Source organism: Ruditapes philippinarum, unplaced genomic scaffold (assembly GCF_026571515.1).
Source record: "Ruditapes philippinarum isolate M1 unplaced genomic scaffold, ASM2657151v2 ctg1241_1_1_1_1, whole genome shotgun sequence".
NCBI classification, from domain to species: Eukaryota; Metazoa; Mollusca; class Bivalvia; order Venerida; family Veneridae; genus Ruditapes; species Ruditapes philippinarum.
The window spans coordinates 22,938-92,079 of NW_026858567.1; the positions used below are offsets into that span (position 1 = coordinate 22,938).

A 69,142-nucleotide genomic window follows, 5' to 3' on the forward strand; every position below is an offset into this window, starting at 1 on the left:
GTCTGTACTTCTTAATTTTTTGAGTTATTGCCCTTTGTTAATTTTGTTAATTTATTTTTGTTCTGGCCATTTCTCCTAAACTATAAAAGCTATAACTTTGATACTTCATAGGATGATAGATCTTATTGTAAAGAAAAACTGGAACTTTGCACTATTTATATTTTTTGAGTTATTGCCCTTTGTTAATTTTCATATTTCATTTTTGTCCGGGCCATTTCTCCTAAACTTTAAAAGCTTTGGACATAAATACTTCATAGGATGATATATCTCATTGTGATGAAGTGCAATGCACAAAAACCGGTACTCGATGATTTTTGAGTTATTGCCCTTTGTTTATTTCCTTACTTTATTTTTATCCCGGACATTTCACCTCAACTATAAAAGCTATGGGTTCGATTCTTCATAGGATGATAGATCTCATTGAGAAGAAGTGCAGTGCACAAAAACCGGTAGTCTGTACTGTATGATTTTAGAGATATTGCCCTTTGTTAATTATAATACTTTATTGTTGTCCGGGCCAATTCTCCTACACTTTAAAAGCTATTGACATGAAACTTCAGAGGATGGTAGATCTCAATGAGAAGAAGTGCAGTGCACAAGTACTTGTACTCTGCACTTCTTGATTTTTTAGTTATTGCCCTTTGTTAATTTTCTTATCACTTGATAGGCTTATCCAATGCATAACTTCATCACTATAAGTTTTATTGACTCTAAATTTGGTAAATTGTAAGCTTTTTTCATTGACCTGAAATGCAGTGTTTAAGAATCCACCACAGAGTCCTCCAGTTGATTTGTCAGTGTAAACCTTTTCCATGATATTTTTATTTTTGATAATATATTTATTAATTCTGATGTAACATTGTTACAAACAGTTCAAATACCACTAAAATTCAAGGTGCATGTACATTGTAAGAGCGGTGTTAATAAATAACCTATATTGAAGAAGAAAACGCCTAAATAACATCTATACTGTTCACAAGGCGACACATCCGACTCGAGTTCTAGTTATACCACCCCCAGTCAATTATCTTGATATCAAGAATTCATACGTATTTAGCGAACTTCACAAATGCTTTTTTGTATTTTCTGATCGCAGATCATGAAATACAATGCTGACATACAATCTCTGGCACAGAATTTCACGACAAACCTAACAACAAGTAGTTCTCAAAACAGCTTAAACCTAGCGATGTAAAAGAAAGTAATATTTTTATTTTGTTACAAGTATCCAACAAATTACAACGCATTCAAAGTTAAAAGTAGCGTTGGCTTATAGAATTGTCAATAAATGCAATATCACAAATTACGCGGATGAATATCATTTTAATCAATGAAAATGCTATTCTTAGCGATGTCGATTACCGAATACTTCAGAGCGTATTAGACAAATGAATCTGACTGTCGAGTAGTGGAATATGAACATGTCGGACTGTTTTGGCGAGAAGATTTTCGCTAAATTATTTAGTGTGAACAAAAACCTCGAAATTAATAAGGATTACAAACCCGAAATGGAAATTCCAATTTAGAATTGTTTGATTTTATTCAGACTTTCTTTGTATAACTTCCCCGTGGTGCAGGGGTATCGCGCTCATTTAGGATGTGAGAGGACTGGTGTTCCTAGTCGAGGCAACTGTTTTCTTTTTTTAAAGTGTCTTTTTTAAGGAAGTAGCCACGATATGCAAGGATAAAGTGTGGCTGTCATAAAAATGAATATAAATGATTTTTTTGATGCAACTCTAGTCATGCAAAATTCCGTATGTCTGTTATAGTAAAAAATCTTAACGTAGTCGCTGCATCTCGGTGCCTTGTAAGATGAATTATAGTATATAAAAATAAACTTATACAGGAAAATACATACAGTACAATTTAGATTGCATAGATCAGAAAATACCACAGAGCTTGCAGCCCTTTAATTATGCATAAGTGTATTTCAGTCACGATGCGAACGATGAAATTGACGTTACAAATTAAACGTACAGAATAAAAATTCGATTTCAACATACTTTAAATTACAGATATGCGGGATGTTTTTAGTAAAGCTAATAATAATAAAAGCTTTAAAGCATGTAAAGAATCGCCGTCGATTGACTCGCAATCTACTGTATTAAAGAATTTCTTGAGTTACTTAAAAGGAAAGATTTATTGTATTTCCTTTTGCATTGTTTGCCCCATATTCGTAGATCCAATTTTTCAAGAGTCGGTATCGTGAATAAATGCATGAATAACTGAGTAATTATTCATAGGGAAGCAAATCTCTGGATTTGTATCCGTTTTCGAACAAAGTCCAGCATATTGACTTAATATCTAGGCAAGAGTTTTCAATAATTGTGTAGTATTAATCAGATATGATTTACCAGAATATTCATTTAAAATTATTCAGTTTTTGGTGCATATTTATGATTTTTGAAAGACATGCTACATCCAAACACGTTCTGAAGGATCACTTCGCGTCGGTACAAATTCCGCGCATCTTTGTGTATTCCTCTTATTTAAGATCAACGTTTAAATTCTCCTGCATCTTTGATACGTCGCTTTTCATTGGATAATCGTGACGTTTTTATATACACGGCTGCTGTCAATTTGTGAAGAAATTTCATTTTTTTTTTTTTTTAAAAGATGCATTATAAATTAGTTTTAAATATTTCTGACAGGTTATATGGCCGTATACAAACGGTTGTTTAACCTGTCAAAATCTTTATAACTAATAAATAGAGGATATTCAAGTTTTTTCTATAAATACATGATTTATTTTCATCGAGTGGTATGAAAATAAATATTTCATGAGTGGCGGTAGCCACGAGTGAAATATGATAATTTTCATGCCACAAGATGAAAAAAAATCATGTATTTATAGAAAAAAACTTGAATTTTCTGTTTATTATATACATTTTTCTCTTTTTTTGCGATAAAATTTGAAAGACTTTCCATCAAATTTTGTGTACTGGCAGAATTTAAAAGAAAGTAGTCCGGCGAGACACCAGTGAAAATACGGAAAATATGTTTCACTGCAGTGAAAAATAAATTTTTACAGTGAAAATACGGAAAATGAAAATATGCATTTTATTTCATCAATATTTCTCAATATTTCATTTATAAGTATATAATAAAATTATAATACTGCACGTTTGTAACGTCGCTTTGCATTGGATAATCGTGACGTTTATGTAGTTTTATATACACGGCTGCTGTCAATTGTGAAGAAATCTCTTTTTTTTCCTCCAAAAAATACTTGCTGTATCATTATTTCGTTATAAATATTTCAGATAGATTATATGACCATATATAAATGTTTTTTTTTTGCAATATAACTGTTTATATAGGCCTATATAATCTGTCAATTCTTTATAACTAATATTATAATTTGTAAAACGTATTGATAACAGTTTAAATACTATACAATCACTGCACAATTACTGTTTTTATTGAACTTATTCAGCAGCTGATAGATGCTTAACGACTGTCAAATAAAAAAATCAGCAAAAATTTATAATACTTTGGTTTCTTCACTTTTATCTCCCTTGAACGAGGTAGTTAAAGAGTATATCACATTTTACCTCCCCTGAATGATGTAGTTAAAGTGGAAAAATATTTAATATACACTGAAATCAGGTAATTAAACCAGGATATATTGTTGAAATATTACTATAAAATAACTTGCTCTCAGTTAAAATAGTTTTAAAAGCCAACATGTCCAATTGTGCGCGTCCTAGGCTTAAGTTCTTTCTTTTTTAAAAAGATATTTTTGAACATTGGTACAACGGTTTAAGATCTTTTTATCTTGTCGAAGCGCTTTGTTTTAAAAACGGTAATTGATATAATATCTGCCGAGAAAAAATTGTATGTCAAATATTGTATCACATGACGTCGCTTTTATCACTGCACATTTCTTAAATCTGGGAAAAACGTGAGCTCTCGAAAGTATACATTACCACAAAACAACATAAATATTGCAGACTAGGTTTGATCGAGTCTGTACATGAGGGATAATGAATAAGCGCAGCATTCCTCACGCCCCAGGACCGGCTTGAGCGGCACTCATGTTTGCATCACTGAAAAGTGATGGATCAACTTAAACAAATTGTTTCAGAGTCATCTCTTGCGCTACACAAACATAACGTCCAGGTTAAAATTTCCCCAAATGCATGTGTCCTCTTTTTTACAATTTCAACACAATTCACATATACCAGTGTGGCCATACCACGTGACCGTGACGTCATTTTTGGCATCATTTCCAAGAGAAAAACCGCTCGCTTCAAACAAGAAAATAGCCGTAAGTATTTTATTTCTGCACCAATTTCTATAGGAAATGCACCAGTCTACGGGAAAAAATATTAGCTTTCCGCGGAATATTAGATCTCAATCAGTAGATGAGCCATTTTATCAAACACTTTGCATAACCTTAGAAGTTGTTTGTATACGAGCGGACTGCAGTTGCAAGCAACTTTGTTTTTTTGCATTACCTGATCTATACGATGATTTAAAGACCACATTAACATCAACCGGGAATATCGAAGGCAAAGTCCTGCCTAAATATTTCTATTTTGTTACAATTTATTGCGTAAATTTTACATTTTCTTCAATTTTCAATTCTGGCACCAGTTCCAAGCCAAAATAAACGGACTACAGTTTAAAGCAGTTTTCAGAATTGACTGAAAATACGAAGCAGCGTGCATACTTTCTCTTCCTTTTATAATTTTAACCACCGAAACCAATTTTTATTAACCAAACGATGTTTATTCTCAAAAGCGTATGTGTTTCTCTTTTTAAAATTTTACTTGCCGCGCTTTATCTAACTTTGATGGTCGTTAAATTGGCCTCTGTTCAATGAAATTTATTTGCTCATTCGTAATTACACAGGCATGATTGTGCAAGCTATACCAGTTACTTGTTTCGCACTCATGAATGGAGTCAAATCAAACAAATTTAGGGCTCCCATATACATATATAGAGGATATTGAATGAGTGTAAGTTAAATACTGAATTTATTGCACCAGTTGAATAAAATTATATTATGCGAGCCTTTGGTGAGCATAATATCATTTTATTCAACGAGTTCAATAAATTCAGTAATGAACTTGAATTTAATATTCTATTTATGACACACCCAAAATAAAGACCGTTTAAAGTGAAATAGAGTCATTTTTCACTGGCGCGCCTATATAGTATAACGCTGACATTTAGCGCGTCTTTACACTATGTTTGTATAAACGCTAATGACGTCACGTCAAAATATATGCACGGCCGTGCAATAACATTTTTACGGAGTCGCAAAATATGCATGGGTGTGTGATAAATTTAAATATTTAGGCACAGTTTGAAGTTGTTTAAATCAAATTCTTATCTTATGCAATATATCGTGTTTTCTCCTATTTCAGAATGGCTGACAACACATCTGTATGCTCTCAGTGCGGGAAAGGTTTCAAGTATAAAAGAAATCTGAGAACTCATGAACGTGGACATTCTGGGACGCTACCTTTCACATGCTGTGGAAAGGGATTTGCTTCATCGCTAGAGTTGGAAAGCCACAGGTAATTCTTTCAGTGTTATTTTTGCAAAGAGTTACTTTAACCTTCAACTAAAAACTGCAACAGTGCTTTTGTACGTTAGATTCAAGTTTTTTTTATAACTTTTATGTTGTTAATTAAGATTAATATTATGGAAGTTTCATGTCATGAAGTGGATAAAATCTCATTCCGCCAGAATATCGTGAATATTTACATGAGTACATACTGCTATAAAATGGAATTAACACAATATTTTTTGTTTAGAAACTGCCATAATTAATAGTGTTTCAGAAACTAAACTTGATTGTTTCCCACTTATTATCAGAGTGTGTATATGTAGCACTTCAATTGTAAAGGTAAATACATTATCATGGTCAAATTTTCCGGGTTTTTTTTTTCTCTTCAGTTGTACACATATAAATTTTATTTTATAGATGCTCTGTTCATGGTGAAACCAAAAAGTTCGTCTGCAAGACATGTGGAAGGGATTTTGCCAGGGCCCAGACACTTGCTTTACACGAAGCTAGGGAAGCAAGAAATGAAATGTGTACGTGTGATGTGTGTGGTCACAAGGCAGTAACCAAAGATGACCTTAAGGTTCATCTGGCCACACACAGTGAAGACAGAAGACACGGATGTCATGTGTGCGGAAAGAGATATAAACACAGTAGTTCTGTGTATAAACATGTAAAGAAGACGCATAATACTGATCAAAATAACAATTAGCTCTCGAAACAATGTCAACAGTATTAGGATTGTTTAATTGAATAAATTGTTGACTTGTTAAGTCGTACAGTAAGTTGCTTGGTAATAATGTAACCGTAATTTTCTATAATAATAAGTTAGTTATAATTTCTGCAAATAAATTTGGACAATGAGGGTATCATTTTAATATCTATACTATTCTACTTCACCATTAAATCATTTTCAAAAATGTTATTGTCGATAATCATTTTTATTTTCATTTTTAAGTTTTATTTCAAAAAATTAGACATTGATAATTGAGTGTATGTTTGTCAAATCATTATGCTATTTACTTTTTTGTTCACTTCTCATGACGTCCGTGGGCCTCTTTTCATATATGCTAAATAAACATAGAGTCATGAGTAATGCAGTATATTTCATGTTTTAATGTTCGTGTCTTTTGTAAGTATAGAATTACTCAATCATTGTAATCATTATTTTATTTGTGTATTGTTTTTTTCCCATATTTTTCAAGAAATTTGACTGTGATAATTGAATTTACTGTGATTTTAAAGTACTTATGTTATTTATGTTGTTTATTAATTACAATGTATGTAAATAAACATATCAAAGTACTAAAGCTGGCTGGTTTCATATTACTAAAGTATCAGGTATACGAGACACAAATTTCAACAAGAAGATTCTGATGATATTGAAAAATAAAATTGTTCTACACAAAGAATAAAACCTTAATGATAATGAAAGTCCATAGTGATCAATTAAAATCACAATGTAATATCATTTGGTTCTACTCATTCAAATCAGACCAAAAATATGGCTGCGAGAGTTTATGATATTTTTGTATACGGTTCATACAAGGATAGCCCAATTAAGTGCATAATGACTCGATATATACACAACATAACGAATCATACGTTATGCCGTAAAAAAGTATGACATGTAAACTTTCAATGCTTGCGCAACATGTGACGTCAATAAATCAATTGAAGCCAGGGAAATCTCTTCTATACTCAATGTAGTTCAACATATCTTTTATCATTTTTATAATGTCAGACTTATCGATCAAATGCTTGTAATTTATCACTCGGGCATATAGGCCTTGATTATATTCCTGTTTATTTGACATTTTAAACGTGAATAATTCTACATCAATGCACTCAAAATTCGTTTATATTTCCCAAATAAGCATAAAATGTTAACATTACGTTCCTGGCTGAGCATGTAACAAATTAACGCCATGTCAAATTTTGATATAACATTTTATTTACAACTTATATTAAAAATATAAATCTAAAACAATATGCACGTTCTGTAAAGAATCAACAAGCAATCATTTTAACATACTTCAACTCATCTTTGTGTGCATGTTTGGTATATCACGACTCTGTTATCAGTTATTTCTTAATCAAAATATTAATTATACCATCTTCACTATCCCAAAGTCTCTACTGTCTTGAATTTCTTTCAAAGAAAAAACAACAGAATATTTTGATTATATCTTTAAAATGAAGTATGGTGCACTATATCCGTTGAACAAGGCACTTATTTTGTAACTTGAATGTTAATTCGTATAACATGTCTTTTTTAAGCTTAATGTTGTTTTGACAAGTGTTCATGTTATATCGTTCATGTCGAGTCCGAGCCTAAAAGTTGGCAGCATTTTTGCTTTCGTTTCGCCTTGCATTCTCAAATCGGACAGGTAATGTCCTCTCGCAACCGCATTTCGGTTCCCATCCTGCCTTGCCTCTTTTACTTTTGATTTTAACCTCCGCCTTCCAGGGTCATCAAATTGGTGATCTCTGAAAAAAAAGCAACAACACAGAAAACAGTTAATATAATAAATCTAATATGTTTTGAAAATTTTATGGTAACGTCGGAAATTTATTGATGCTGTCAAGGTTTGCTGAAAATGTCGTCTGCCTAATACTTAGATTATAAGATTATAAGATTTCTCAAAATCAGAAAAAGTAATTTCTGTTGGTCAAATGTATATCCATTGTACTGGCTTTTCATAGTTCATTGTAATGCTGAAACACCTTAAAATAAAATTATTGTTAATTAATTACCGCACTTTAGAAGCTTTGCTGTCAGCATTGACATCGTCCGAGTTCATTTCAAGTGATTGCTCTGAATTATACTGTCCTACTAGTTGGTATACATTTTTTCTTGAAGTCCGGTACGAGAACGTTCTGAAAGAAGAGAATGGGGAATTCATGACCCAAGAATTCATTAGGACGACACTATCTATTCATTGAGTATATATGTATGTATGTATGTATGTATGTATGTATGTATGTATGTATGTATGTGTGTGTGTGTGTGTGCGTGCGTGCGTGCGTGCGTGCGTGCGTGCGTGTATGTATGTATGTATGTTTGTATGTTTGTATGAATGTATGTATGAATGTATGTATGTATGTATGTATGTATGTGAAAATAACTGAGAAAATTAAAACAATATAGATTTTAAAGATTGAATGAACCTTTAAGTTGCCATACCTCTTTGGATCCAATCGCATGTGCAGCTTCTCAATCGTCATGTCCATGAATTTTCCGAATTCATCGCATGTGATCGTGCCCTGTCCCCTTCGGTCAGACAAAGTTACTTCAGAAAAGAAAGTTTCTCCCATCATGCTGGAGAAGGCTCGTACATGGTACGTTTTACTTCTGACAATGTTGTACAAAGTTCTCTTTGCATCAATACTAGCGATAATGGCCTCCCATAGTTGTGTTGGCCAACCTTGGACATACATACCAGGTGGTGGAAATGAAGAAAAATCTATATGTCCAATTAATCTCGATCGTAAAGCTGAACGGAGGCTTATTCGATTTTGGCTGAAATACCCGGTTCATCTTCCGCTCGCCACCAGTTTCTAATGTCCCGACAAAGCCTTGCTTCACTTACGTCTCCATTTTTAAGCATTTCGTTTTCAACAGCTTCGCTAAAATGCGTATTAGCCACAGATACTGTCATGGGTTCAGTAATACAATCCACCATGCCAATAGATAACAACGTCTTCTTCGATTTTGCTACTTTTCGCCAAGCCTGATTGCTGAATCCATCAAGACCCCCTTTTGCACTTTTTCTTCTCGTTCTGGTAAGTAAATGGGATGAATCGATACAACTAACCTCCAGCTGACATCTACTTCTGCTAAAAGATGGGTAATAGAACTGTTCATCTATGTCTTTGTCTGCAACCGGAAATTGCCGTTTTGGCTCATTTCGTTGTTGTTGCCAATGCTTATAATCGTCTTCCCAGATATATTCTGCGTAAATAATGTTCAAATCTTTCTTAGTTAAGGATTTATTAAGTTGCTTAAGAGCAAGTTCTGATAATCGTTTAGGTTGATAATGTGTTTTTGTTTTTGTCATTCTTGTTTTATCTGATAGTTTGTAATGTAAACCTAACAACTTGCATATTTGTCCGACTTTCGCCTCTTTCCTGTCGCTATCTTTCAATTTTAGTTTATGTGTTCTATTGATGTACCGTACTATGATACGTAATTCGCAGTCACGCAGCTTTCTAAGAGATTTATCATCAACGAAATACGAGGAAATGTCTCTGGATGATAAATTATCCCATGATTGTTTTGCGTTCACAAGTTTATCGACTCGAAATAATGCCAACAATGAAGTATTGTCTGCTTCATTCCAATGAATAATTTTTTCTTCAGTTGACGATTGAATTGGTACTTCTTTCTCAAATTCAATATGAGTCACTTCTGAATCATCTTTGTCGTCTATTTCGTCTGCATTTATTTCCGTGTCTTCTCCTATAAGTAACCGGATTCAGTACATTTGACATGCTATCAGATGTTGTTCGTTTCTGTGCATTTTCTTTTCTTCTTTGTGCTGCCACACTGACTGAAATCTTAGGTAAACGCACTCCATTATTAGTACATATAATTGATTTTGATTCCGACTGATCCTCTGCGTGAACTTCATTTAGGCGTATAACTACTTTGTTCAGGTCACAAAACTCAGTAATTATATCACGCTTTGACTTCTTTTCAACTTATTCCAACATCCTTTTGAAGTTGTAATGTCGTCAGTGGGGCTTCGTTTTCATCTCTTATTGCAATACAATGCCATTGGCCATCGAACGATAACGCAGGTACATACAAACCTTTTTCTTTACAACTGTTCATAACATATTCGACAATTTTTCTCATTGTACTTGTATCTAGTGATCCACCTTTAGGAAACCAACAGACAGGCACACTATGAGCCCTGTCCTCTTCCCACACTTTCTATCTAGGTCACAGCAAAGGAACACGACTGCCTCTGTTGCTGGTATTCGTTGCAATTCATAGAAATCGTCATAACATTTTATCAGCTGATTTTTAACAGAACCTCACATCTTTGAACCGAGCTATATCCCATTGTCATAGCTGTTTTTCCGTATCTGGTTGATGTTTTTAAAGATTGGAACACACCAATAAACTCCACCATATCTTCTGAACTACAAGCCTTATGAATTTCAGCAGAGAGCAGTCTGCTTTCTTCCGACAGCTTCGTTGGTCTTCTAGGCTTATCTACATCATACAACTCCACAGCCGCCTTAAATGCCCTTTGGAATAGAGTAGGGTTTCTTTTAATTCTAAAGCATGTTGAAATGTCCGGACGCCAGCTTAAATAGAGAAGTTCTGGTACATTCAATGCCTCAATTTCACTTAAGCATTGTAACAAATACCTTCGTGGAAAACTTGTGTGGACATCGTAAATTGGACATTTCAATTCAATACCAACACGTAGTACAATCTTCTCTCTCTGTTGTTCTAACGCTGCCGTCTGGAGAAATTATCATAAATGGTTTTGTGCGTACAGAATCTAGTTCGATGTACCCTTCTTCGTACATTTTTAGACCTGGACACATCATGGGTAAGACTTTACCGACCATGGTAGCAGCGGCGTTGATCTCGTTTTCAGTTCCGTGTAACATTGCAGAGCTGCATTTTGTTGATCTTTCCTTCTCAGGAAGTCCAACCACTTTAACGTCAAAGTGTTCTTTTTGACTAGTTAAACCATCTAAGCCTAGTGCATTGTACATCGAGCTTCCAGTAATTTTTAACTTGTTTTCTTCGATCAAAACCACTGTTCAGATCTTTGTTTTATTTGACGAGTTGTTGGATTTTCTGATTGTTGTTTTATGTCCGTTTCACAATAGTGTTCACTTTTATGCAAGTCTATATCCGTCTCTTGTTACCCACATTAGGTGATTTTCTAAGGCTGCTAATGAAAATAAGCAGTTCATTAATTAAACGCCATACTCTCTCTTAATGAATGTTGTCTATATCATATATGAATGCTATCGTTGCACTTATTGCATATACAAACTTGCCATTTTTCCAATCATCCTTTCCTCCCTTTTCAATAAGTTTCTCTTTGGCGTATTCTTTTTTCTTCTTCAAATCTCTAGATGCGCATATGTTTAAGGACACTATTTTATATTGACTTGATAAAGTGTCAGAAATTTCTTTTCGTTCATCATCCGTTAATTCTGTGCATATGTTATCAACTGTGTTCATTTCAGAGAATTTGCACAACAACCTATTTACTGGCATTTTCCTCTCTTCCAAAATACATTTTCGTTCGCTTAGCGACAGATCCTGCTCAAATCCAAGTAAATCAACGTCGCCTGACGTTTCCTTTCATCCTCTTTTAAGCTTCTTGCCATCAAATGTTAGACAGTATGAAGCATTTGAATTCGAGGCTGCAAGGCTTTCCAACATATCTGTAAATATTCCAGGCTGTCTGCCGTAACTGTCTGTTGAAATGTCATATGGAGTGTAAGATGTTAGAATGTCCTTCCCCGGCACAGCAAAGTTAATCTCTTGAAGTCCGTAGGACTATAAATGCTCTCTCGGCTTGGCTGTCAACACAGAATTCCTGTTTTTTAATCCTGACATAAAGTATACAAACTGACCACCAAATAACCGGTATCCAAGTTTCCAAAACTTTTTGGTATTTTTCAGAATATCTCATTTCAGTTCGACTATCACTAGCAAACCATTTAAACCACTTCTAGCCATAACTGTAAGGCAAATTTTTTCATAGGAAATTTGTTTTGCTTACTAGTTGAAAGAACTTAAGGAACTCTTTATCATATCCTTCCGCATGCATTGATTCAATCACAGCCGGTATCAGCTTTATAATTTCTTCAACCAGAGGAATGTCAATTTTGTCTGTGTTGATAACACCGTCACATAGTTCTTTCTCAAACTGTTCGAGTTTCAAGTCATCTTCACCAAAATAATCTCTATTTATTTGATCATTCAAAGCTATGTTTTTTGCCGGGATATTTGCAACCGATGTATATAATGTTCTCCTAGTTCTTTTTGGAAAAGGTGATTTAGACGGCGTTATCTCTGATTCAGATCGTGATTTGGACGATATTCTTTTCACACTTGACCTCTTTGGCGTCGAGAATTTAACATTTGATGGCGATCGAACAGATGTAAAGGTTTTCGTTTGCCGTTCGGGTGTTTTTGGGGAATACAAACTTGTTGACACATGAGGAAAATTTGACTCTATTATATATCTCATCTTCTGTGCAGATCCACTGGCGTGGAAATTTGATCTTTCTGGTTTCAGTTTGAACGATTTCGCCTGCACCGCTTGCCAAGCGTGAGTTTTGACTTCGGTTTGTCATCACATGTTAGTAAAGGCATTTACTGCAGCATACTGAAAATATAAAATATTGTACTGTAAATATTGTATATCTAGCCATAAACTAACTTTAAAAGAAACAAGTCGTATATAAAACTTTTGTAGACAGACATACTTTAAGATCCAATACGCCCCAAAATACATACGTTCATTTTTATTTCTCAAACGCCTTTTATTGTTTCTAAAACTTTATAACTTAAAAACTTACTGAAGTATATATTGCTTCTGTTTATTTTTCGTTATTAGTACAGCATACATGTAGTAATATAATAGTTTGTATGGAAGTCTAAATACTTCTTCTTTACATTTGGCTGCCTTTATTATGAATGATCTCAAATGCAAATCTATTTTAATAAGAAAACGTATCTGACATGTTTCACACTATTATTTTCACGATTTAAATTGCTTCACCTCCCTTTCTTAAGAAGATAAATGTTTAATTCTCTTTAATTTGATGAAATTCTTTACTGTTTCAGATTTTTCTATATGATATATTGTTATAAATTATTTTTATAATTTCCTTGAAAAGAAATATAAACATTGCGAAAAATTGAAATGACTTGTGCAATAATAGATTTTGCTTCAATACACAAATAGATTTTTTTCTATAATTTGTACTATCACAAAAAGAGCAAATATAATCTTTGTATAGAACTTTCAAAGTTAGTTAAAGCGCGGCAAGTAAAATTTTAAAAAGAGAAACGCATACGCTTTTGAGAATAAACATCGTTTGGTTAATAAAAATTGGTTTCGGTGGTTAACATAATAAAAGGAAGAGACAGTATGCACGCTGCTTCGTATTTTCAGTCAATTCTGAAAACTGCTTTAAACTGTAGTCCGTTTATTTTGGCTTGGAACTGGTGCCAGAATTGAAAATTGAAGAAAATGTAAAATTTACGCAATAAATTGTAACAAAATAGAAATATTTAGGCAGGACTTTGCCTTCGATATTCCCGGTTGATGTTAATGTGGTCTTTAATCATCGTATAGATCAGGTAATGCAAAAAAACAAAGTTGCTTGCAACTGCAGTCCGCTCGTATACAAACAACTTCTAAGGTTATGCAAAGTGTTTGATAAAATGGCTCATCTACTGATTGAGATCTAATATTCCGCTGAAAGCTAATATTTTTTCCCGTAGACTGGTGCATTTCCTATAGAAATTGGTGCAGAAATAAAATACTTACGGCTATTTTCTTGTTTGAAGCGAGTGGTTTTTCTCTTGGAAATGATGCCAAAAATGACGTCACGGTCACGTGGTATGGCCACACTGTATACAGTCTTATAAAAATATAATGATTCTAAAAAACTAGAACTCCGCGAGTCGGACAATATAGTTTAGGAGAAATGGCCAGGACAAAAATGAAATATAAAAACTAACAAAGGGCAATAACTCAAAAAATAATAAGTGCAGAGCAGCAGTTTCTGTGCACTGCACTTCTTATCAATAAGATCTATCATTCTATGAAGTTTCAAGTCCACATCTTTTATAATTTATGAGAAATGGCCTGGACAAAAATAAAGTATCAAACTTAATAAAGGGTAATAACTCAAAAATAAGAAATGCAGAGTACAGGTTTTTGTCAAATGCACTTTTTCTTAATGAGATCTATCATTCTATGAAGTTCAATGTCTATAGCTTTCATACTTGAGGAAAGATGACCTGGCCAAAAATAAAGTATGAAAATTAACAAAGGGAAATAACTCAAAAATTAGGAAGTGCAGAGTACCGGTTCTTGTGCACAGCACTTCTTCTTAATGAGATCTATCATCCTATGAAGTTTCAAGTCCATAGCTTTTATACATTAGGAGAAATGGCCCGGACAAAAATAAAGTATGAAAATTAACAAAGGGAAATAACTCAAAAATTAGGAAGTGCAGAGTACCGGTTCTTGTGCACTGCACTTCTTCTTAATGAGATCTATCATCCTATGAAGTTTCAAGTCCATAGCTTTTATACATTAGGAGAAATGGCCCGGACAAAAATAAAGTATGAAAATTAACAAAGGGAAATAACTCAAAAATTAGGAAGTGCAGAGTACCGGTTCTTGTGCACTGCACTTCTTCTTAATGAGATCTATCATCCTATGAAGTTTCAAGTCCATAGCTTTTATAGTTGAAGAGAAATGGCCCGGACAAAATTAAAGTATGAAAATTTACAAAGGGCAATAACTCAAAAATTAAGAAGTGCAGAGTACCGGTCCTTGTGCACTGCACTTCGGGTTATTGAAAGAAGCATGCATACCAAGTTTGAAGTCAATCCGACTTATAGCTACTGAGTTATGCTCCGGACAAGCTTTAGGGGACGCCGACACCGACGCCAACAACGACATCACCGACAAAAGTAACCCCTATATGTCGCCTTTTGAAGGCGACACAAAAATGATTTCTCTTTTTTTTCTCGAAACATTACTTTTTCTTCTTTATGAAATATTGTTTGCACTGACGATATTGCTTACAAAATGAATAAATAAATGAGAAATAGAATAATTATTCATCGAGTACTCGATTACCGAGATCGGATGATTTTCCATATGAAATCCTAAATCATTTCTAAAACACATTGGACCATATCAATTTAGCAAATCTGGTTTCAGAAAAGAATAGAAAACGAGAAAAAAGATCAACAAGGCAAAGGCAACGTTCACAGGATGCAGCTCCCGACACACCCAAAAGTCGGTTAAGCGCCGCTTGAGTATAAACTTATTTTTCTGCTGTTTGCCATTCAGCAAAGTATAAGTTTGTTTACACCAAAACTAGGGGTTGATGTTGCTGGGTCGTGTATATACATAGGGGCTGCGTTCATTGAACGCCGCCTTTTCTTGTTGATCTTGTTTACCATATTTTACGTAGTATGCCTGATGTCGATAAAATTGGCCACGTGCAAGTAAAAGATATAAAATATCATCTTGTGCAAAGAAATACGCTTATAAATAACAACAACATATATAAATAACAACCAATTTAAGTCGTATCACATTTCGATACCCTTGTCTTTGCCCGTGTGTCCCGTCCTGTATGGTGTCCTGCTGGGTTCCTTGTCAGTGGTCCTAAGTTTGAGGATCCGTCATTGAATGTCGCCCTTCCTTGTAGCTCTTGTTTTTTATATTTTCAGATACATCCATTTTTTAGTACTATTGCCTATTTTAGTGCTATCAATATAATTACAATTATATCGTTCATGAAAACTATAAAAATCTTTTTGGAATCAACACCTTTGATTTCTTTTAAGGAGACGGACCCCAAACAAAAACAGGACATGGTAAAGTTCGCAGTTCCCCAGCCTATATGTATTATTTGCATGTTATGTCACAATTTCTTGCCATAACACCAGATGCTTGTATTAAAACATTTAGAAATATAAGATTCAAAATTAAATAACTTATATACACGATGATCCAATTAAAAAAACAACCTTAAAGGCCAATCTGTGGATGTTTCTCTAAATTCTATATCTCACCATTTTCGTGTTTAAATGTTTTCTTCTCCTTAAGCCGGTGCTAGGGGGTGTGAATGGTAACTTGGACTTTTCAGTACTGTCCATGAACAGGCTCAAACAAACCGTGTCAGCAACATTTTAAATTTGGCGATTTGGCCGTTCTTTAGAGATTCCGTTTTCTCTATTTTATGTCATCAGGTCGTTACTTCAATTAAGAAAACTATTATCCCATCGTATTGACTATACATGATCCGATACAAATTTATTCTATTCTGTAAAGACCATGATTTATAAAGCTTTTTTCCTGATAGAAAAACTCCTGTTATCTGATTACATAAAACAAGTCAGCGTTTTCTCGGGTCGTCTGACAAATTTTGGAATCGTTCCATAAAAAACTTTTTTATATTTGATTTAGATATAAATTTTATAGAATGCCAAATAAGGTCCATTTTAAGAGTGTTGTTTCCCATTGCTTAAAGATATGTTATGCTCAAAGTTGATATTTACAGTAAGAATAAAATAAAAGTGTTTTGACTTCACACAGTAAATATGTTAATTTTTTTAAATCCTACACACTGTAACAAAGTAGATACACTATGAATATATACTGTCGCACAGTTTAATTTAAGAAAAACCTTTTGCATATATTATCATAGGCGTACAATACTTTTGCAAACACGAGCCAGGGTTTGAATTGACCTTTATGGTAATTGACCTTTGCGGATGTTTCAAAATTCAAATTTTACCAGTTCATATTAAATGTTGAATTCTGCTTAAGCCGGTGCTAGGGGGCGTGGACGGTAACTTGCATTTTCCAGTACCGTCCATGAACAGGCTCAATCAAACCGAGCCTGCAACATTTTCAATTTTGCCGTGTTGGGCTTTCTTTGGGGATTCTGTATTTATCTATTTTATGCTTGCCTGTGATTAAAATGACGTGCTTGTTACCCGGTTCTTGTGCACTGTACTTCTTCTTAATGAGATCTATCATCTGATGAAGTTTCAAGTCCATAGCTTATATACTTTCGGAGAAATGGCCCGGACAAAAATAAAGCATAAAAATTAACAAAGGGCAATATCTCAAAAAATAAGAAATGCAGAGTACCTGTTCTTGTGCACTGCACTTCTTCTTAATGAGATCTATCATCCTATGACGTTTCAAGTCCATAGCTTTTATACATTAGAAGAAATGGCCCGGACAAAAATAAAGTATGAAAATTAACAAAGGGAAATAACTCAAAAATTAGGAAGTGCAGAGTACCGGTTCTTGTTCACTGCACTTCTTCTTAATGAGATCTATCATCCAATGAAGTTTCAAGTCCATGGCTTTAATACATTAGGAGAAATGGCCCGGACAAAAATAAAGTATGAAAATTAACAAAGGGAAATTACTCAAAAATTAGGAAGTGCAGAGTACCGGTTCTTGTGCACTGCACTTCTTCTTAATGAGATCTATCATCCTATGAAGTTTCAAGTCCATAGCGTTTATAGTTGAAGAGAAATGGCCCGGACAAAATTAAAGTATGAAAATTTACAAAGGGCAATAACTCAAAAATTAAGAAGTGCAGAGTGTTCTTGTGCACTGCACTTCGTGTTATTGAAAGAAGCATGCATACCAAGTTTGAAGTCAATCCGACTTATAGCTACCGAGTTATGCTCCGGACAAGCTTTAGGGGACGCCGACACCGACAAGACTGCCGACAAAAGTAACCCCTATATGTCGCCTTTTGAAGGCGACACAAAAATGATTTCTCTTTTTTTTTCTCGAAACATTACTTTTTCTTCTTTATGAAATATTGTTTGCACTGACGATATTGCTTACAAAATTAATAAATAAATGAGAAATAGATAATTATTCATCGAGTACTCGATAACCGAGATCGGATGATTTTACATATCAAATCCTAAATCAATTCTAAAACACATTGAGCCATATCAATTTAGCAAATCTGGTTTTACAAAAGAATAGAAAACGAGAAAAAATATCAACAAGGCAAAGGCAACGTTCACAGGATGCAGCTCCCGACACACCCAAAAGTCGGTTAAGCGCCGCTTGAGTATAAACTTATTTTTCTGCTGTTTGCCATTCAGCAAAGTATAAGTTTGTTTACACCAAAACTAGGGATTGATGTTGCTGGGTCGTGTATATACGTAGGGGCTGCGTTCATTGAACGCCGTCTTTTCTTGTTGATCTTGTTTACCATATTTTACGTAGTATGCCTGATGTCGATAAAATTGGCCACGTGCAAGTAAAAGATATAAAATATCATCTTGTGCAAAGTAATACGCTTATAACTAACAACAACATATACCCTTGTCTTTGCCCGTGTGTCCCGTCTTGTATGGTGTCCTGCTGGGTTCCTTGTCAGTGGTCCTAAGTTTGAGGATCCGTCATTGAATGTCGCCCTTCCTTGTAGCTCTTGTTCTTCATATTTTCAGATACATCTATGTTTTAGTACTATTGCCTATTTTAGTGCTATCAATATAATTACAATTATATCGTTCATGAAAACTATAAAAATCTTTTTTGAATCACCACCTTTGATTTCTTTTAAGGAGACGGACCCCAAACAAAAACAGGACATGGTAAAGTTCGCAGTTCCCCAGCCTATATGTATTATTTTCATGTTATGTCACAATTTATTGCCATAACACCAGATGCTTGTATTAAGACATTTAGAAATACAATGTATAAGATTCAAAATTAAATAACTTATAAACACGATGATCCAATTATAAAAACAACCTTAAAGGCCAATCTGCAGATGTTTCTAAATTCTATATCTCACCATTTTCGTGTTTAAAGGTTTTAGTCTCCTTAAGCCGGTGCTAGGGGGTGTGAATGGTAACTTGGACTTTTCAGTACTGTCCATGAACAGGCTCAAACAAACCGAGTCAGCAACATTTTAAATTTGGCGATTCGGCCGTTCTTTAGAGATTCCGTTTTCCCTATTTTATGTCATCAGGTCGTTACTTCAATTAAGAAAACTATTATGCCATCGTATTGACTATACATGATCCGATACAAATTTATTCCATTCTGTAAAGACCATGATTTATAAAGCTTTTTTCCTGATAGAAAAACTCCTGTTATCTGATTACATAAAACAAGTCAGCGTTTTCTCGGGTCGTCTGACAAATTTTGGAATCGTTCCATAAAAAAATTTTTTATATTTGATTTAGATATAAATTTTATAGAATGCCAAATAAGGTCCATTTTAAGAGTGTTTTTTCCCATTGCTTAAAGATATGTTATGCTCAAAGTTGATATTTACAGTAAGAATAAAATAAAAGTGTTTTGACTTCACACATAGTAAATATGTTAATTTTTTTAAATCCTACACACTGTAACAAAGTAGACACACTATGAATATATACTGTCATTAAAAAAAGCTGGCACAGTTTAATTTAAGAAAAACCTTTTGCATATATTATCCTAGGCATACAATACTTATGCAAACACGAGCCAGGGTTTGAATTGACCTTTATGCTTGCCTGTGATTAAAGTGACGTGCTTGTTACCCGGGACATCGAATCACAGTCTGAACTTATTTGATTTTATTTTAACTTTCTCCTTTTTCAGGAATCCATCTCGCACTGTCGCAATCTGCCCAATGTTGCTATTCTTAAGTGATTTTTTGTATTGTAAAATAGGACCAATCCAAAAGTGGTAACCATATATGACATATACGGAATAAAAGAAATCAAACTGAAACCACTGTTTGCCTATCTGGACACACAAATTAACCACCTAAACTCCTCTGCATGTTTACCTGTCATATACTCTAGACAGTATTATGTATACGACTAAATTCTAAACACTGTTACCATGTTTAAATGTTGAATTCTGCTTAAGCCGGTAAGGGGCATGGACGGTTACTTGCACTACCGTCCATGAACAGGCTCAATCAAACCGAGCCTGCAGCATTTTCAATTTTGTCGTTTTGTACGTTCTTTAGGGATTCCGTTTTTCTCTATTATATCCCAAACACATTTCCAATGCAAAGGTCTCTCAGCTATAATACAAAATGTAGTACAATTTTAGTGCATCAAATGCTTCATGGGCTACAGGTCTTCGTGATTATTTTACTGCACATCTGAACTAGCACCTGGCAAGCTCTAAATATTGATATCTATTTTCTATTTAAAATCTCATACCACTAGACATAAACACGTTGTTAATAAGGTTTTGCTTTGAAACGAAAAGATTTGCTCGGTATATAATATATTACTTAGCGGACGACAGGTCCAACTTGGACAATTTACTAACATAGAATTAAACGTGACGTTATTGACCGGAAAAAGTATCCATTATTCATGTGTATTCAAATCCCCGGATTTGTTTCCTCATACAAGGAACATCCCACGAAATGAACCAGAATATGAATATAATTGTGCGAGTTGTTATCTAAATCTCTTATCTAATAATGTGTCTAAAAGTCAACATTTACCTAAAAATAATAGAGAAAAACAGAATCCCCAAAGAAAGCTTAAGACAGTTCTGACAAAGGTAAAGCCTAGATTGATGGTCTAATTGATATTGATCTAGATAAAGAGATGTAAAGAAATACGATTTCTTTAAATAATAAAAATAACAGCGTTACATAACTTCATATAAGGAACATATATTTAAGTTAAGTCTATCTATTATTTGTCGTTTGATTTGTATATGTTGAAACATAAATGATAATGTATCTAAATGATACAACAATAATACATTAGTCATTTTCCAATCTTGGCCTCTCAGTTTTAAACAAAAAAGCAAAGCATTATGGACAAATGAGACATTATTCATATCCATTATTATAACACATAATTTATTCATGCCTAAACAAAGCGGGGTCATCCTAGTTGTTCCGAGTGAACAGTGACATAAGAACAGATGAGACATAATGTTAATTATTTTCAGACGCAATAAATTCTGCTTCGTCATGTCTTCGTCACATTTCCGCATTAAATCAGGGCGAATCTTAAATAAAACTACTGAACATTAGGAAATGAAGAGATGACATATTATATGTTTATAATTAACAGAAAGAAACTCTTTTCAGAATCCGTCATTTGTATCCGTCACAGCACTTATCAGGGTCTTATATATTGTTCTTCATGTTAGATGAAATCATTCGTAAGGAAGGTTAAAACTTGTAAATCTATGAAGACCACCTACAGATTATTGATTACTCGAATATGTTCATTGCAAATCTTTAGGAGTACAAACTTTATGAAAGTAATGAATAAGGGCTTGACAATGTTTGTTATGGTCATTGTTTGATGCGGGCGGGATATGATCCATTTGTCTTCTATTGAGTGTAAACTGATATTTTCTGACAGCAAATGTCTGTTAATATAATGACTACAAACTTATGAAAGTAATGAATAAGGGCTGAAATGTTGTTATGTCATTGTCTGATAGAAGAGTGGACGTCTGCCGAAAGCAAGCAATGTCATCGTAGAACATAGTTAATATATCAAAAGCAGACATGGACAGGCTCCATGAACAGGCTCAATCAAACCGGGCCTGCTACATTTTCAATTGTGCCAAAATTATTGCCCTTGACTTAGTAAAAATTTGCAATTTCCAACTTGTGTCGCACGTAACTGAAAATGTATTTGACCTAGAGTCATAAAACCTTACAGGCCGGAATTTGGTCAGCATGTGAAGTTGTGCACGTGGGTATTTTCGCGTGGATATATTTAGTATTTTTAGAGTTACATGTATAACCCTTGATTTAGTAAAATGTTCAACTTGTGTCAAACGTAACTCAAAAAGTATTTGACCTAGAGTCTTAAAACCTTACAGGAATTTTGCTCAGCGTGTGAAGTTATGCACCTAGGTATTTTCGTGTGGATATATTTAGTATTTTTTGAGTCATTGCCCTTGACTTAGTAAACATTTACAATTTTCAACTTGTGACGCACGTAACTCAAAAAGTATTTGACCTAGAGTCGTGAAAGTTTACATGAATGTTGATCAGCATGTGAAGTTTTGCACCCGGGATTTCGCTTGTGGAGGTTTTCTGTTTTATCAGAGTTATTTCCCTTGATTTAATAAAAAGCAGTTTTCAACTTGTGTCGCTCGTAGCTCAAAATGTATTTGACCTTGGGTCATGCAACTTTACAGGAATGTTGATCAGCATGTGCAGTTGTGCACCTAGGGTTTTTTGTTTAGATTTATATAGTATTTGTAGAGTTATTGTCCTTGACTTAGAAAACATTTGCAATTTTCAACATGTGTCACATGTAGCTCTGAAAGTATTTGACATGAGGTCATGAAGCTTTACAGGAATGTTGATCAGCATGTGAAGTTTTGCATCTGGGGTTTCGCTCGTGAATTTATATGTTTTGTCAGAGTAATTGCCTTTGACTAAGCAAAAATTTGCAATTTTCAATTTGTGTCGTGCGTAGCTCAAAATGTATTTAATCTAGAGTCATGAAACTTAATAGGAATGTCGGTCAGCATATGTAGTTGTGCACCTTGGACTTTGCTTGTGGATTTATCCAGTATTTGTAGAGTTATTGCCCTTGACTTAAACCGTTTCATTATGTTGTGTTATTATTTCCTTGAGTGTTTGAGTTAGAATCAATCAACTTTGCACGAAATGATCAACATCACTGTCAAGCTATGCACCTGGGATTTTGCATGTGTATTTTTTAGCTCACCTGTCACATAGTGACATGGTGAGCTATTGTGATCGCTTTTCGTCCGGCGTCCGTCCGTCCGTAAACGACATCTCCTCATAAACCGCTAAGCCAATTTTAGCAAAACTTCACAACAATGTTCCTTTTGTAGTCAACTTTAAAAATTGTTCAAAGAATTAATTCCAAGCAGAACTCTGGTTACCATGGCAACCGAAAGGAAAAACTTAAAATATCTTCTTTTAGATAACCGAAAGAGCTAGAGCCTAAATATTTGGCATCTAGTCAGTATCTACCAAGTTTGTTCAAATAAATGCCATGGGGTCAAAACTGGCCCCGCCCAATGGGGGGGCATTGATTTTCCTAATTTGTATATAGTAAAAATTTTAAAAATCGTCTTTTTTTAAAAAAAAAACAAATAGCTAGAGCTTAGATGTTGAGCATGAAACATCTTCTAGTGGGTATTTACAAAGTTTGTTAAAATAACGGCCCTTGGGTTAAAATTGGTCCCTCCCGAGGGGTCATTGATTTTCCTTATATGTGTTAAGTAAAATCTTGAAAAATCTTCTTATAAAACACCAAAGGGCTAGAGTTTAGATACTAAGCATGAAATATCTTCTAGTGAGTGTCTACCATGTTTGTTCAAATAAAAGCCCTGGGGTTCATTTGTTTTCCTATATGTTTCTAGTAAAAACTTTAAAAATCTTCTTATAAAAACTCAAAAGAGCTAGAGCTTAAATATTTATCATGAAACATCTAAAATAATCTATAAGTTTTGCCATACTCAGGTGTGTATTATAATATCTTAAAAATATACTGTATTCTTGTAGTCATCTCACATTTCACTTGTTAAATAGGAGGAGATTGTTTATGTATTGCCCACACGGAACTTGATATAGTAATTTACTTTCCATACAATCATAATTACAGTATTTTTGTAATTGATTGATGCTATATTGTTACATAAAGCTTTCAATGAAAGTAAATTGCTGAATTATAATGACACTGATATAATTGTGTTGGATAAATATGAATAGACAATTGAAAATACATTCTCTTCTTTTACACTATGAATAACGGTATAATTATATACACTTTTTCATTTTTTCATCTTCTTTTATGGAATTTAATCATGATGAATCATCAATGAATAAACCCCAAAATGTAGATATTTTACTGATATAATGGTAGGAATGCACAAATCAAAACAAATTGATATTTCACGAATTCAGCATTATGAAGATAAATGCTAGTAAAATAATATTAATATTTTATAGAGTCAGACCACAAGGTAATAATAATATTACACAAATTGTAAATCAGATAAAAGCATTTAAAAATAATTCCTTATTTATTAGATTGGAGTAAATGTTTTTTATTCTGATAATGTTAACAGTTCATGGGTAGCTTTTATAGATATTTTTATGTCAGTGTTGAATGCCATTGCTCCTGTTAGAAATTAGATTAAAACAGAGAACTGAACCTTGGATGTCATCAAAGATTTCAGATCATTATTTATACAAGTTTAGAAAATATGGATGCCATGAAGACTTTTCTTGTTATAATATTGTAAATTAAGAAATGTTGTTCAAAGAGAAGTTAAATATGCTAAGTCTTTTTATTTTACTGATCAAATTGCTAAAAATAGAAATAATCCAAAAGGCCCATGGAAATATTTAAAACAATTAGGGTAAATATCCAAAACTACAGGGAATGAAAATATTGTTTTAAAAATTGATAGTGAAAACTGTCATTGCTAATCATGTTTATGACTTTTTTACAACTGCTTCTAAGCTTGTGGATAAGTTACCTTGTGCTAGCAAATTGTTTGACATTGACTCAAAACTTTTTTTAGATTTTTATAACGATAGAAATATTAAGAATAACAAGAACCATGTCAACATGGCCATCCCCCGCCGAATGTGTTTGCTCATTGGAAGAATGTATATGTAGTAGAGCAGAATAATTCCATTTTAAGAGGTCTTTTGGTAATGAAAACTGATGGCTATAGTGATTACAGATTTGAAACCTATGTGAATACTGATGGCTGAAAATAACAAAGTGCAATAACTGAAAAATAGTGCAGGGTAGGTTATCATTCTTGTGTGCTGCATCCCTCCTCAGTAAAATCTATCCACCTATGAAGTTTCAAGTTGATACCTCAAATCCTTTTTGAGAAAAAAATTGAATTGAAAAATTAAGTATGAAAAATAACAAAGGGCAATAACTCAAAAATTATAAAAGGTAGAGTTATCATTCTTATGCAGTGCACACCTCCTGAGTGAGATCTATGCACATATGAAGTTTCATTTTGATATCTCAAAGGCTTTTTGAGTTATGCTCTGGACAAAAATTAATTTTAAAAAATAACAAAGGGCAATAACTCAAAAATAATGCAGGGTAGAGTTATCATTCTTAAGCACTGCACTCCTCCTCAATGAGATCCATCCACCTTTGAAGTTTCAAGTTGATACCTCAAATACTTTTTGAGATAAGCTCTGGACAAAATAGCATGAAAAAGAACAAAGGGCAATAACTAAAAAATTGTACAGGGAAGAGTTATCATTCTTGCGCACAACATTCCTCCTCAATAAGATCTATCCACCTATGACATTTAATGTTGATATCTCAAACACCTTTTGAGTTATGCTCCACTCAGGTGAAAAATTAAGTATGAAAAATAACAAAGGGCAATAACTCAAAAAATATGAAAGGTAGAGTTATCATTCTTGTGCACTGCACACCTGCTGAGTGAGATCTATGCACCTATGAAGTTTCATGTTGATATCTCATAGGCTTTTGGAGTTATGCTCTGGACAAAAATCAATTTTGAAAAATAACAAAGGGCAATAACTCAAAAATCATGCAAGGTAGAGTTATCATTCTTGTGCACTACACTCCTACTCAATGAGGTATATCCACCTATGAAGTTTCAAGTTGATAACTCAAATACTTTTAGAGATATGCTCCGGACAAAAATGTCGGACGGACGGACGGAAGGTCGGACGGAGACTATTTCTATATCCCCCGCCGCCTTTTCGGCGGGGGATAATACAATGTACTTGAAACATGTGTCTGAGACATTTGTATATAAAGAGCTTAAGAATTTAAACTCATCAAAGAGTACTGGTTTAGATGAAATTCCTGCCAGATTTTTAAAAGATGCAGCTTCCTTTTTGTGTCGCCTTGAAAAAGGCGACATATAGGGGTTACTTTTGTCGGCGGCGTCGTTGTCGTCGTCGTTGTCGGCATCCCCTAAAGCTTGTTCGGAGCATAAGTCAGTCATTATAAGTTGGATTGACTTCAAACTTGGTATGCATGCTTCTTATAATGACCCGAAGTGCAGTGCACAAGAACCAGCACTTCTTATTTTTTGAGTTATTGCCCTTTGTTAATTTTCATACTTTATTTTTGTCCGGGCCATTTCTCCTAAAGTATAAAAGCTATGGACTTGAAACTTTATAGGATGATAGATCTCATCAAGAAGAAGTGCAGTGCACAAGAACTGGTACTCTGCATTTCTTATTTTTTGAGTTATTGCCCTTTGTTAATTTTCATACTTTATTTTTGTCCGGGACATTTCTCATAAATTATAAAATCTTTAGACTTGAAACTTAATAGGATGATATATCTTATTGATAAGAAGTGCAATGCACAGAAACTGCTGCTCTGCATTTCTTATTTTTTGAGTTATTGCCCTTTGTTGATTTTCATATTTCATTTTTGTCGTGGCCATTTCTCCTAAACTATATTGTTCACAAGGCGACACATCCGACTCGCGGAGTTCTAGTTGAAAATACCAATTACTTTTATTATGAATATGTCAATTTCAGAAAATATTGTTACTGATTACATGAAAGTAGCTAGGGTAAAACCTCTATATAAAAAGAACAGTAATCTTGAAGTAGGAAATTATAGACCTGTAAGCATTTTAAGCATTGTATCAAATATTTTAGAAAAATCAGTGTATTCACAAATTGAAAAATTTTAAGTTGATAATGGTTTATTGTATGAATTACAGTCAGGTTTTAGAAATTCCTATTCTACTGACACTTGTCTTATCCATCTTATGGATCATATCAGAAATAACAATGCCAAAGGTTTATGCAAAGGCATGATAATGTTAGATCTACAAAAAGCATTTGATACTGTTGACCATGCTATTTTATTTGGAAAACTGAAATTGATGGGTATCCCAAATACTGACTGGTTTATGTCTTATCTTAGAGATAGAAAACAAACTGTTAGTGTTGATAATATTCTATCAGATTATATGCCTATAACATGTGGAGTTCCCGAGGTAACACCCTGGGTCCTCTTTTATTTTTGTGCTACGTAAAGGACGTGAGAATTAGTATAGATCAAGATTGTAAACTCATTCTGTATGTCGATGACAGTGCAATTCTTCTTGTGCTATTATTTCTCAAAAACTTGGACAAACAATAGAGTTTTGTCCATCTTGGCTTGTAGATAACAAATTGTCACTTCATCTAGGAAAGACTGAATGCCTTATTTTTGGTTCCAAGCGTAAACTGAAACAAGTTAAAGAGTTTAAAATTGTTTGTAATGGACACAAAAGTACTGTCTCGTTACTGCAAGATTGATGTCAGTTTTATGGGACAGTAATGCAGTACCAGTGAAAGTGTAAACAAACTTTTGAGTGAAGAACTCAGTATCAGTACCAGTACTTGCAAAGTGAGTGCATACTGCAATACCAGTACCAGTTATACACCTTTTGTTAGTGAGATGGAGTCCAGTGTCAAAGAATCATGTACCTTGCTTAATTTTCTTATTATCTCCCGTATCATTGTTAACAAGAAGTATCTTCAAAAAGATATTAGAACAAAGAAAAACTGCTTTTACTTGCATGTTATTTCGGTGTATTGTATTAGATCTAAAGACACTGCAAGCTACATATATATTTCTAAATGGAACTGACTACAGTTTCCTTAAGTATACCTTACACTAACGTTTGCATGCACACAATAATGTTATGCCTTATTACATGTATTAATATGCAAAAGTATACCGAAATTTGTATCAATTGAACACATAATAATGATAAATTATGAACACTTCAACGTGATCTTAGTGTACCAAACAGGTTTTGTATTATTTGATGTATTTTGTATGCATGTGCTTTCAGCACGTAAACGTTATTGGCCGGGTTGCACATGTGAAAACCCGGGTTATAGTATGTTGAATAATGGGCGGCGGGCTGGTGGTTTGCGGGCGGGGAAAAAATTTCGTAACAGTTTTCTCAGCAACTACTTATCACAGCCTCTTGATTTTTACCAAACAGCATTGACACACGGCCATACTGTGGGATTCGATTTCAGATCTGTCACTCATCCACTTCCTGTTAATCGACTTAGTTAAATTTTCGACATTAATGGCCAATGATAGGAAATTTTCGTAACAGTTTACTCATCACAGCCTTTTGATATTTGGCATACAGCATTGACAGGTGGGCCCATACTGTGGGATTCGATTTCAGGTCTGTCACTCATCCACTTCCTGTTCATCGACTTAGTTAAATTTTCGACATTAATGGTCAATGGTAGGAACTTTTCGTAACAGTTTTCAAAGCAACTACTAATCACAGCCTCTTGATATTTTGCATACAGCATTGACACAGTGTCCTATACCGTGGGATTCGATTTCAGGTCTGTAGCTTATTCACTTCCTGTTAATCGACATAGTAAAATTTTCGACATTAAAGCTACAGTCTCACTTACATCCCGGCAGAGGCCCGGTAGACATCCGGGGTGATCCGGGAACGACCGGTAACAACCGGAATACATCTGTAACTCTGCCGGCAACGTCCGTGATGATCCGGGAACTTCCGGCATTCGACCCCGGATGGAATAAAATATTTAATATCACCGGGGTGGTCCGGGATGATCCGGGAAGGTATAGCTTTGCCGGCTTCAACCTTAGCTCTGCTGGAAACGACCGGGGTTATACAGGGGAAGCACCGTAGCTCTGCCGGCACAAACCGGGGATGATCCGGGGTATGATATAGCCGGTAGAGCCCCGGTATATGCCGGCAGAGCCCCGGTAACTACAGGCAGAGCCCCGGAGAATAAAGGTAGAGCTACGGTTGATCCCGGTAGAGCCCCGGCAAAGCGCGGATCATTTCAAAGAATAATGACAATTTGCGATGATTCCACTTGTTTGTATTAAAACCCTTCCAATATCCCTTCTATCCAGTATGGCATAAGGATTTTTCAGGAAATCATCATGAATTACTATTCTGGAACAATAGATATTATATTAAATAAACATTATGTATCAATGTGATCATTTTCGGGCGTTTTCAATCCACCGGGGCTCTGCCTGGATCGTCCTTGGCTCTGCCTGGGTCAATCGGGGCTCTTCCGGCGTCATCCGGGAACGACCGGGCAAGCACCGGCATGAACCGTAGCTTCACCTGGGCTCTGCCTGGATGATCCGGAGCGCATCCTGGGTGGTTAGTTGGGAACTACCGTAATGCTGCCGGGGTAAGAGTGCCCGCAACAATAATTTCACCCCGGATCGTCCCGGAGCATCGTTACTTACCGGGATGGTCCTGGGCTCTGCCGGGAGTGAGACCGCAGCTTAATGGTCAATTGTAGGAAATTTCGTAACAGTTTTCTCAGCAACTGCTTATCACAACCTCTTGGTATTTGACATACAGCATTGACACGTGGTCCCATACTGTGGGATTCGATTTCAGGTTTGTCACTCATCCACTTTCTGTTTATCGATTTAGTTAAATTTTCGACATTAATGGTCAATGATAGGAAATTTTCGTAACAGTTTTCTCAGCAACTACTTATCACAGCCTCTTGATATTTGGCATACAACATTGACATGTAGTTCCATACCTTGGGATTTTATTTCAGGTCTGTTGATCATCCACTTCCTGTTTACCGACTTTTCAACATTAATGGTCAGTAGTAATTTTTTTTCGTAACATCACAGCATCATTAGATTTGGTATACAAATGCAACCCGGCCTTTTCTGTCTTTGACCCATTTTTGATAGTTTCGTCATTTTGACAAAAGTTATAGGACATTTTATAACTCGGTAAACTCTAATGTTAGATAAGCTATTCTCTAGAGAATTATTGAATTTAAGTAAATTGTTTATTTGGAGGGAGATCACAGACCTTTTGATTAATGTAGAATTTGGATGTATATAGATCCTTTAGGTTATACTACTAATTCAAAAATAAATAGCCAATGAGATTCCATGATTTCAGTTTGCAATTTTAAACTGATCCATGAATATTCTACTTTTATTCAATTCCTGTATATTTTACCCGATCTCAGGCGGATTTCGTCCGAAAAAAATGGGGGAAATGCCAACACGATTCAATGATATCAAAAGAATTGAATTTAGCAGTTTTATTTCTATAATAAGTGTTAAAATACTTGTTTTAATGATTAAACTGTCTGTGTCATCAAGATGTGTACATGTTTGTCATAAGGAATGTCTGCTGAAGATATCATTCTCCATTTTCGTTCTCTATTAGAAAAAACATATATGAAACTTTGAATTGCGACTTTAGGAACAACAAAAAATAAACTTATGAAGATCTGTTCTTTCTTCGTTTATTAACTGAATAAAAATAATACATCATTGTTTAAAGTGGCACGCTACCAGATTCTTCTCAATCATTGATTGGCTATTTATCATAGCATATCAATACGTAAAGTATTCTCATGTGCTTGAAGTAGTACTAGTATTTGAGGTAGAATTATTTGAAACGCTCGAAACGAACTAGAGGTAATGTATGTAAAGTTTTTGACCGGTTAGGCATTAGGATCTGATGATCACCAATAGGTTATCACCTTCTTGCATTTTTTAAACAGCCAATCATTGGTGAGTTTTCATAATTTTGAAAGGGACGAGTTTTCTATTTTTAACCGCTGGAAAACCAATACCAAGTAGGTACTTTTCACGATTTCGAGAGAACAAACACGGCGTTGTCCATATACCCTGCAGGTAAACTGGCAAAACAATATTGTCCATTAAAAATTGAGACTTTTATTTTCGGTTCACTTGTTTCAAATTACATCAAACATTTTTTTCTAACAAAAATAAACAATTTGTTTTACTTCCACGGACAACGAAATTTTGATACTTCTTCTAATGCCTTTCTTTACCTAAACCGGTTTGATTGCATGGTTAAAATTATCTTTATCGGGAAATCCGAATCACAATGAAGGCGAAACATATACGGTGGTAATCAGATCTGCATGTAAGAAATAAATAGATCTGAACTTTAGTCAGATTGAGTTTATAGATAATGCTTTATAACTAATATTTAATACAAAATATAAAAAAAAAATTTTACCAGTAATTTAATTCTTTTTTTGAATTTGATATTCTAAATATTACAAAATGAATGTAAAAAATCTGGCGGCATGCCACTTTTACTCTCTCTGCGTAAGTAACGAATGTAACAATTTAGTAACTTGATCTGGTGTTTCCCTGAAATTGATAAATAAATGGGCAATCAGATTTGATTTAAAGGAAGAATATAAACTTTTGTTTCAGATAACCGGACATTATCGTATCCCTCCTATTTACGACAAGATGCGATTTATACCTTAGTGTTCATTGTTAAAAATGCACGTGTTTCCTCAGGTGACATGCAGCACATACATGTATTTGTATTGCTCCTAGCTGCTGTGAACGAACGGAGCTTTAATATACATTGTCTTAGCAAGTGTCTACATTCCAATCCCTGCAAACCAACGCCCTTTGGCTGACAGATATATTGGTTGTTACAGAGAGGTACTACTTTTAAGAGTCAAGTTTTACTTTGGGTAGAAATAATACTGTCGCTGTAAAGAGGTAATTGCACTACAGAAAGTTGTGCTGTAGATGTTGCTTATTTTAACATGTTCAATCGGGACATTTACAAACTCGGATACTAATTTATCGTGACATTAAATCATTAAATAAATGAATACATTCTTATAAAGTACTTAGTGAAAGAAAACTATTTTCATATTCCATGAAGAAATATTGCACAAACTATTTTCACCTGATTTTTGTTGAAATAACACCATTGTATCGGAACATAAACATAATCCGTATGTAAAAATGTACCTCTGTTTACAGTTCAAATTTGTACATACAAAATGATCAAAGATAATAACTTCTTGTCACAAGATTATGCACTAATTAATACACTTCAATGCTTCCATTTGTATGCAGATTCTCCCCGAATCCTCGTCAATGTTTCTACATTTTGTACATTAAGTATCTTGAACAGTAGTTATATTGCCATTTTCCAAAATATCTTTTGTTCCATAAGTATTAAATCCGCCATTTGGACAGTTTTCTTCCACTGTTTCCTTTTCATTTAGGTTTGTATTTTCATTATCTTGTGTAACAGTGTTATCATCTTTGATGAAAGCATTATAATTTGTCATATTTATGTTTACTCCCTTATAATCGGGATGAAAGGGAACTAACTCTGACGAGTTTACGTGCACTACGCCATTTCCATTTACCGTCCTGTAATAATCGGGCATCTGTAACGTTCCTGACGGCCGAAACATTCTCACCAATTTCTGAAATACCAAAACGTTTAAAAAAGAATTTAATATCATAAACTTAGGACTCAATCAAATAGCACCTGAGTGTTAAATTTTAATTGTTGAATTCATAGTATACTAATTTTATCAAATAGATACATGTAACTATATTAATTATATTGTATGTACATGTATATTGAAGGCCTTGTTGAAAATAAGGTTTTGCATTTTATTTGTTATCTATAATGTTTTGTGTTACATGTAATATAAAGCTACCTTTGTTAAATAGAGTTTAGTTTTATTATGTATTCTTTTAATTTTCTTCTTCGATTAATCGTGGAACATACTCGTCTAGCTATTTTGATTGCCACTGAATTGGTTGAGTTAAATATAAAATTCATAAATCATAAGTATATGCAAAACAATACCATAAAGTTTATTCCGTATTAAACATTTTACAGTGCTTATAACATAATACATGTATATAAAGCACAAAACAACATGTTTACAGAACAGGTTTCTTATACTGCACATAATGTAATACCGATTTTAATTGGACAGTCGTAACGTTAATATTATTTCGTAATGCTACCAATTGTAAAGTTACCGTACATTATAATACTGCACGTTTGTAACGTCACTTTTCATTAGATAATCGTGATGCTTATATTATTAGTTATAAAAAATTGTTGACAGCTTATATGGCCCTATATAAACGGCTATTTGTAAATATAACCCGAGCCGCTAGGCGAGGGTTATATTGGAAATAGCCGTTTATATACGGCCATATAACATGTCAACAATCTTTATAACGAATTTATAATACAGCAAGCATCATTTTTTAGAGAAAAAAGTAAGATGTCTTCATGAGTCGACAATAGCCGTGTATATAAAACTTTATAATACTGCACGTTTGTAACGTCGCTTTTCATTGGATAATCGTGACGTTTATATAGTTTTATATACACGGCTGTTGTCGATTCATGAAGAAATCTTACTTTTTTCTCTAAAAAATGATGTTTGCTGTATTATAAATTCGTTATAAAGATTGTTGATAGGTTATATGGCCGTATATAAACGGCTGTTTGCAATATAACCCTCGCCTAGCGGCTCGGGTTATATTTACAAACAGCCTTTTATATAGGGCCATATAACATGTCAACAATCTTTATAACTAATAATATAAACGTCACGATTATCCAATGAAAAGCGACGTTACAAACGTGCAGTATTATAAAGCTTTATATACACGGCTGCTGTTAAATTTATAAAGAAATCTCACTTTTTTTCTCTAAAAACAAATGCTTGCTGTATTATAAATTCGTTATAGCTATTTAGGACAGGTTATATGGCCATATATAAACGCCTGGGGTTATATTTCCAAACAGCCGTTCATTTAGGGTAATATAACCTGTCAAAAATATTGTACATGTTTGAGAATCATTTATACACATGGCTACAAAAAATTTTGAATCATTTTCTTTAGAATATTATATATTTTTATTAAATGACTATTAAATCAAGATAGGTAACACAAAATGACTAAATACCAATCTCCCACGCAGTGATCTCCCTTTACAGGATTAGATCTCTTCCATCAAGATTTTTGACGATATTATTTTTTTTCAATTTTAATATTTATTTTAAACAGTAAACACGGTTTTGCTAATGTTTTAAGACCGTTAGGTGTTAGATGTGAATTTAAATAAAATATAATATTGGAAACATAAATATAACGAAAATAATTTTTAATATATATCTCCCCGTTTATTTCCAAATAATGGCGAAATCATCAAGTTATTAATAATTTCGATTCTTCACTAAACAAAAATGAAATTTTCAATCATATCGACATACTTGACACCAAAGCTCAAGTTATAATGTCGCTGTTTATTACAGATAAAACAGTTGGTCAATCAACGATTTCTTTGGTGTATTCGCCATCTTGACACAATCATGTGATTAGACCATCATCACGTGATTTGTGTTAAGGCCGTAGCGTTTGGACTAAATACCTGTTGAATGTTTCCAGGTGTGACGATCAAACTGTAGATCATATAAGCGGGTATACACAACAATGAACTGACGGTAATTAACCAACCAACAACCTCTGACCACGCCGGGAAAACATATGCATCCAGCGACAGCCCCGCATATGCGAATATGGAGAGTATAAATAAGACCTAGAAATAAAAAAACAAGACATGGTTAAAGGGACTGCACTGCTGTTTACTCCTGACGGGACTGGAAATATTTTTTGTGACAAATGTTCACTCCGTTTCCCAGAATTATTTTTTTAATTGTGAAAACGACCCAAAACTGGGGGGAAAAACGTTGTAACGGGCTGAAATACCACAAATATATAATGCTCAGTTTATTTCTGGATCTATTTCTCTAGAGCATCATTTTTGAGGGAGGGGGATAAAACTGGTAAAATATACAATATTGTTTTACACTCTTTTAAGATGAATGTCCTACACAAAAAAATAATACAAAATAAACTCGCAGTTTGATTAAAATGTGTAATATAGCATATAGTGCAAGATAGTTTGTAATCTCATGAAAAGCGAGTAACAGATACAAAAATATCAATTATACTGCCGCGTTGACACTAAAGTACAACATTTGAACAGTTTACATGTATAATATAATTATATTTACTTGGTATTTGCCATAGATTTGTGGCATTGTTCTCCCTGAAGATTATATTCTCGCATTAGGTTTTATACCATTTACACAGTAAAAGTGATACAGACTAGAATACGGAAGACCGGTGGGGACATTTTAACTTCACGAATTCCCGATTTCAGTGTCTTGAATTCACAATTTTATCTTCTTTAATTCATGTTTTCAGCATACGGAATTCACAAATTCACGATTTCAAATCGTGGATTTATGACGTTGAATTCTTGAATTCATGAAGTTGAAATCGTGATTTTTGTATGTTGAAATCGTGAATTCACAAAGTTGAAATTGTGATATCTGAAGATGAACCCGAGAATTCAAGAAGTTGAAATGTCACCACCAGTCTTTCGTACGTTAAAGTTAGTTTAAATGTATGCACATGTACTTACAAACAGAAACAGTGGACACAGGACAGCCCAGCATATCTTCCAGTATAACCCGGGTTGAAATCCCAACATTTCTTCAATGTCGTTCGAAAACCTTTGGACACCTGTGCACAAAAGATACAGTTTATCAAACAAAATGTGCATGGTAAACATTGCTTAATTCTGATAGTTACAGGCCAAAGTGGAACGAAAGAGGGACGAAAGTTGGATTACAAGTAGGTTAAAGCGGGACAAAAGAGGGACGAAAGTTGGATTACAGTTAGGTGAAAGCGGGACAAAAGAGGGACGAAGGTTGGATTACACATGAGTGAAAGCGGGACAAAACAGGGACGAAAGCTGGATGACAGTTAGGTGAAAGCGGGACAAAAGAGTGACGAAAGTTGGATTACAGTTAGGTGAAAAAAGCGGGACAAAAGAGGGAACGAAAGTTTGGAATTATCAGTTAAGTGAAAGCGGGACAAAAGAGGGACGAAAGTTGGATTACAGTAAGGTGAAAGCGGGACAAAAGAGGGACGAAAGTTGGATTACAGTTAGGTGAAAGCGGGACAAAAGAGGGACGAAAGTTGGATGAAGGTGGGCGAAAGTGGAACGAACGAGGGACAGTTTATCATACAATTAACATACTGTTGGATGAAGGTGGGCGAAAGAGGGACACAAGCGGGACAAAGGGATTTATATCTCGGTTAAGCATACATCTCTTTTTTTTAATCTAACAAGATAAACTCCTCTCACTTATGATTAATAACCCATAAACTTCTGTAAACATACAGGCATAACATAATTAACACAAAAATAAAACAAATTATTGAAAACAATTTGTTGTTGTTTTATTGTATAATAAATGCTCATCATGGCTACATATTTAACATAATTAAAACCTTGAAAATAAGTACTTCTAAAGATGTGACAATCTAGTAACAAGACCAATACGATAGAATTATGTATTCCTTTTTTACTAAATAAAAACCTCACGAATAAAATGAATCAAATTCACATATATTTAGAAATTTTTAAGAAGATTCAGATTTTATAAAACGTTTTTTTATAGTAAACAGAATTCAACAAATATTATTTTCAAAGTTATTCTTAGCAGGAAAAATAAGAATTAGTTATAATAACTGTGAAAAATTGATGAACTAATTTTGTGTAAAAGGATATCATTAGAAATAGACTATAAAATATATATTAAAATTTAAAGAAAAAGACTTTACCATAGAACCAGTTGACTGAGATTGCTTCGATAAAACAAATAGCAATGAGAGCAACCGGTGCAGCATGTGTGTCCATTAATGTAATAATGTACTGCCCACCCTGAAATAAATATAAAATGTGTGTACATTAACGTTATAATTTACTGTCCACTTTGACCTAAAAGTAAAGTACACCCACGTTATAATGTACTGCCCACCCTGAAATAGATATTAAATTTGTGTATACATTAACGTAATAATGTACTGCCCACCTTGACCTAAAAGTAAAATGTGTGTACATTAACGAAATAATGTACTGCAAACCCTGAAATAGATATAAAATGTGTGTTTATTAACGTAATAATGTACTTCCCACCCTGACCTAAAAGTAAAATGTGTGTCCATTAACGAAATAATGTACTGCCCAACCTGAAACCGATATAAATGAGTGTTCATTAAATAAATGTAATAATGTACTGCCCACCTTGACCTGAAAGTAAAATGTGTGTCAAGTAACGTAATAATGTACTGCCCACTCTGAAATCGATATAATTGAGTGTACATTAATGTTATAATGTACTGCCCACCCCTAAACAGATATAAAATATGTGTACATTATCGTAGTAGTTTACTGTCCAACTTGACCTAATAGTAAAATACACTAATGTATTAATGTAATGCCCACCCTGAAATCGATATAAATTGTGTGCACATTAATGTAATAATGTACTGCCCATCTCGAACTAGATATAAAATTTGTGTACATTAACGTAGTAATTTACTGTCCAACTGAACCATATAGTAAAATACACTAACGTATTCCGAAATAGATATAAATTGTGTGTACACTAACGTACTTTTTATAGTCCATCATAAAATAAAAGTTGAATGTGCCTTTTTATTTAATAATACATAGTTATATTGAATGTACTGTCGACCCTGAAACGGATATAATATTATAATGGGTGTCAAAAAAAGAAGATTTTAGAATGTTGTGTTTTTTGTACGAGAAAGAGAATCAATCTTAATTTGAAAGAGCTTGGTACCGTTTCAGTAGAAGCTGCTTCATACCAATTTTTTTAGCTTCGAGCACTGGCTTTCGGAAATGACTGTTTACCCTCATTGATCCAAAATGGACTCAAAAGATATCAAAACAATTTTAGTGGCGCTTTAAGCAACAAATATCTAAATGGACAACTGAACGGACAGGACAATTAATGACGGTTTAAGCTCACGTTAGTTATGAATGCTAAAATAGCTCGACTGAATTTATATATTGTCACTTCAGGGAATCCGTACATACGTATCTTTGATCTATTTTTTTAATTCTCGAAAATACTTCACTCAATTTACAAAGAATACTTAAATACTTTCTTTACATCTTCAGTTTTAGTTTGATAACTTTGTTATAATACAGACGCATTCCCCGTGATGATATTCTCCCATTCAGTACCCCATTATATTACATTAAAACATACCACTTGTGATTTTGCACAATAAACTTCATTATATTAACAAGAAAAACAGCATACGTTCATTAGTCATATTACTGTCATAATTATTTCAGATTACGTGGAAACGAAAAAAGAGATAACATCAAATGCATGCACTATTGCAGCTATAAAATGCTATCATATTTTTTTGTGCTTTTTGTTTCCATTCAGATTTTTTATCAATGTTTCATGCAAATTATAATATAGGTACATAATAGTACGCTCATATTCCTTTACATGTTTATTTTAGGTATTCAAAATTCGGATATATTCAATCATATTTCTTCTTATATTCTTCCTTACTGTCAGCTTTTCTCCATAAGTTACCTTAGTTGTACACCCAAAAAGCTTACATTTAACCGCAACATTTTTGTATCTTTATTTTGAAAATTTACCTTTAAGAAAGGTATTGATAGAAGTATTGTTTTACTTGTTTCCCACTCCAGTCTGACTAACTTTGTTGTGAAAAGTTTGTAAATGTTACTGTATTGTGTGTACAATTTGTTGAATAAATAAAGATTAAACTAATAATAGTAAGTACGGTACGTGATATACAAGCAAATCGTAAAAATAAGAGAATTTTAGGGATGACTCGATTGCCGGAAACAAGGTATAAGTGAACGAGGCAAAACCGCTAAAGAATTGCAATAAAACATTTACATGAAAAAAAGACATGGGATAAATACGATAACAACCATTGAAACTATTTAATAAAGTGTATGAAACAAATAATATTGTAATTTTCTTGGAACTATGGACGAGAGCAGACTTTCATGACATTTCTGCAGAAATACGGACGATTTACGCGATATTTGTTTTTATGTTTTTCTTTCAGCATTTTAAGGTATTACCTGTAATTAGCAATTATAAAATATCGTGTTGAATTTCTGTTGTTTCTGGAGAATGTTACAGGACATAAAATTCAACAAAACAGAACACTGTACCATTAAAAAACAACAACAAAAACATACAGTGTTTATTAATCATATTCTACTAAACGTTACAACAGTATCGGATGTTTTGACTGACAAATAACACACATTCTCATAATTTCTTGCTTTTTGCAGGACAAAAAAGTCATAACATACGCCAGAAACACTTTCAAGGCACCATACATCTTGAGACTTTGTGCAAAAGAAATCCCCAAAAAAACACATATTTGAATTATATATTCAACTAGATGAAAATGCACGATAAGAACTCATTACGTATATCATTGAGTGTAGTTTGTTTTGTTTAATGTTTAACGGCGCACCAGCTCAATTAAGATCATACGGCGCCGAAACAGGAAATATTATTTTGGCTAACCTTGGGTGTTACAAACTTAAAGCAACACCAGGGGTCAAAACCACCTTATCTGCTGGAGTAAGAGAGATGCATATACCCCAGTTAGTCGCTTCTTACGATCAAGCAGAGTTAAACCCGTGGCTGCAGTTCTGATGCATCAACCCTTACTGGCAACCCCTTAGCCACAAAGGGGTCATTAAGCATGGATAATAGATATTGATCATGTTGTCATTGAAGTATACAATGATATTGATATGATTTTTATAATTTAAAATTGATTGATTGATTTTTAACTTATTTGTCTCTTTTTGTGGTTGAAAAAAAATCAATTCTGTTAACTGAAAATATATTAAAGTATATGTTTGATATACAGTTTGATATACATAAAAGTAAAAAAAAAGACTTCTGTATTTGTTATAGTAAGTGTATGCAGTTCTTAGAAAAGTTGAAGGCAAAACATTCTAATCATTCAATAACAATTATAGCAGCGTTCAAAGATTAAATCTTCATAATAAGCATGTGCGGTTTGATCTTGTCAGAGATTCAAGGTCATTTTAAAGACATCACTATTTATACCCATTCAAATCTGGAATTAATAATCTTCAGTTATTGTCTAAAAGATGAATATTGCGAAAAGAATTTGCATGGTAAACCAATCTTGATATTACGGTCACGTAACTAATTTCCCATTTCAAAATTATGTACTTACGTAAGTTGTGGTAGGAAGTCCGCCAAGGAAACAATAAATGACCACACATAAGGTAACAAGCTCTCGTCTGGATGCCAGTTTTGGGCTCATATCACAAACTGCTGTAATAACTGACTCCAAACCTCCGAACTAAAAACAAAAATGACGTAGTTTAGATATTTTGAGATCAGAATTAAAACATACGAATAAGCGAAGCAATTAATATGCAGTAACATACGAAAAACAAAAGTGAACTGGCCATGATAAAAAAAAGAAACTAGAGAAGGAAATCGATGAGAACGAATTATATGTATACAAACAACCGATCGAAACTAAAGTTGGCTAAAATAGCATAACAAAATTAATGTAAACGATATTGTTTATTAGACAGACAGCAAAGCAAAGATAAACGTAAGTAGAAATTCGAATCTTTAAAACTGAAACAAAACATTTCCTTAGAGCATGTATTATTTCAAGGTAACAATTAATGAAATGGACAACGTAATCACATATGCATGATACGTCAAACAATCTTTGGTTCATCGGTAAATGATAGTATATAATCAAATTTGCACCATGCACTCATAATTAGAGTTACATTTTTTATCTTATTATCTTAATGAATAAACCTCGTATTATAATATAAATTGAAAATTTTTAACGCATTTAACGAAAACATTGATTGAATCACAGCATCACTTACACTGCTATCCAGTCCAAGTGTAATGAGCAAGACGAAGAATATGATTGACCAAACAACAGATCCATCCAGTGTCGCAATCGCTTCCGGGTACACGTAGAAAACTAGACCTGGACCTATACAAACAGGGAAATTAAAATGATATCATGCATGATGTCTTTAGCTGTGTACAGTTTTAGTCACATAGCCCTGAAAATGAGTATAATCCCTCTGGCATAACTGTTCTCGATCTAGAATTCTAAAATGCAAAACCGCTTATTTAAATCAAATCAAGCTTATATATTTGTAGGGAAGTCGTCTCAATCAAAACTGTAACATTAGATTGGTTACATTAAAACTTGAGAATGTTCTTTTATCCAGCGTTAATATGCTTTGCTTTAAACACCCTTATCAACTTATCATAAACGTGTCTCCGGATTTTTGACGAGGATATATTCACGATTACCACCTTCCCGAACATGCACGAGGATTTACTGAGACATTTTAACAATGAAACAAAACGACGAAAATGCCACCGTAGACTCTTTTAGAAGTTACTAGTTTAACCAGTAGCTTTTCAGTGATGATACGTGATAAACTTACCCGATCTCTATTTAATCGTAGTAGTATTTCAAGACATTTTCAAGTTATTTTACTGTATTTAAAAGCGGTAAAGGTTATAAATAATTTCATTTAAATTTCTCTTACATATAACTGCACAGTGATTGACCAGTCTTTTATCTATGAATGATCTGATTGATTAGATACTCACTGACAACATTATTTTGCTGAATATATAAATATTGGTTTTATGTTCACAATGCAAGAGTTTAATATACAAATTGAAATCCTCTGTCTATGAATGATGTGATTTTGTTATTATTTTGTTTAAAACATTTTTATTCAATAAATTTACATTTTGCATGATGAACAGTATTTACGCAATACATTTTTGGGATTGGGAAGAAAGCTATGAAAGGTTATAAGTGTAAGTCCTCTCCAAGTTATAGCAGTAAACATTTTATCATTTTAATTCCTGTTATTTCTGAAGTCAAGTTCCAATGAACGGAAGACAAGAACGGATTGTAGTTTTAGCTGGTACAATGGAGGTTTAACGGATATACAACTCGTAAAAAATAACTTTAAAAAATAGTGTAGCTTCCAGACGTTTTTTTTTACATTATAAGTATTGAATAAAGTGCCTACAAAATGAAGTTTTAAGAAGATAATATATGATGGATCTATACAAAAAAAAAACAATACAACATAAAACGAATTTCGACTTAAGGACCATCAAAACGGGAAAGCCTTTCATTATTAATGACACGTCAGAAATTTTCTATTTTTCACAGTTTCATTACTAAACTCCATCTTTCACTTAATTCATTTTGATACGGGTACAAGAATTAAAACCCGAAAGGTTTTTCCCAAAATGCGGACTGATCCAATCTGACCATTCTTGTTTATCTATGATAGTCATACCTGGGTGAGAATCGCAGAAATATGTTTCAATTCGTTCTTCATCATGAATGCGATAACACTTTATAGAAAAAGAAATATTCGAAGAGGAAGAAAGTAGGTGAATTATTTTCTTCAGACCTGATGAACTAAATGAAAGTGAAAGTTACACTATTGTGCAGGCAATTTTTGAAGAAAAAAACATGCCCTCTCCCCTCCACATACACACACCTCAATTTGTTTTTATTTATTTATTTAATTATTCATTTATTTATTTATAAAAATACCATTGTAAGGGTGTTATATTTAAAAGAAGGTTGTATTTTGTGTTTTGAAAGGGGCTATAACATTTTATTTTTACTTTTTAAGCTATTTGAACTGCTTTTTAAATAATTTTATTATATAATTGGGTTTAACTGTTTAAAAAAAATCAATAAAAAAAAAACAATTATAATCATATATTTTATCTTAATACATTTTTTGAGTGGCAGAAGGTTTATAAATAAATCATGTTTAATTGATAAACAAGCCGTTATTCTATTTGACATCGCTCCAAAATTATTTATATCAACTGTGCAGATTAGCGAAATGATAAAATAGCTCTGGAAATTCCGCGTAAAGAAATAAAACAAATAACACCGATATTCATGGAACATGTTGAGGGAAAGTTTGCTTGAAAAATCTTGAAAATTCATCAATTCTTGTCGTAGGCTATCGATTTGATGAGTGGAAGAGATAAATCCGATATGAGAAGATTGAATTAAGATATTTGAAGCAGAATGGGCGGGAAAACATCGCTCGGTGCTTCGAGGATATCTCATTTATACACGTGAGATTATTCAAAAGGTGATAACAGAATTATTATCAGTGTTTAATGCTTTTATTTCCAGACCATGATGACCTTCTGAAAGACCGCTGGCATAAGTTTACTTCAAAATGCCGTATCAAATTTACACCTCGTTTTTTTGTTTCTGTTTAAAGAAAACTAGGTTACAAACCTTTATCATTATTATTATACCATGCAAGGGTCAAATTGCTCACACTTATTTAATAGATGGGTTCAGCTCGTACAAAATATATAGTAATTTTCATTCGGTTGTAATATAAGTAATCAAACATGCATACCCTTGAAACGTATGCCAACTGTTACGAACTAGGGCAGTTACAATTATGCATTATTATCATAATAACATCATGTAAACCATAATTGACAGACGCAACATTGAAAATAAATTAGAATTTTTTTGTTCTTTTACATTTTTTCTGCCAGATGTTGCATTATCAAATCTGTAAAGCTTTTAGGCCGTATTTTGTCAGCGCCATAGTAACGTTTTGAATTACATATGGTTTTTTTTTATCTGTAAACACCATTAAAAAGTCAAAATAATCTACAATTCTCTGTATTTTAATAAATAAGATATAAGCGAAATTTAACACCTGAAAAAAGAAAAAATTTAAATAAAGGAACAAAAAATATTGGTTTTTTTCTTGTTTATTTTAGCTGTTTTGGGGTTTAGTTTTACGACACACCGGGATTATCATTATAAAATTTTTTTTTGTTTAATTTATATTCATATACATAAATTTTGCCGTTTTGGATTTTGTTTCTCTCTACATTGTCTTTCATTAAGCCCTGTTACCCTTTCGAGTGATCCTTACGAATAAAGCACTATAGGTTGCACTATTCGTTATGTTTGCTGTAATGAGTTCATCGGGAATCTCTATTCGACTCTTTTTCACAGACTGTTCTCCCAACACTTTATGATTAGCTGATTTCTAAGTATCTGTTGGTTATTAATAGGAAAAGGGTCTTTAATTATTTGACACAAGGTAAAATAATTTAAGTTTTTAACGATGATAGATTCAATGTTCTCGTATAAACAAAAAAATGACGAAAAACCATTAAGTTTCAATACAATTTCAACACAAATTAGTGACAAGTATCTCAAGGAAACCTTTTTCTGGTGCTCTGTTAACTAGTCCAAAAATAAAATCCTGTACAATCATTGCTTTCTTTCTATCGTCCATTAGCTTTATTAGGTGATTTAGTATAATGTTTTGACAACAATGTAGCACTTTGTTTAAGTATTGCTTTTTGACAAATTACTTTGTATTCAGCGCTGCTTTCCTCACGTTATAAGCATCGAACATTATCTCAATACATTCAAAAATAAATTTGCGTATTTTGTTCAAAAGAAATATATCTTAAATATCTCAATATCATTGTGCCTTGAAATGTACTTTCATTTACCTCTGATGGTATCAAAATTTCAAGATTAAAAACTGTATTTGGATTAAAAAACTTTGATTCGGCGATTCTTACATTAGCGTTGTTTAAACATATTTTTTTCTTATTTTAAGATCGAAACCAGGACAAGCTTGCTTGCAGAAAATAACTAATCTGCATATGAAATCTCTCGTTGTAGGAAAGTTGAAAACCACAACGTGTTTTGGGGTTTCATTATCGGCTGTATATATCATAGATAAGAATCATTATTTTATTTTTATCAATTCTTAGAAGTATTACACTCGTATTTTCGTTTTACTTAAACATGCAAGAAATTTTCAAGAAAGTGATCATTTCAGGGATACCGAACATTTTTTGAAAGCCGGTAATATGATTCACAGAAGAGAGTTACTTGAAACGTGTAGTACCTCAATTTACAGGCTCTTGATAAATTTGGACCTGATACATTTTCAGTTTTGCTTATCTAGACGACCTTTTTATTTAATAAACCGAAGGCTCATTATGAAAAAATAACTATCAAATAATTATAAAGTTGGCAGTTATCATACTCGTTATGCTATATCTGATTTAAGTTATATCTGATACAACAATTGCAAAAGAACTGTTATGCCACAGAACAAGATTTTACCGTATTAGCTTTGTAAGATTTCGACTGAATTACATTAATCGTCCAACGGATCACTGTGGTACCCATTGGACCTAACTTCCAAAACCGATTTTCCTTTGATTTTTGATCTTAATCTTTTCCGAAACCAATATTGGTGTCATGTTCGCAAACATGACCCTGACAAGAGAAGGATTCAAACAAATTGTCTGAGAGGCAGAGACCGTAACCACTAGTAACCGATACGATTCAAATAGTATAAAGTTGAAAAACCTTACCTTCTACCGCCAGATCCTCGATGGGTATACTCAAACGATAGCTCATGTATCCGAGTACAGAAAACACTACAAATCCAGCCAGTAGACTTGTCAAACAGTTTATTACTGCCGTCAACATTGCGTCCCTAAAACATTAATTCAATGCATTAAAAATGTATACATTCATACTTCAAATGATTCAAATTCTTCTCCTCGGTTTAAAATTCTATACTGTATTAACTGTATTTGAAAGAAAATACATCATTTCCACATCAACGTCTTTCCTTTCTGTCCGAAGTCTATTAACAAATAATTTTTAGTCTACAGTCTTTAATTAAAGTGGCTTTTTTAAATTTCCGAAACTAATAAGATATATAACACTGGAAAATTCAGACAAGCTTAAAGAAGTAGCTTACATGTAACAGTTATTGTTGAATTTATTATAGCTCGATAAAGCCAGAAGTGTTCCAAATCCTGGTCCAAGACTGAAAAATATCTGAGCAGCCGCATCAAGCCACACCTGTATAAAAATGAATTATTATATATGTTAAGTTAGGCGACAGATGTTTCCTTATACCTCGGGCACATTTTTTTTCTGCATTAAGTATTACAGTTTACGTGTTCATGACAAATATATAATCAGTTTCACCATTTTCATATGTTAACGTTGAATTATGCTTCAGTCACTAATTGGCAGCATATACGGCAGTTTAGGACTAACGCCCGTGGACCTGCTGAACCAAACAACGCATGCATGAGTTTCAGTTTGTCCGTGCTAGGCGATGTTTAAGATTTTCCACTTGAGAATGATGATAAAATAACTGATGAATGAAAATTGCTTGAGGGTCGCGGAAGGTAGCTTACACGATCCTCTGTCTGTGTTATGAAAAGAATAAATCGACCGAGCCTGCAATATTTTCAGTTTTGCCTTGTTGTGAAATTTTCAGGGGATTTCTCTTTTGACTATTTTATTTTGACAACATAAAGGATAAACATTGACAAATGAAATATCCATCGTGACCATAAACATCTATTTTGCACAATTAAGTCGTCAAAACAGAAAAAAGACAGAATTCCTGAAGAACGCCGAAATCTGCAAATTAAAAATGTTGTAGAGTCAGTTTGATTCAGCTTGTTCGAGTATTTAGTGGTAAACGCAAGATACCGCCCATGCCACATGCTCCAAGCACTGACTAGACACTAAACAATTTGGGATCTATGACACCAAAGGTCCAGAAAAAATCAAGACACATTGATATTACCAGGCGACACGTTTGCAGCCGCTTTAAAAAGTGACAATAATGTACTTGCATTTTTAATTTAAAATGTCATTATTAAATAAAACGTTGAAACATATATACTTTTGTAAAACTTGTTCATAAAGATGAAATGTTTTTGTAAAATACAAAGATAAATAAAATGTAACAAAATATCAATTTCTTTATAACTATAAAAGTATAAATGAGTTCATTTTACTCCAAATGCTAGTAGCTGTAAATGATATGGCGAGCATTTAAGCAAGTACAGCAAGACCAGAATGGTTACGATTGGCTGCAAGCCTTTGTAATTTTGATACCAAATATGAGGACAAAGATCAACATGGTAGGGCGACGTTCAACGAACACAACGAACGCAAACCACCACTCAAATTTAAAAAACCTTATAAAACAAGGAAGAATATAGTTTGTTACATGATTACATGACATAAAAAGAGTTAAGTGATCTCTATCAAGTGAAAGAGGGCAATGACCTACGCCACTGTCCAGAAGTTTGCTCCACACAGGCGTGACGTAATACTTGATACCAACGTCTGCCCCGGGCAACGTCACGCCTCTAACTAACAAAACCAGGAGAACGACATATGGTACTGTTGCTGTTACCCATACAGCCTGAAAAAAAATCAAAAAAGTCGGTTGTTTTATTCTAGAGTTTTTGGCACTCTTAGTAAAAGAAATTCATATGTATAATAGCTGACACAGAAAAATATTTTGATATTTACATAAGATCCAACTATCTTTAATGTTTTGGGTAAATGTGATGTTGTATTTTTCGTACTAAAATAGAGATTTAAAGGGACATTAAACACATCAAAGTATAAATGGTGGGTGCACAGGTGAAAGTCAAAATAACTTTAATTTTTTATATTTTATTATGGTAAAATTAGCAAAAATCCGAGTCACCCAAAGTTTTCTATAAATGTCGTTCATAATGTATCGTTGATATCTAATTTTTTTAAAATTAGTGGGGCAGTCTTTTTATAATTTAGGTAGTTTATTTTATCCTATTAAACATTTTTATTATCAATTATTGGTCAATGATCATTACAGAAGCAAATTAAACAAATCAATAATTCAGCTCAACTTGACAGCGAAAAATAAGCATAATGTCACTTTAAGCAATACAAATCCATCACACAAATTCAGGATTAGGGTTCAGATAATACTTTAACTTAAATTATACATACAATTTTACTGTTCCATAACATGTTAAGAATTATGTTTAATTTAAATAAAACCTTTCCGGATGACTTGATTCCCTTCCACAGGGCAAAGTATATGGTCATCATAACGCCCATGAGGCATAAGCACAATTGCCATTTTATTCCACCAATATCTTCAATGCCATTTGATTTTTGAGCCTCTAGGACGCTAAAACTGCAAAAAAATATTTGAAAATCAATACAGTATTTGATATAAGATACATTGTAAAATTGTAGAATATAATGTGAAAAACAATCAAATATTTGATATAAAACATATCCTGGTCAGAAATGAAGTTAATGTTTAGGTTGAAATACAAAGAAATTGGTCAAAGGTTATAAGGACATTTCTAAGCTCGAACTCATATCCCAGGTACTTGATTGGTCCAAAATGGGACAGACTGTTCTTTACCAATGAAAGTCCGAGAGATCGACAAAAATCTCAGATTTTTTTTATAACTTTGAGACCCTGCCTTTTTGTAGTTAGCTAGTATTGAGTCATTCGGTATATTTTTTAAACTAATAAAACCAAATATGCATTTGCTTTTCTTTAATGGTATCATGAGTTTAAAGCATGAGCTTTTTGCAGCATCATATGTTTTTAACGGTCCTTCTATTTTGTTGACTAGCCAAGTGACAAAATCTTAAATCGCTGACCACTTTGAACAATTCATATTTCATTGACCAGCGCTAGATATTAAATCGTCATTATTATCTAAAAATCAATATATATGTACATCATTTAACCAATGTAATGGTAAAATCCGTGTACTTCAGAAATTGCAAAATCTTTAATATGAATTGTTAAATGTTGACAATAGTGTCTAACTCAATCAAATATCTCGTTGCTTATCAACTTAACATGCATTTATATGAGAATCTGAATAAACAAATGTTAAAACTTTTGGCAAGACTCTTATAACATACTTAATCACATATGTAATGATTTCAGTTAAATTAGATAAAGTGGGAAGATAAGTGCAGTTTAAGAACATTTTCATTAATTTTCAACAGACGATGAATTGAAATGACAGTTTAAAAGCTTGTAAAGATAAAAAGAAGAAAATCAGTTTTAAGTATTAGAAATACATGAATAAATGCAAGAAACACACCAAATTCTGCCATGTTAAAATTTAGACACAATTACAAAATCCTTTAGATTAATTAAGAGCTTTCTTTTGCATACTTTAACCACTTTTTATTTTTGGTGATTCACATGGAATGTAAATGTCATTTGCAATTCGTGATTTTTTTTCTTTATTCACCTAACAATATTTTCCTTCTTAATACATTTTCAAGCTGTTCGTAAAAATAGCACGAATCTTGAGGCATGTGGCATGACTATATTTCTGAGTGCATTCGAAAGTGCTTGACCGAGCCGCCTGAAACATTTTCGTTTTTGTTTTGCGCACCAACACAGATAAAGTAATCAATTGTGCTGTTTCGGACGTTCTTAGGTGATTTCTATTTTTCAAATTTTAAATAAGGCATAATCTCTATTTTTACTCATCTTCATAATGCATGGGTTTCTTGTTTTTTGTTGTTGTTTTTAAACACATGGTTTGAGAATATTTCCAAAAAGTATTCGAATGCGAGGTATTTTGGAACACATTGTTTATTTAAACTTACTAAATGTATTCGAAGGCGGAATATTTTTGAACAGATGGTTTTAGAATACTTACTAAAAGTATTCGAATGCGGAGGGATGCGTTTGGTTATCAATAAAGCTCTGGTTGTTTTCATGTGTTATAGAGTAACAATGAGGTGTGTTCCACTCATTATCACAACTGGCCCACGGGACTTCTGACCTGTGAAACAAATATTTTGAAATATCATCTAAATAACGAATATTAGTCACTTTAAACATAACCTACAAACAAGAAGGTTCGTTTTCATTTGACGATGATGTTTGAATTATTTCAAACAAATTCCTTATTCAATGACATAAATTTATTGGATGATGAGACAATACCTTGTAATCTGACTACACAATTTGACACAATACAATTCTAGTTTGAGCGATGACTTTTGGTCGCCACACACATAAAATACAACAATGTTCTTGTTAAAAAATCAAATTATATATGTTTATTTTGATAAAATCCAAGAGATAAATAAAATTTTCATATACTTTAAGGACATATGTTATACCGTACATGCTAAATGCTTCATGAAATTAAACTTTACTATTTGAAACAAAAACAAATTCACAGAAAAAGTGACTAAGGTCTCAGTCTTCGAATATTGTGCATCTCAACGTTGTTGACTGAATCTTAAAAAGTTTTGTTACACGTGATAAAGCTATCCGGGCAGCTTACAGAAAGTAGGTAGTTCCACTCATGAACCCACTCGTGCCTGAAATAATGGGTGGAGAGTCATTTTAATCTTTTTTCTACCAGTAAAGTCCCATCATCAGTTTCACCCAAAATATGTATACAAATTGTAAAAAGACAGATACCTGAATGATGCTATGAGATAGTAGAGTGCCCATGCAATAATTGTGTTGTAATACATTCCGACGTATGTAGCTACTAAACATATTGCAAAACCAACACCTGAAAAAAAGGAAAAATAATTAACAATTAACCATTAATTTGCTGAAACGGCAAGAGATAAAATTTTGTCATTAATAATGGGCCAGGAAGGCCTACATGTCCTTACAGTCTGATCAAGATTACACTGTTTGTACTTGATTTTGAAATCCCTGCATTTCAAAGACCCATTATGCCCAAGAATGTTTTTTTTATTTTTATTTCTCGAAAGCTTTTTTATACTTTCATGGGCAGTTTCCAAACAGTTATTCATTCCCCAATTACTTGAACCATATTTGCATCTGTTGCTTGTTGACAATTATAGTGATGTAGTATTTAGTATGGAAGGAACAATACTACTTTGTTAACATTTTGCTACTTTTATAGGAAATAATTTTACATTCCGTGCTACTTATTGCAGGTAATAAGCATCTAACATACTGTACACCATTTTTAAACGTTTTACAACAGTTACTCATTTGGCAAAACAAAATGTATGCTAAATATCAATGACTTTAATAAGCTTCTTACGTTTTCTTTGTAGGTTGCGAGGTATGTTTCTGATGTTATGACGGTGATTGCTTATAACCATGTTTTATACAACCTTTAATGCACAACATTGCTATTAATTGGGGTTTGAACCGAAGATAAGAGTCTGAATAGTTACCTTACAACATAAATAATCATTCAAGATGAGATTTGTGGCCTAATCGGCCCAGACATAATTATTGACGTATCAGAAACAATCCTGAAGGATCAAAAAATCTGAAAGACTAGGCATAATAATCAGGCATAACAATTCATACAAAAGAAATAAGACTCAAGTGACCGATTTATTTTCTACGCTAATTATAATTTTGTGATGATAGAGGGAAACGCAAAATTTGAATGTTTTATCTGAGGGTTCAAGGACTTATGACGTGGGAATTGATATTCTTTCCGCATTGTTTCGTACAATAACCCATTTATCAAAAGCAATTAATTAATATGATACCCTAATTAAGCTAAAGAGAGAAGCGAAATGAGATATGACGCATGTACACGATTTTTTAGTTATAATATAGAGCTTCTTCATCGCATGCAAAATGCCATTCAATTTTCTGTCAAAGTATTAAATTAATAGTTTGGGTCTGCTTGAGTAAAAAACGTTTTATCACAATATAATAAGAAAAATTCGTAATCTGTAGCAATCTTGTTCATAAGTTAAATAACTTATTTCCATAATCTTCTAAAATCAGTAATTTTTACAATCTTATGAAAATTTAGAAAAGGGTTAAAATGGAATCTTTAGTTTTATTTCAAACTATTACAGGTCTTCAAACACCGCTTAACTGATGCTTTAGCAAATTAAATTGAACCTGATCATATACTGCTGTGGTAATGCAAATGATTCCACGACACTCCCCCATAGCACCGGCTTTAGCAGTGTAAAGAAGATCACGCTGTTTTTTATTTTTTATTTGTTACATTCTTAGAAGGCTATAATACAAATAAATGTCTATGTGTTTAAAAGTAGTAATTTCACCCTTTTTGGCGATCTTTTTTAAAATGAAATATCTACATGTACCAGTCAATTTTGGACTTGTACAATTATAAGATAAGATAAATGAAATGTTTATCTTTTACTGACCTGTAAACACCGGACAAAGTTGTTTCCAAATAAGTATAGCACCGCTTCTGTGAAACTGTCCGAGGGCTAACTCCATATAAAACAGTGGCAGACCCAGAAATACCAGCATTATGAAGTACGGGATCAAAAAGGCACCTGAAATTACAAGATGATAGAATATTATATAATAGAAAAATAAGTATTTTAATGTATGTAATTATGTGTATTCGGGTGGTTAAAATACTTTCCAATGTATTATAGGTTTATATCCAACTCGGGACTTTTGATTCTTTCATAGTGTGATGATTAAGTTTATGGTATTTTATTGCAACAGTTAATTTATGTTAAATAATAAGGACAGGCAATCATTTTTATATTATTTATGCAAATGAAACGTGGTACAAGTTATAATAACGTAAACAATCCTCTCTCTAGGTACCCGATTGTCGCTGAAATAATTCATGACCTTCCATAACTAGTTAAGCCAAAACTTGACATATAATCATAATAAATTGTCGGCGTTCTATTACTATCAAAGTTTTTTTACTTTCTCGGAAATATTTTTCACACTGACTTAAAACGAAAAATTGAACATCTCGACTAATTCAGCGAGTGCGTTTCGTACTTTTTTAAAAAGCAAATACATATCACATGTTTCACTACCATGGCGTGAAAACGAAAAATTTCATGTTAAATTCGGTAACTAAATCAACATGCATCTATCTCGTCAGATCGCGCATGCTTTAAAGATTAACCGTTAATCACAGTTGATAAATATCTGCAGGCGTTCAGTGGAATAAGGAAAATAAACGTATTGCATAGCATTCAAATTGATCATTAGCCCCTAACGCATGATGATAAATAAAACATTTATTTATCGTTTTTTTGTTTTGTTGAAGCTGGTGCAAGAGTGTTCTGCAGTATGGGATACTTTTTCTTTCTCTGATAAATTCAGTGTGAGAAAATCTCAAAACGATATTTGATTTATATAGATAAATCACATTTCACATTATTACACGAGAAGAAAACGACATAGAGTAATCAATCAAAGTTATAGTGCGAATACAGTTGATTTATTGAACGGATGTTTCGTGGGATCGTTTTATTCATTACATAATGTTTTTGTTAAAATGTTGTGTTTGATTAATTAAATAATTTTAATTGTTAAACATTAATCAGATAATACCTCTCGAATATAATTCTATGTAATTCTTTAAGAATAAATATCATATATCATTAAAAATATCAGTGTACTTTACTTTAAAGTAAATAAATGATACCAGGATATCTTAAAATTTAATTTAGATTTCATTTTTCTTTGAGACATAGATATCAGTTTTCATAAAGACATTGATATCAGTTTTCATAAAGACATTGATATCGGTTTTCATAAAGATATTCGTTCTTTTCACTCTTGTTTTCTTCTGAATACTTAACCTGCTACATATGTAAGAAATAAAGAATTCTTAATTCATCAACGGTAAAAGAAGAATGGCTTTATTTTCACGGACTTAATCTACAGGTTCTTTATAGTAACAGTATTCAATTTTGTTTTCCCAAACTTAGACAGGGATATGTCTAAAATAAGTTGTGATGAATTGGGAGTTGCTTGAATTCTATAATATGTTTAAAACAACGTAGTTTCAGAAAAATTGTGAATGACGTCATTCGGCGTTTTATCGATGCAATACGGACCGATTACATTTGACATTTATATGCATATTGTCGTCTGCAATGGCGCTCGAGACACATTTACAAATATTTTTATCTAAGAAAAATAATATGAAAGTCTGAATACAGGTATTGTTATATATAAAAGATTTTGTAGAAAGAAGTATCTACGTTTTAATATACATAAAATTAGTCATATTCCGGTTGTGTAGTTTGTGTTTTTTTTTGTTTTTTGTTTTTGTCTTTTTTGGTTTTGTTTTGTTATAAGTGTTTTAGTATTTCATAACATCTTTAGATGGAGTACTTAAAGCTTACTAATCAACTTAATTTAAGAACCTCGTCTTTGACTAATTTAATAAAGATGCGAAAAGATTTTTGCATTGTTGAAACAGTGATATATTTGAACTTCTACAGTCATTGCATCTCTTTCTATAGCCTCGATTTGAAATAAGGGAGGAGACAATAGTTCCCCGGACATCACGGTTACAACAAATCTTCTAAATACTCAATTAATGATAATAATTTAAGCAAGCAAACAGACAAACAAACAAACAAAAATAACAAGCAAAAAAGAAAAAAAAAGATTTCACATCGGGAGGAAGCAAGTCATTTCTTGTTGTTTTGTTATGTTGTTAATGTTGTTGTTGTTGTTGTATTGAGATGATTGTGTTCGCATTGTAAAATCGTCATTATTGTCATTTAATCATAACTGCATTAACATACGGCTTATCATAGAAACAAATTATGGAACTATTACGCTTGTTTTGTGTTTTATAATAGATTTGTGTTCGGATTGAATCCAATGTCAACATAATTTCCATGGAATGCCAAATTATGCTTTTCTTGTACGGTATTATCTTTTATTTGTTTGAAAAATGCTTTTATCGGCGCCATTGATTGCTGATAATATCAACTAGATTTCATGTAATGCAGAGAAAGAATGACTTATATAAAAAAATCCTATTCACTTTACTGCAACATTTTATCTTTCACTATCTTATGCTGATAAGATTGTATCTATCATCCCGGAATAATAAACAGAAATGGAATTATATAATAAAATTACGCTACGTGGGTGACATTTATTTTAACGTATTTTAAAAATACCCGAGTCTTCAATATGTTTAATCTTCGAATTTTTATTAAGATTCTGAAGTATTTTGGACACACAGACAACTCAGTTAAAGAGGAGTTTAAATTGAAACAGATTTTAATGCGCGTATTATTTCTCATTGATCTTATCTACTACATAATTAACAAAGAAATTGAATAAAGATGATATTTGATAAAACAAACTAGAAAAATCTTTAATTAATCTCATTTATTGAGAGGCCTGCTTGTATTTTATATATTTTAAATTTTGCGTGTGTTGTTAAAAATTTATTCGTGGGGTTTTATGACTTGTGTCATTCAATAAAGTAAAAGAACAAAGCCAAAAAACGCAGAACAACGTCTCGTTTGGTCCTCCTTTATTACTGATTTTGTTCATGTCGTCAACAAATGCAATGAAAGCAACACACGAAGAACATCACATCTCAATACAATTGTAATACCCATTTCACGTGAATAGCAACTCCTCATTGATGATTTTTAAAATCGTTTTAATTATTACACATCAAACAATGGTATACCTATTGTTATTGTAATATTATTAGTTTCCCTGTTTCAGTTATGCCAACAAAAACAGTTCAGTTGATAATCTGCTACTTCATTCGACGTCTGTCCTCTGTAACACGCAGTAAACACTTGTTACTTGGATCAGTCTCTGTTTGCCAACAACATTACTTATGGTTTTGCAAATGTATTCTTTACTTTATTGCGAGGTACATTTTTGAGGAAATAGATTGATAATTACTGAAAAATAAATTCGGTTTGACAACGCAAACTAAACACAGAGTCAGGAAAAGTGTGAATGTATACATCTTTTATTTGTTTTCAAATGTTTTCGATGGCGCCGTTCAAACGGCGATAATGTCAAAAACTTTGAACGCAGAGGAGAATGTTGTAAGATAAATCTAATTCCTTTCAACATTCAGTGAATGTGTCACTATCTTATGCAATTACAATCAGTGTTCTTTCGTTTATTTAATAGATAAATTAACCTTGCTGCTATCTAAATCATCCAAATATATAATAATAATATAATCTCAATGAAATAAAATGACGCGACGTGGGCGAAAATTGAGCTATACGTATACGTTATATGAAAACAAGCTAAATTGAGCCAAAGAGAGCCTGTAATATTGCTATGATGATCTTCCTAGGCTATTAAAAACCTAGAAATAAATACAGTACAACCCTGGTTGAACGACTCTCATGGTACGTTGGGCAAACTTTAACTATTAAAGTCGGTCCAGGTTTTAGTTTCCTCAGTTAACTTTTATGTACAAAAGTGTAAAGCCAATTTTTTTTAGAATACACCCATCCATAGAATGTTTCTTTTTGGTAATATCTTTTACTCTTTTAATTTATAATATTCTTAAAAGGCTAGACATTTCTTTTTTCTTTATTTATGTTTTCTTTATTTCTTCTATTTTTATTTTTCTTTCCTTCTTTCTGTCTTTCTATAATAATAAAAATAATAATACCAATAATAATTATTATAATACTTATAATAACAACAACAACAACAATAAACATAATAATAATAATAATTAAAATAATAATAATAAAAATAGTCATAATAATAATAATAAATGATAATAATGATAATAATAATAATAATAATAATAATAATAATAATAACATTATTATTATCATTATTATTAGTGTTTTAGTATTTCATAACATCTTCAGATGGACTTCTAAATATTTTGTAATAACCTAATTTAATAACAATGCGAAAACATGTTTTCTTTGTTTGAAAAAGATGATATACTCAAGTAAGTAAATATACTGCTACAGCACAAAAAAGCAACACAAACAACGATTTCACAACGGGAAAAAGCAATATATTTGTTGATGCTCTGATTTGTTTTTGTTGTTGTTGTTGTCGTCGTTTTCTTCTTCTTTTTTTAAACCCAGAATGTAGGAAAAAATGACCCCCCCCAAAAAAAAAAAGAAAGAAAAGAAATATAGATAGGTGAAAAGTTTCTACATCGGTTGCATCGGTCGACATTGTATTTATATGTTTTTATTCGCATTGTAGATTCGTTGTTATTGTCATTCAATCATAACTGCATTAACATCTGTTTTAACAAACAAACAAATTTTTGAACTATTATGCTTGTTATGTGTTTTGTAATAAAATTATGTTCCCATTGAATCCAATGTCAACATAATTTCCATGGAATGCCAAATTATGCTTTTCTTGTACGGTATTATATTTTATTTGTTTGCAAAATGCTTTTATCGGCGCCTTTGATTACAGATAATGTCAAATAGATTTCATGTAATGAAGAGAAAGAATGTCTTATATATAAAAAAACTTATATATAAAAAAATCCTATTCACTTTACTGCAATATTTTATCTTTCACTATCTAGCATTGATAAGATTTTATCTATCATCCCTGAGTTAAACAGAAATATAATTATATCGAAATTACGCTACGTGAGTGACATTTAAAACATATTTTACCATTCTTATGATATGCAAGCTCTTAATCACCGATATCGCCGATCGGACAAAAATAACCAAAGATGAATCACCGGCCATGTCTGAGGGAAAGTGTTTAACCACTGATGACATCTATCAAACACCGATTAATCAGCGTTACGCCAGATATAGCTCCGATTTACAAACGATAAAAACCGATAGTATTTCAGCATTTTTATCACCGATCCAACCCCGTTTGAGTTGCTTTCTGTCACCGATGGCCGTTTATACAGAAAAACCAGAAATAAAATCACGCATGACAACTGATCATAACATCGAGTAAATTTAAATTCAAATGACCGATTGGGGACCGACCGTCTGTGTAACTGGCCCTTTATAAAACATTTAATAAGTAAAATACTCCAAGGGAAAGGGGGACCAAAAAGCCAGCAACGTTTAACATATACATTCATAATTAAATATCATGTGGGGAAATAATAATGTCACCATTACATCACATTATATGAAATACAGTAAGCCCTTTGGACTAATGTGTCACTAACGCAAAAGTAAACAGAATTAATGTATCAATGTAGTATCAAGTCGTTAGAAATTAACAAAGCGTTAAGACTTCGGTGTCAAATGTTCCAGCAAATTGCCAGTCATTTGCCTCAAATTTGCCTAAAAAAGCAGCTGTAAAAAGTCCAAATGCAGTCGCGTCTTTTCGGCAGCAAAATACGTTTATATTTACCGCAGTCAAATGGTAGAATTGTTAAAATGTCAATACTTAGAAAATCACAATGTGCCAATTTTATATGCTAAAACCAGTAATATATATATTTATACTAATAGTAGGTTCTCTGGTTTTGAAAACGACAAACTGCATCGAAGCTTCATTGATTCAAAAGAAGAAAACAGTTTCCTATTATTTCATCGAAAAGTTCAATGTTTACATGAATACATTTTGGAATGACAAAAAGTATTTTAATCTTGATATGAAATAAAGTTATTTAGCAATATAAAGCGTTTGTATGATCTTGTATCAACTAATTATTGCGATAATCGTTTTTACATCTCTTGATTGAATTGTGGTCAGACAGAAACAAATGAAACATCATTTTGTTTTGATAAATTAGAATTGTAAAATATCAATGGCATAAAATTGCTTTGGCCAAATATAGTATATAATATAAATTGTGCAAGTCTAGCAAAAAAAATAAAACTGTCTGAATAATAAAACATTTTTACACTGTTGCAATCAGTCATTATGACACCAACTTTGTTTTTTCTTTTAATAACGTAAGATATATCTTACTGTCCGTTTCTTTACATCACATCCTAGGGAAGTTATTAAAGAAGCTCTATAACCCAATGAAGTCCGCCAGAATTGAGTATAACAATACATTGTACAATACCGTAATCAAAACTTATTAAATAAATTTATCCTTATTTCGTTCGAAATAGTGCAAACGGAACTTGGCTACAAATAATAATAACAAAAATACCCTGTCTTTCTAGGTGCCCGATTGTTGCTGAAATATTGCACGGGTAAACATTTGAGATCTTCCATGACTAGTAAAACTAGAAAGTTGACATATCAGCATAATATATTGTCGGCATTCCATTACTATCAAAGTTTTTTCTCTTTCTCGGAAATATTTTTCACACTGACTTTAAACGTAATATTCAACATCTCGACTATTTCAGCGAGTGCATTTCGTACTCTTTTTTTAAAAAAGCAATTTCATATCAGATTTTTCACACACATGGCGTGAAAACGAAAACGTTGTTGTAAAATTCGGTAACTAAATCAACATGTATCTACCTCGTCAGATCGCGCATGCCTTAAAGATTTACCGTTAATCACAGTTGATAAATATCTGCAGGCGTTCAGTGGAATTAGGAAAATAAACGTATTGCATCGCATTTGAATTGATCATCAGTCCCTGACGCATGATGGTAAATAAATCATTTATTTTTCGGGTTTTTTTCAAGCTAGTGCAAGAGTGTTCTGCAGTATGGGATACTTTTTCTTTCTCCGATAAATTCAGTGTGAGAAAATCTCAAAATGATATTTGTTTCATATAGATAAATCACATTTCACATTAATATACGAGAGGAATACGACATTGTGTAATCAATCAAGTTAAAGTACGATTATACTTGATTCTTGTTAATCACTTGAGTACGGATATTTCGTTGGATCTTTTTATTTAATACATAATGTTTTTGTTGAACTAATGTGTTTGATAAATAAAGTTTTTGATAAATTATATAATTTTAATTGTTAAAAATTAATAAGATGACACCCCTCGAATTTATAAAATTTATAAAATTCTTTAAGAATAAATATCAGTATATCTTATGAAATAGGTATATATATCAGTATATCTTAAGACATACATATATAAGTATATTTTTAGAAATATATATCAGTATATCTTTATATGGTAGATATCAGTATATCTTTAGAAATAGATATATCGGTATATTTTAAGAAAAAGATATATCAGTGTATCTTTAATAATAGATATATCAGTATATCATAAGATCGATACAAACCTATCAGTTTTAATTAAGATATAATATCAGTTTTCATTAAGACAAAAATATCAGTTTTAATTAAGATATTGCTATTAGTTTTCATTAGGACATATATATTAGTTTTCATTAGAACATAGATATTAGTTTTCATAAGGACACAGATATCAGTTTTCATTAAGACGTTGATATCAGTTTTCATTAAGACATTGATATCAGTTTTCATAAAGATATTCGTTCTTTTTCACTATTGAAACCTTCTTTTGAAACCTTAAATGTATATACTGAACCTTCTTCATATGTAAAATGGAGAGAAATAAAAATCCCCAAAGAAAGCCCAACACGGCAAAACTGAAAATGTTGCAGGCTCGGTTTGATTGAGTCTGTTCATGGACGGTACTGTCAAGTGCAAACTACCGTCCACGCCCCCCCCCCTAGCACCGGCTTAAGCAGAATTCAACATTTAACATGAACTGGTAAAATTTAGAATTTTGAAACATCTGCAGATGTGTTCATATGGCGGTTATCATGGAACCTTCAATGTGACACGTTAGTGCTATTCCATGAAAAGCGGCATATAGTCCTCAAGTAAAAAAAAGCGTGTGCCCTAAACGAAAAAACAATGGGCGGAACTAAATAAAATGGAATTTTGAAAGGGAATCTGAGGTTATGAAGCCTGCATATCACAGATATGACGTCAAAAGACAATTTCAAAAAGCAGGCCATATATCCTTAGGGTGATTCAACAGTATTCAATTAAGGTATACTGGAACCACCCAACATGAGATGCCGAATAGAAAGAACTAAAATACCACAAGCACAACAATAATGCCGTGCTGAACGATCTTTAAGGATCGGAAATATAACATCCCTGACTGATTAGGACATAAAGAAAGTAAGACATAAAGAATTCTGAATTTATCGACGGTATTCGAAGAATAGCTTGACTTTTACGAACTAGATTAACAGGTTCTTCATAATAATAGAATTCAATTTTGCTTTCCAAAATTTAGACAGGAATATGTCTAAAGTAAGTAATAATGTATTGAGAGTTGCTTGAATTCTATGTTTTCAGAAAATTGGTGAATGACGTCATTCGGCGTTTTATCGATGCGACACGGAACGATTAATTTAGGCATTTAAATGCATATTGTCGTCTGCTGGGGCGCCTGAGACACATTTACAAATATTTTTATCTAAGAAAAATAATTGAAAGTCTGAAGACAGGTTTTGCAATAGATAAATGATTTTCTTGAAAGAAGTATCTACATTTTAATCTACATAAAATTAATCATTTTCCGATTGCTTATATGAAATTCTGAAGAAGAGTGATCCCCAAGAAGGGTTAATTATAACAAAATTACATGAAAATTGCAGACTCAGAAATTTGATTAAGTCTGTACATGAGGGCTAATGAAAAAGTGCAACATCCCTCAAGCCCCCTAGCACCGTCTTGAGCGGTACTCAATTTTCAACACCAATTTTAATAAAATGCCAAAATTATTATATAGTTCTCTTATCCTAGAATTTGTGTTTCAGACCGTTAATGCTTTTATTAATGCAATGAAAACTAAAAAAATATAATCTCATCCATTTTAGGAATAAAAAAGAAGGATACGATAAGTGATAAGATAACAAACATGTTTATGCAATATTAAATTTACGTCGGAATATCTTTCTCAATATAAAAAAGCAACCGCTTGACAATATATTGTTGTAGTTTTAGCAAGGCACCTGGTTAAGGTTTAATTTAATAATTAAGTTTGTATCAGAATTGAGACCTTATTTGTTGTTATTATTTATTACTATAAATCTGTTGGGGCTAGACTGTGTATCAGTTTGGAAAATTTTAGTCTGGTAACTCTGTCAACGGGTACCTGCATAAATTATGGACAAGAGGCCTGTAATTGTTGTGTTTAGGGAACTTAATCATTGGTTACCATCATAAATATTCCAGGGATCAGTCTGTTTGTTTCTGGTACAGTTACTTGATCAACACTTGTTGTCATAAATATAGAAGGCTTAAATTTGTCAATTAACACTAAGGTAACCTCCAAATATGGAGAGTCAAAGTATTTTATATAAATACTGGGACAAGATTTTCTAGGGGCAGTCTAGATTGAAGATTAAAAAACGAGATTTAAAATGCAAGAGTAAGATTGTAAAAGCTAGAGTTGGGATAGGGATTTTTAAGAGTTAATTATACAGTGACTTATCAACCATGTGTGAGGAAGAAAAACTTTGTAACTTTAATTATTAATTGTAAAGTAAAAAATTTAAAACATTTTCAACAAATAAACAGTGAAATAAAATTAAGAACAGTTATTGTGTATTTTTATGTGGAATTATGGAAGTAGTAAAAATTATAAATTACAAGAGAGAAGAATTTATAACACTGGTGGCAGCGGGATTTTTGGACTTTAACACGTTTAGAAAAAATTTTAAAGTGACTATCTGAAAAGACATTCATTTGAACTCTACATTATAAAATTAATAAAATGGGATCAAAAAAAACAAACCGGTGCAGCTTCAATTATTGTGGAAGAACAATTCGGTGATAATGTTTTATCAAAAACTCAGTTACTACATGAAAAACTGAAAATAGCAGAAGAAGAAAACCGAAAATTAGAAGTAGCTATTAGAAAAACAGAGCAAGAAGCCATGTTACAGAGAGATAAAATCTTAAATCATTATCTACAAAGGATTAATGACATAGATGGATTATAAATTGTAGTTGGTCAGTGTGAATTTTCTTCAGACTGTTAAGTAAACTGTTTCCATTGCACATATTCACGAAGATAGATTAATGGGATAAGAAAAATATTTTTTGATTTATTGCTCGATTGGAATTAAATGAGGGTTAATGAAGAAATTGTGGAGAAGGTGCCATTCAGATTTGTGAAAATTATAACACAGTCAATGGTATCAATTCAAGTAAATTCAGACATTGTTAAACCTGGTATGGCAATAAATCTTGGAACAATTAACTCATCATTAGGCATCTCCTGCATTTCGGAAAATAAATAGCCAGCAGATAAAGTGTTTATGGGAAGTGTGCTAGTATCCCATAGGGAAGTTCGAGGCAATTCAATTCCCATTAGATTAGTTAACTTTTAATAGAAATGTAAAATTGACCAAGGGGTCATTATTTGGATATTTGCATGAATGAAATCAATTAGATTTATTAAAAGAGAAAGTGAAAATTAATGACTGCAAATTATCTAGTAAAATATATAATAATATTAAATATAATTTCACTAAATGGAGCAGTAAGTTAAAAGGGATCATCAGGAAGCGAAATTTAAGTTAATGTTGTGAAGCCTTTTACGTTTGCAATTAAGTCTTTTATCAAACTCAAAGACTGTACTGTGCAACTGGGAGAGAACTTTTGAATGTCGTTACTTTTATCACTCAGTATAGACCCTACCTTTTAGAAAGAGAATTTCTTTTAAGGACAGATTGTTCAAGTCTGCGATGGTTAATGTCATTCAAGTCGCCGACAGGTCAAATGGTTCGCTGGTTAGAAGTTTTGTCACAGTTAAATTTTAGGATTAAACATAGAAGTGGGAGAAAATAAGCAAATCTTGACGGTCTCTCTAGAATGTCATATGAACAAGAAGAGTGTAGTTGTTATGATGAAAAAACAATTTTGGAAGAATTACCTTGCAAAGGGTGTGTAACCTGTATGAAGAAACACGAGTCTTGGTCGGATTTTGCCAAATTTGATAATGTTGTTCCCTTGTTCGATAGGAACATAGGTAAAGGGAAAAGTATCAAACCTGTTGTGTTAGGAGTGAAACCTCAAAATGACTGGGCATTTTGGAGTGATGTTTTCTTGTTAATGCAGCTGCAAGTTATAAAATTATTAAGTTGTTTAAGATCACTTTTCCATGGAATGAATAGGGCAAGGAAGTATTTTCGATATCACATTGGTCGACTTTGTTTCCGTGAAAGTCTACATTCGCATGGTCGAAAAAGTGGAAACAATCTCAACATGGGTGAAAATAATACACAAGTGGTTGACAAAGACGTAAATTCCATACTAGGTGGCGAAGTTGTTTCATCAGAAAATGAAGCTCAGGCATCTAACTTGGGTAGTCTTAAGCAGTTCAACACTATTAATTATTCACCTATTAGAATGGCAAAATTACAGAGAGCAGACCTTGATTTAGGTGTTGGGACATCATGGGTTACTGGAAGCAAACAAGTGGTTGACAAGGACGTAAATTCCATACTAGGTGGCGAAGTTGTTTCATCAGTAAATGAAGCTCAGGCATCTAACTTGGGTTGTCTTATGCAGTTCAACACTACTTGTTATTCACCTGTCAAAATTGCAAAACTACAGAGAGCAGACCCAGATTTAGAAGTTGTTATAACATGGGTTATTGAAAACAAACGACCCTCCAGGGACAAGGTAGCTAGATATGCTCCAAATATAAGGAACTACTGGTTTAACTATAACTTGCTAGTGATGAAAGATGGAGTGCTGTTTATAAAATGTAACAGTATTCTCCACACAAGAGAGGACGCTTTGCTTCTCATTGTTCCAAAGGTTTTACAAAAAGAGATTTTGGTATCTACACATAACTCAGTTACAGGCGCTCATTTGGGAATTACAAAAACTTTGTCAAAAATAAAATGCAAGTTTTATTGGTTTAAGCTAAAATACAGTGTTAAAATTCATATAAAGCAATGCAAGAAGTGTTCATTTCTAAAACGATCATCAAAATGCACTGTTGGTCACAGTATGGACAGGGTTAGCACTAATAACAAGAAGAGATAATGGTCATGTGAAAATCATGCATCATAATAGTTTAAAACATTATCGTGGAAATTATATAACAAATTGGCAATCAAACATAACAAGGATCAACAAGAATAACAATAAATCACAAATCAAAGAAACTAAGACAATGCAAAAGATGACATCTGAATCAAATTTTCAACAAGTAAGAAGAGGTAAAAAAAATAGGACTCAACACATACCATACCAGCACAGAACATAAAGATCATAAAGAATCATCATGTAAAATATCTTTCATTAAGTTTTAATTTCAAAGGAGAACATGTTGGATATATAAGGGTACTCTGAGATTTTGCAGTCATTTCCAAGTTTTCAAGCGTTCAGAACTGTGTACAGAATTGATAAAATAATTATAATAATTTGAAATATCTGAAAACAATTAATTATCATATTTTATTGAATTTTTTAACTCTTGTTAAAATTAATTTATATTATTGGAGGTTTATGAGAAAAATAAATGCAAGAGTGTAAAAGCTGTAAAAAGTTATATTCAAATAAGTCAGGACTTTTGCAACAGGAAAAGTATTGTATTTTCACTATGAACGACAATTATTTTGAAAGAATTGCAGGAGTAGACATGGAAAAACAAACTACAAAACGACGACATAAAACAATATCTCCACCACCATCAGCAGCTACATTTCCTGGCATATATACATCACATGTGCCTTACTATGGAAGTGCATCGTCTATAACAATAAGACCACTTAAGCCAGCATCTAGACTGCCAAGTACAACACCTTATACAATTCTAAGATCAGATTCTAACAATAAATTATCTACAGCATTCGATAAAATAAACCAAAAATTATCTAACATTAAAGAAAAACTAAACTCTCTTTCGGCAAAAATTAATAACTAAAAAAAACAAATTCCAACTGAACTCCTTGAAGAATTAGACAGTTTAAGAAACAAAATTCTAGAATTTCAAAAATGAAAAAAATGAAAGTGAAAAGAGGGGGGAAAAGATGAATTTTTCATGATTACTTCTTGCAAAAATATATATATTGGATATAAATCGTAATTGGAATTAATAAGTGATTTGTTCAAAATGGAATATTACCTTGTGATTCATTTCAAATTGGAATATTAATTGTTGTTCATTCTGAATTGGAATATTAACTTGTAATTCTTTTCAATTTGGAATATTAATTGGTGTTATTTTCAATTGGAATATTATTGTGTGATTCTAATTCAAATTGGATTTTAAAGTGTTTTATTTTCAGTTTAACAATCAGTGCCATTTTTTTAATTTTAATTATAATATATATAAATATTAAGTTTAATATTTTGGCACTTAGGACTTTATGGTAGAGACGACTACCAAACAAATCTTATATTCAGTTTGTGCCTTTAAAGAATTCTTACACATTTGTTAAAATTTATTAAAAAATAAATAGGCACCAGGACTTTGTGTGCAAAAAGTAAACAATGTGTGAAAAATTGAATTAGGATATTGTAAAATAAAAAAAAAGGACAACAGAACAATTATATTATATAATTGAGTGACAAAATATGTTTCATTTAGATATTAAAACACGGTGTTAAAAGTTAAACAACTGTTTAAGAACTTTAATTACTAGTAGTTCATTTTGAGTATTCAATGTATAATTGTAGTCAGAAAAAAATTGTCGTTAACAGAAGTAACATTTCTGTAGATTAAGTATTTTCTTAGAATTTCATATTTGAATAATGCTATTTTAATTAATGCAGTGTTTATATGTTAATTAAGAATGTTTTATTGTTAAACTTCTATTCATTTTGGGAGTAAGATTGGTTAAATAGTCACTAATTCTTGTTTCATTTCTATACTTTTGTTTGGTGTTGTTAACTTAATTGGAACAATTAAGCTTTTTAAGGTTGGGGGAGTGTTGTAGTTTTAGCAAGGCACCTGGTTAAGGTTTAATTTAATAATTAAGTTAGCAAGGCACCTGGTTAAGGTTTAATTTAATAATTAAGTTTGTATCAGAATTGAGACCTCATTTGTTGTCATTATTTATTACTATAAATCTGTTGGGGCTAGACTGTGTATCAGTCTGGAAAATTTTAGTCTGGTAACTCTGTCAACGGGTACCTGCATAAATTATGGACAAGAGGCCTGCAATTGTTGTGTTTAGGGAACTCAATCATTGGTTACCATCATAAATATTCCAGGGATCAGTCTGTTTGTTTCTGGTACAGTTACTTGATCAACACTTGTCGTCATAAATATAGAAGGCTTAAATTTGTCAATTAACACTAAGGTAACCTCCAAATATGGAGAGTCAAAGTATTTCATATAAATACTGGGACAAGATTTTCTAGGGGCAGTCTAGATTGAAGATTAAAAAACGAGATTCAAAATGCAAGAGTAAGATTGTAAAAGCTAGAGTTGGGATAGGGATTTTTAAGAGTTAATTATACAGTGACTTATCAACCATGTGTGAGGAAGAAAAACTTTGTAACTTTAATTATTAATTGTAAAGTAAAAATTTAAAACATTTTCAACAAATAAACAGTGAAATAAAATTAAGAACAGTTATTGTGTATTTTTATGTGGAATTATGGAAGTAGTAAAAATTATAAATTACAAGAGAGAAGAATTTATAACAATATTCATGCATATAAGACAATTTATTATATACTTATAAATGAACTATTGATCAAATAAAATGCATATTTTTATTTTCCGTGTTTTCTCTGTAAAAAAATATTTTTCACTCCAGTGAAGCATATTTTCCATATTTTCACTGGTGACTTGCTGGTCTTCTTTATTCAACACAAAATTAAATGGAATTCTTCCTATTGATAAGGTTAAAAGAGAGAAAAGTATAAAATAAACAGAAAAAAATCAAGTTTTTTCTATTAATACATGATTTATTTTCATCTTGTGGTCTGAAAATTATCATATTTAACTCATGGCTACTGCCTCTTGTGAAATATTTATTTTCATACCACTCTATGAAAATAAGTTCTGTATTCATAGAAAAAAATTGAATAATAATCTTCTATAAATTTATATATGACAGCCTCATTTATGTTTTTGGTAGTCGTCCAATAACCCTAAAATGCAAGTCATTTTTTATCTATTTATATTTTTATTATCTTTATTTCTTCTTTTGCCATTTTCCCTTTCCCTTACATTTCTGTCTTTTTATTTTCCTCTTTTTGTTTTGTTTGTTATAAGTGTTTTAGTATTTCATAACATCTTCAGATTGAGTACTAAAAGCTTTGTAATCAACTTAATTTAAGAACCTCTTGTTTGACTAATTTAATAACGATGCTGTAACATGTTTACTTTGTTATAAATTTTTTTATATACTTTAGTAAGTAAATGTACTGCTACATTCATTGCATCTCTTTCTATAGCTTCGTTTGGAGGGAGGAGACGATGGTTCCCTGGACGTGATAGTTACAACAACAAATCTCCTAAATGTTCAATTCTTGAGAATAATTTAAAATCCATTTCTCAAAACAAAACAAAAACAAACAAAACAAAAAACAAACAAAAACGATTTCACATCGGGAAGTAGCAACTCGTTTGTTGTTGTTCTAGTTCGATTGACATTGTCTTTAGATGTTTTTGTCCGCATTGTAAATTCATTATTATTATCTTTTAATCATAATTCCATTAACATCTGTTTTAACATACAAACAAATTATGGAACTATTACGCTTGTTTTGTGTTTTATAACAGAATTATGTTCGGATTGAATCCAATGTCAACATAATTTCCATGGAATGCCAAATTATGCTTTTCTTGTACGGTATTATCTTTTATTTGTTTGCAAAATGCTTTTATCGGCGCCATTGATTGCAGATAATGTCAAATAGATTTCATTTTATACAGAGAACAAATGTCTTATATAAAAAAAATCCTATTCATTTTATCTTTCACTATCTAACGCTGATAAGATTTAATCTATCATTTCGGAATAATAAACAGAAATATAATTATATATAACAAAATTACGCTACGTGGGTGTCATTTGAAACACATTTAAGCATTCTATTTAAAATATATAGTTTTCAATTATGTTTTACCTTCGAATATTTTCTAAGATTCTAAAGTATTTTGGGAATAGACAACTCAGTTAAAAGGGAATTTGAAATCGTTTTTATTATTACACATCAAACAATGTGGCATATCTATTGTTATTTTAATATAATAAGTTTGACCTACAAAACAGTTCAAGTGTATATCTACTACTTCACTACGTCTCCTCTGTAACACACAGTTAACACTTGTTGCTCGAATCAGTATACGTATCGTTTTTGCAAATGTATTCTTTACTTTATTATCAGGTACATTTTTGAGGAAATAGATAAATAATTACTGAAATATATAAATTCGGATTGCAATCAATGACAAAGCAAATTTAACACAGAGTCAGGAAGAGTGTGAATGCCAATTCTTTTATTTGTTTTCAAATGTTTTCGATGGGGCCAATGAAATATTTAAAATTTTATGAAAGAAAATTTAACTAGACTGAAACTTGTATCTGTGCAGATCACAAAATGTACGTAAAAG

At 32.4% G+C, this 69,142-nt stretch overlaps 2 protein-coding genes across 2 annotated transcripts; one reads left to right on the plus strand and one right to left on the minus strand.

The window, feature by feature from the left end:
• Positions 1 to 5,376: 5,376 nt before the first annotated feature.
• Positions 5,377 to 6,230, plus strand: LOC132753604 (zinc finger protein 670-like). Its single transcript, XM_060744090.1, has 2 exons — positions 5,377 to 5,528; positions 5,939 to 6,230. The coding sequence occupies exons 1-2, from the start codon at positions 5,377 to 5,379 to the stop codon at positions 6,228 to 6,230; spliced, it is 444 nt and encodes a 147-aa protein (XP_060600073.1).
• A 24,289-nt stretch (positions 6,231 to 30,519) lies between these two features.
• Positions 30,520 to 52,239, minus strand: LOC132753603 (sodium-dependent serotonin transporter-like; the record flags this gene model as incomplete). Its single annotated transcript, XM_060744089.1, has 13 exons — positions 30,520 to 32,521; positions 34,501 to 34,668; positions 35,560 to 35,660; positions 36,768 to 36,867; positions 40,236 to 40,364; positions 40,918 to 41,030; positions 45,482 to 45,606; positions 45,877 to 45,980; positions 47,215 to 47,349; positions 47,976 to 48,114; positions 49,622 to 49,747; positions 50,398 to 50,494; positions 52,101 to 52,239. Coding segments are annotated over 13 exons (1,794 nt in total), but the record flags the coding sequence as incomplete, so codon positions are not given.
• Positions 52,240 to 69,142: the final 16,903 nt, after the last annotated feature.

Excerpts from the sequence above, each read along its gene's own strand:
- LOC132753604 (XM_060744090.1), top strand. The coding sequence starts at position 5,377 with ATGGCTGACAACACATCTGTATGCTCTCAGTGCGGGAAAGGTTTCAAG. Across the intron at positions 5,529-5,938 it reads CTAGAGTTGGAAAGCCACAG|ATGCTCTGTTCATGGTGAAA; the intron begins GTAATTCTTTCA and ends TTTATTTTATAG.